Source organism: Carassius carassius, chromosome 3 (assembly GCF_963082965.1).
Source record: "Carassius carassius chromosome 3, fCarCar2.1, whole genome shotgun sequence".
Lineage (NCBI taxonomy): Eukaryota > Metazoa > Chordata > Actinopteri > Cypriniformes > Cyprinidae > Carassius > Carassius carassius.
This window is the reverse complement of record NC_081757.1, coordinates 32,251,231-32,323,319: the sequence shown is the minus strand read 5'-3', so window position 1 is coordinate 32,323,319 and position 72,089 is coordinate 32,251,231.

Genomic DNA, 72,089 nt, shown 5'->3' with positions numbered 1-72,089 from the left:
AATGAAGTGAAATCTAGCCCAAATCTGCTCAAAAGCTTGTCTCTCTATTAGAGAAAGCTGCTTCATTCAATGTTCAGTGCAAATCTAGCCAAACTAACAGATGCTTATGTCTTATGAAATAAAATGTTTTCTGCAATGCTGTAAGACAGTTTTTAATGTGTTAGAAGTTATATGCACAAAAAGTTATTTTAGGACTTTAATGCTCAAGATGGTCAGTTTACAGGTTTCTGAGTTCAGTAATGTTGAAATAGTGCTTCTGTTCAAATGAAGTGAAATCTAGCCCAAATCTGCTAAAAAGCTTCTCTCTCTGTGAGATAGAGCTGCTTCATTCAATGTTCAGTTCAAATCTTGCCAAACTGAAAGATGCTTATGTCTTATGAAATACAATGTTTTCTGCAATGCTGTAAGACAGTTTTTAATGTGTTAGAAGTTATATGCACAAAAACTAATGTTAGAGCTTCAATGCTCAAGATTGTCAGTTTACAGGTTTCTGAGTCCAGTAATGTTGAAATAGTGCTTCTGTTCAAATGAAGGGAAACATAGCCCAAATCTGCTCAAAAGCTTGTCTCTCTATTAGAGAAAGCTGCTTCATTCAATATTCAGTGCAAATCTTGCCAAACTGAAAGATGCTAATGCCTTATGAAATACAATGTTTTTGCAATGCTGTAAGACAGTTTTTAATGTGTTAGAAGTTATATGCACAAAAACCTATGTTAGGACTTTAATGCTCAATATGGTCAGTTTACAGGTTTCTGAGTCCAGTAATGTTGAAATAGTGCTTCTGTTCAAATGAAGTGAGATCTAGCCCAAATCTGCTAAAAAGCTTCTCTCTCTGTGAGATAGAGCTGCTTCATTCAATGTTCAGTGCAAATCTTGCCAAACTGAAAGATGCTTATGTCTTATGAAATACAATGTTTTCTGCAATGCTGTAAGACAGTTTTTAATGTGTTAGAAGTTATATGCACAAAAACTATTGTTAGAGCTTCAATGCTCAAGATTGTCAGTTTACAGGTTTCTGAGTCCAGTAATGTTGAAATAGTGCTTCTGTTCAAATGAAGGGAAACATAGCCCAAATCTGCTCAAAAGCTTGTCTCTCTATTAGAGAAAGCTGCTTCATTCAATATTCAGTGCAAATCTTGCCAAACTGAAAGATGCTAATGCCTTATGAAATACAATGTTTTTGCAATGCTGTAAGACAGTTTTTAATGTGTTAGAAGTTATATGCACAAAAACTAATGTTAGAGCTTCAATGCTCAAGATTGTCAGTTTACAGGTTTCTGAGTCCAGTAATGTTGAAATAGTGCTTCTGTTCAAATGAAGTGAAATCTAGCCCAAATCTGCTCAAAAGCTTGTCTCTCTATTAGAGAAAGCTGCTTCATTCAATATTCAGTGCAAATCTTGCCAAACTGAAAGATGCTTATGCCTTATGAAATACAATGTTTTTGCAATGCTGTAAGACAGTTTTTAATGTGTTAGAAGTTATATGCACAAAAAGTTATTTTAGGACTTCAATGCTCAAGATGGTCAGTTTACAGGTTTCTGATTCCAGTAATGTTGAAATAGTGCTTCTGTTCAAATGAAGTGAAATCTAGCCCAAATCTGCTCAAAAGCTTGTCTCTCTATTAGAGAAAGCTGCTTCATTCAATGTTCAGTGCAAATCTAGCCAAACTGACAGATGCTTATGTCTTATGAAATAATATGTTTTCTGCAATGCTGTAAGACAGTTTTTAATGTGTTAGAAGTTATATGCACAAAAAGTTATTTTAGGACTTTAATGCTCAAGATGGTCAGTTTACAGGTTTCTGAGTCCAGTAATGTTGAAATAGTGCTTCTGTTCAAATGAAGTGAAATCTAGCCCAAATCTGCTCAAAAGCTTGTCTCTCTATTAGAGAAAGCTGCTGCATTCAATGTTCAGTGCAAATCTAGCCAAACTGACAGATGCTTATGTCTTATGAAATAAAATGTTTTCTGCAATGCTGTAAGACAAGTTTTTAATGTGTTAGAAGTTATTTGCACAAAAAGTTATTTTAGGACTTTAATGCTCAAGATGGTCAGTTTACAGGTTTCTGAGTTCAGTAATGTTGAAATAGTGCTTCTGTTCAAATGAAGTGAAATCTAGCCCAAATCTGCTCAAAAGCTTGTCTCTCTGTGAGATAGAGCTGCTTCATTCAATGTTCAGTGCAAATCTTGCCAAACTGAAAGATGCTTATGTCTTATGAAATAAAATGTTTTCTGCAATGCTGTAAGACAGTTTTTAATGTGTTAGAAGTTATATGCACAAAAACTATTGTTAGAGCTTCAATGCTCAAGATTGTCAGTTTACAGGTTTCTGAGTCCAGTAATGTTGAAATAGTGCTTCTGTTCAAATGAAGGGAAACATAGCCCAAATCTGCTCAAAAGCTTGTCTCTCTATTAGAGAAAGCTGCTTCATTCAATATTCAGTGCAAATCTTGCCAAACTGAAAGATGCTAATGCCTTATGAAATACAATGTTTTTGCAATGCTGTAAGACAGTTTTTAATGTGTTAGAAGTTATATGCACAAAAACTAATGTTAGAGCTTCAATGTTCAAGATTGTCAGTTTACAGGTTTCTGAGTCCAGTAATGTTGAAATAGTGCTTCTGTTCAAATGAAGTGAAATCTAGCCCAAATCTGCTCAAAAGCTTGTCTCTCTATTAGAGAAAGCTGCTTCATTCAATATTCAGTGCAAATCTTGCCAAACTGAAAGATGCTTATGCCTTATGAAATACAATGTTTTTGCAATGCTGTAAGACAGTTTTTAATGTGTTAGAAGTTATATGCACAAGAACTAATGTTAGAGCTTCAATGCTCAAGATTGTCAGTTTACAGGTTTCTGAGTCCAGTAATGTTGAAATAGTGCTTCTGTTCAAATGAAGGGAAACATAGCCCAAATCTGCTCAAAAGCTTGTCTCTCTATTAGAGAAAGCTGCTTCATTCAATGTTCAGTGCAAATCTAGCCAAACTGACAGATGCTTATGTCTTATGAAATAAAATGTTTTCTGCAATGCTGTAAGACAGTTTTTAATGTGTTAGAAGTTATATGCAGAAAAAGTTATTTTAGGACTTCAATGCTCAAGATGGTCAGTTTACAGGTTTCTGAGTCCAGTAATGTTGAAATAGTGCTTCTGTTAAATTAAGTGAAATTTAGCCCAAATCTGCTCAAAAGCTTGTCTCTCTATTAGAGAAAGCTGCTTCATTCAATGTTCAGTGCAAATCTAGCCAAACTGACAGATGCTTATGTCTTATGAAATAAAATGTTTTCTGCAAAGCTGTAAGACAGATTTTAATGTGTTAGAAGTTATATGCAGAAAAAGTTGTTTTAGGACTTCAATGCTCAAGATGGTCAGTTTACAGGTTTCTGAGTCCAGTAATGTTGAATTAGTGCTTCTGTTCAAATGAAGTGAAATCTAGCCCAAATCTGCTCAAAAGCTTGTCTCTCTATTAGAGAAAGCTGTTTCATTCAATATTCAGTGCAAATCTAGCCAAACTGACAGATGCTTATGTCTTATGAAATAAAATGTTTTTGCAATGCTGTAAGACAGTTTTTAATGTGTTAGAAGTTATATGCACAAAAAGGTATTTTAGGACTTCTATGCTCAAGATTGTCAGTTTACAGGTTTCTGAGTCCAGTAATGTTGAAATAGTGCTTCTGTTCAAATGAAGTGAAATCTAGCCCAAATCTGCTCAAAAGCTTGTCTCTCTATTAGGGAAAGCTGCTTCATTCAATGTTCAGTGCAAATCTAGCCAAACTGACAGATGCTTATGTCTTATGAAATACAATGTTTTCTGCAATGCTGTAAGACAGTTTTTAATGTGTTAGAAGTTATATGCACAAAAACTAATGTTAGAGCTTCAATGCTCAAGATTGTCAGTTTACAGGTTTCTGAGTCCAGTAATGTTGAAATAGTGCTTCTGTTCAAATGAAGTGAAATCTAGCCCAAATCTGCTCAAAAGCTTGTCTCTCTATTAGAGAAAGCTGCTTCATTCAATGTTCAGTGCAAATCTAGCCAAACTGACAGATACTTATGTCTTATGAAATAAAATGTTTTCTGCAATGCTGTAAGACAGTTTTTAATGTGTTAGAAGTTATATGCACAAAAAGTTATTTTAGGACTTCAATGCTCAAGATGGTCAGTTTACAGGTTTCTGAGTCCAGTAATTTTGAAATAGTGCTTCTGTTCAAATGAAGTGAAATCTAGCCCAAATCTGCTCAAAAGCTTGTCTCTCTATTAGAGAAAGCTGCTTCATTCAATATTCAGTGCAAATCTTGCCAAACTGAAAGAAGCTTATGCCTTATGAAATACAATGTTTTTGCAATGCTGTAAGACAGTTTTTAATGTGTTAGAAGTTATATGCACAAAAATGTATTTTAGGACTTCAATGCTCAAGATGGTCAGTTTACAGGTTTCTGAGTCCAGTAATGTTGAAATAGTGCTTCTGTTCAAATGAAGTGAAATCTAGCCCAAATCTGCTCAAAAGCTTGTCTCTCTATTAGGGAAAGCTGCTTCATTCAATGTTCAGTGCAAATCTAGCCAAACTGACAGATGCTTATGTCTTATGAAATAAAATGTTTTCTGCAATGCTGTAAGACAGTTTTTAATGTGTTAGAAGTTATATGCACAAAAACTAATGTTAGAGCTTCAATGCTCAAGATTGTCAGTTTACAGGTTTCTGAGCCCAGTAATGTTGAAATAGTGCTTCTGTTCAAATGAAGTGAAATCTAGCCCAAATCTGCTCAAAAGCTTGTCTCTCTATTAGAGAAAGCTGCTTCATTCAATGTTCAGTGCAAATCTAGCCAAACTGACAGATGCTTATGTCTTATGAAATAGAATGTTTTCTGCAATGCTGTAAGACAGTTTTTAATGTGTTAGAAGTTATATGCACAAAAAGGTATTTTAGGACTTCAATGCTCAAGATTGTCAGTTTACAGGTTTCTGAGTCCAGTAATGTTGAAATAGTGCTTCTGTTCAAATGAAGTGAAATCTAGCCCAAATCTGCTCAAAAGCTTGTCTCTCTATTAGAGAAAGCTGCTTCATTCAATGTTCAGTGCAAATCTAGCCAAACTGACAGATGCTTATGTCTTATGAAATAAAATGTTTTCTGCAATGCTGTAAGACAGTTTTTAATGTGTTAGAAGTTATATGCACAAAAAGTTATTTTAGGACTTCAATGCTCAAGATTGTCAGTTTACAGGTTTCTGAGTTCAGTAATGTTGAAATAGTGCTTCTGTTCAAATGAAGTGAAATCTAGCCCAAATCTGCTAAAAAGCTTCTCTCTCTGTGAGATAGAGCTGCTTCATTCAATGTTCAGTGCAAATCTTGCCAAACTGAAAGATGCTTATGTCTTATGAAATACAATGTTTTCTGCAATGCTGTAAGACAGTTTTTAATGTGTTAGAAGTTATATGCACAAAAACTAATGTTAGAGCTTCAATGCTCAAGATTGTCAGTTTACAGGTTTCTGAGTCCAGTAATGTTGAAATAGTGCTTCTGTTCAAATGAAGTGAAATCTAGCCCAAATCTGCTCAAAAGCTTCTCTCTCTGTGAGATAGAGCTGCTTCATTCAATGTTCAGTTCAAATCTTGCCAAACTGAAAGATGCTTATGTCTTATGAAATACAATGTTTTCTGCAATGCTGTAAGACAGTTTTTAATGTGTTAGAAGTTATATGCACAAAAACTAATGTTAGAGCTTCAATGCTCAAGATTGTCAGTTTACAGGTTTCTGAGTCCAGTAATGTTGAAATAGTGCTTCTGTTCAAATGAAGGGAAACATAGCCCAAATCTGCTCAAAAGCTTGTCTCTCTATTAGAGAAAGCTGCTTCATTCAATATTCAGTGCAAATCTTGCCAAACTGAAAGATGCTAATGCCTTATGAAATACAATGTTTTTGCAATGCTGTAAGACAGTTTTTAATGTGTTAGAAGTTATATGCACAAAAACCTATGTTAGGACTTTAATGCTCAAGATTGTCAGTTTACAGGTTTCTGAGTCCAGTAATGTTGAAATAGTGCTTCTGTTCAAATGAAGTGAAATCTAGCCCAAATCTGCTAAAAAGCTTCTCTCTCTGTGAGATAGAGCTGCTTCATTCAATGTTCAGTGCAAATCTTGCCAAACTGAAAGATGCTTATGTCTTATGAAATACAATGTTTTCTGCAATGCTGTAAGACAGTTTTTAATGTGTTAGAAGTTATATGCACAAAAACTATTGTTAGAGCTTCAATGCTCAAGATTGTCAGTTTACAGGTTTCTGAGTCCAGTAATGTTGAAATAGTGCTTCTGTTCAAATGAAGGGAAACATAGCCCAAATCTGCTCAAAAGCTTGTCTCTCTATTAGAGAAAGCTGCTTCATTCAATATTCAGTGCAAATCTTGCCAAACTGAAAGATGCTAATGCCTTATGAAATACAATGTTTTTGCAATGCTGTAAGACAGTTTTTAATGTGTTAGAAGTTATATGCACAAAAACTAATGTTAGAGCTTCAATGCTCAAGATTGTCAGTTTACAGGTTTCAGAGTCCAGTAATGTTGAAATAGTGCTTCTGTTCAAATGAAGTGAAATCTAGCCCAAATCTGCTCAAAAGCTTCTCTCTCTGTGAGATAGAGCTGCTTCATTCAATGTTCAGTTCAAATCTTGCCAAACTGAAAGATGCTTATGTCTTATGAAATACAATGTTTTCTGCAATGCTGTAAGACAGTTTTTAATGTGTTAGAAGTTATATGCACAAAAACTAATGTTAGAGCTTCAATGCTCAAGATTGTCAGTTTACAGGTTTCTGAGTCCAGTAATGTTGAAATAGTGCTTCTGTTCAAATGAAGGGAAACATAGCCCAAATCTGCTCAAAAGCTTGTCTCTCTATTAGAGAAAGCTGCTTCATTCAATATTCAGTGCAAATCTTGCCAAACTGAAAGATGCTAATGCCTTATGAAATACAATGTTTTTGCAATGCTGTAAGACAGTTTTTAATGTGTTAGAAGTTATATGCACAAAAACCTATGTTAGGACTTTAATGCTCAAGATTGTCAGTTTACAGGTTTCTGAGTCCAGTAATGTTGAAATAGTGCTTCTGTTCAAATGAAGTGAAATCTAGCCCAAATCTGCTAAAAAGCTTCTCTCTCTGTGAGATAGAGCTGCTTCATTCAATGTTCAGTGCAAATCTTGCCAAACTGAAAGATGCTTATGTCTTATGAAATACAATGTTTTCTGCAATGCTGTAAGACAGTTTTTAATGTGTTAGAAGTTATATGCACAAAAACTATTGTTAGAGCTTCAATGCTCAAGATTGTCAGTTTACAGGTTTCTGAGTCCAGTAATGTTGAAATAGTGCTTCTGTTCAAATGAAGGGAAACATAGCCCAAATCTGCTCAAAAGCTTGTCTCTCTATTAGAGAAAGCTGCTTCATTCAATATTCAGTGCAAATCTTGCCAAACTGAAAGATGCTAATGCCTTATGAAATACAATGTTTTTGCAATGCTGTAAGACAGTTTTTAATGTGTTAGAAGTTATATGCACAAAAACTAATGTTAGAGCTTCAATGCTCAAGATTGTCAGTTTACAGGTTTCTGAGTCCAGTAATGTTGAAATAGTGCTTCTGTTCAAATGAAGTGAAATCTAGCCCAAATCTGCTCAAAAGCTTGTCTCTCTATTAGAGAAAGCTGCTTCATTCAATATTCAGTGCAAATCTTGCCAAACTGAAAGATGCTTATGCCTTATGAAATACAATGTTTTTGCAATGCTGTAAGACAGTTTTTAATGTGTTAGAAGTTATATGCACAAAAACTATTGTTAGAGCTTCAATGCTCAAGATGGTCAGTTTACAGGTTTCTGATTCCAGTAATGTTGAAATAGTGCTTCTGTTCAAATGAAGTGAAATCTAGCCCAAATCTGCTCAAAAGCTTGTCTCTCTATTAGAGAAAGCTGCTTCATTCAATGTTCAGTGCAAATCTAGCCAAACTGACAGATGCTTATGTCTTATGAAATAATATGTTTTCTGCAATGCTGTAAGACAGTTTTTAATGTGTTAGAAGTTATATGCACAAAAAGTTATTTTAGGACTTTAATGCTCAAGATGGTCAGTTTACAGGTTTCTGAGTCCAGTAATGTTGAAATAGTGCTTCTGTTCAAATGAAGTGAAATCTAGCCCAAATCTGCTCAAAAGCTTGTCTCTCTATTAGAGAAAGCTGCTGCATTCAATGTTCAGTGCAAATCTAGCCAAACTGACAGATGCTTATGTCTTATGAAATAAAATGTTTTCTGCAATGCTGTAAGACAAGTTTTTAATGTGTTAGAAGTTATTTGCACAAAAAGTTATTTTAGGACTTTAATGCTCAAGATGGTCAGTTTACAGGTTTCTGAGTTCAGTAATGTTGAAATAGTGCTTCTGTTCAAATGAAGTGAAATCTAGCCCAAATCTGCTCAAAAGCTTGTCTCTCTGTGAGATAGAGCTGCTTCATTCAATGTTCAGTGCAAATCTTGCCAAACTGAAAGATGCTTATGTCTTATGAAATAAAATGTTTTCTGCAATGCTGTAAGACAGTTTTTAATGTGTTAGAAGTTATATGCACAAAAACTATTGTTACAGCTTCAATGCTCAAGATTGTCAGTTTACAGGTTTCTGAGTCCAGTAATGTTGAAATAGTGCTTCTGTTCAAATGAAGGGAAACATAGCCCAAATCTGCTCAAAAGCTTGTCTCTCTATTAGAGAAAGCTGCTTCATTCAATATTCAGTGCAAATCTTGCCAAACTGAAAGATGCTAATGCCTTATGAAATACAATGTTTTTGCAATGCTGTAAGACAGTTTTTAATGTGTTAGAAGTTATATGCACAAAAACGTCCCAAGGTTACGTATGTAACCCTAGTTCCTTGAAGGAACGAGACGCTGCGTCGAAACGCTTTTGGGGAACGTCCCTGACGAGACCGACTCTGAATATCGTGTGCAATCAGTCCATCGGAAAGGCGTGACGTCACGGGCGGGGTGACGTAGCGACCAGGAAGCTATAAAAGCACGTGCCGTGCAGCTGGCTTCAGCTTCGAGTAGGGAAGCAAGCGCCGGCAGGGGTGCCGGGAGTATGGCTCTGCGACGCAGCGTCTCGTTCCTTCAAGGAACTAGGGTTACATACGTAACCTTGGGACGTTCCTTTTCAGGAACTCGAGCTGCGTCGAAACGCTTTTGGGGAACGATGTGCCAACGCTGCCAGACTTCCAAATCCCTGCCTAGTGTGTAGTCAAAAGAGCACAGCTAAGACGAGAGGACAGAAGAGCCCGGCGTGGCTCGCATGTCAAGATCGTAAAATCGGACAAATGTGGAGGGCGTGGACCACCCCGCAGCGTTGCAGATGTCCAAGAGGGACACACCTGCTGAGAAGGCCTTGGAGGCCGCCATACTCCGAGTAGAGTGAGCCTTGGCCCCCAAAGGGGGGGGAAGACCAGAGGACTCATAGGAGAGGTTGATAGCCTCGACTATCCAACGACTAAGGGTCTGCTTGGTGGCAGGAGAACCCTTGTTAGAAGGACCGTAGCAAACAAGCAATTGGTCTGATTTTCTCCACAGGGCAGCTCTGTGGACGTATGCGTCCAGTGCTCGCACTGGACACATACAGTTTAGCTTCTCTTGGTCGTGCTCCCGAAAGGGAGGAGGACAGAAGGCCTGCAGTACGATAGGCTGTGGTGTAACAGAGGGAACCTTCGGAACGTAACCCGCTCGAGGGTATAAAAATGCTTTGGCCATACCAGGGGCAAAGTCTAAGTAGGTAGGGGCCACCGAAAGGGCCTGAAGATCTCCAACTCTCTTTAGTGAGGTGATTGCCAGTAATAGGGCAGTTTTAAGTGTCAGATGTCTATCTGAGATATCTTGTATAGGCTCGAATGGAGCTTTACAAAGAGCCTCTAGAACCACAACCAAATCCCAGGGGGGAACACGGGATCGTACTGGAGGTCTCAGCCTCAGCGCACCGCGGAGGAAACGTGTAACTAGGGGGTGTCTACCCACTGACTGACCATTGAAAGGGACGTGGAAAGCAGCTATGGCCGCCACGTAAACCTTTAAGGTGGAGTGGGATAACCCCGCAGAGAGCCTGGCTTGTAAAAACTCCAGAACTGTACCAACTGGGCAGTCTGCTGGGTCAAGCTGGCGGTCTCTGCACCATGAAGTGAAGAGCTTCCACTTCAGGGCGTACAGTTTCCTCGTAGAGGGAGCTCTGGATTGGAGTAGGGTCTCAACAACCTCGGTTGAGAGACCGGCTGCTAACAGCTGTGCCCCCTCAGGGGCCACACCCACAGCCTCCACAACTCCGGGCGAGGGTGAATTCTCGTGCCCTGCGCCTGTGAGAGTAGGTCTGTCCTGATCGGTATCTCCCACGGAGAGCCGTCGAGGAGCGAGACTAGATCTGAGAACCATACTCGGCCCGGCCAGAACGGGGCTACTAGTAGTAGACGGGCCCCGTCCCGGCGTACTCTCGCCAGAACTCCCGGGAGCAGAGCGATAGGGGGAAAAGCGTACAGACGAAGCCTCGGCCAGGTCTGTACCATAGCGTCCAGTCCCAGAGGAGCTGGATGAACTAGAGAGAACCAGAGGGGACATTGCGATGTCTCCTGAGTCGCAAAGAGGTCCACCTGAGCTGTACCAAATACTCTCCATATCTGCTTCACCACCTCGGGGTGAAGCATCCATTCCCCGGGCCTCGGCCCCTGTCTCGACAGTATGTCTGCTCCCACATTCAATCTCCCAGGAATATACGCTGCTCTGATCGAGAGGAGCTTGCCCTGGGACCACAGAAGGATCTGGTGTGCCAGCTTGTACAAGGGGCGCGAACGCAGACCCCCCTGGTGATTGATATAAGAGACCACTGATGTGTTGTCGGTGCGCACCAACACATGGTGACCTCTCAGGTCCGGGAGGAAATATTTCAATGCTCGATAGACCGCTAGTATCTCTAGGCAATTGATGTGCCATGTTAGATGGCGACCACTCCACAGACCGCGGGCAGGGTGGCCACTCATGACCGCACCCCAACCGGTGAGGGACGCATCTGTCGCTAGCGTTACACGGCGACAAGGAACTCCCAGCACCGGGCCCTGATTCAAGAACCAAGGTTTCCTCCACATGTCTAAGGCACGAAGGCACCGCCGCGTGACCTTGATAACTCGACGTGGATTTCCCCTCGGGGAAAAACCCTTGGACTTGAGCCACCACTGTAGGGGTCTCATGTACAGCAGGCCAAAAGGTATCACGTTGGACGCAGCTGCCATCAGCCCTAACAATCTCTGGAATTGTTTGACAGTGAGTGACTGGCCTTCTTTGACTCTCTCGACTGATGTGAGGATCGACTCGATCCGAGCAGGAGAAAGCGTGCCTGCATCGTGGTCGAATTCCACACTACGCCTAGATAGGTGGTTCTCTGAACTGGAGAAAGTACACTCTTCTTGGCGTTTAGTCTCAAACCCAGCTCCCCCATGTGTGCGAGAACGACATCTCGATGTCGAGCCGCCATCTGCTCTGATTGAGCTAGGATCAACCAATCGTCGATATAATTTAAAATGCGGATGCCCTGCATACGGAGGGATACCAGAGCCGCATCCATACATTTCGTGAACGTGCGGGGTGAGAGTGCGAGGCCAAAGGGAAGTACTCGATATTGATAAGCTTTGCCCCCGAAAGCGAACCTCAGAAACTTCCTGTGTTGTGGAAGGATGGATATGTGGAAGTATGCATCTTTGAGATCTATTGTGACAAACCAGTCCTCGGATCTGATTTGAGCTACAACCTGGTTGACAGTGAGCATCTTGAACTTCAGTGACATAACTGAGCGGTTCAGGAGACGCAAGTCCAGGATCGGACGCAACCCCCCATCCTTCTTTGGAACTATGAAATACCGGCTGTAAAATCCGGATTCCCTGTCTAGAGGAGGGACCACCTCGATGGCCTCCTTCCTTAATAGGGTATTCACTTCTTGTTCCATAACCAGAGCCTGCTGGGGGCCGACCACAGTCGGTGTAACCCCGTTGAACTTCGGTGGTGGATGACCGAACTGAATGCAATAGCCTCTTTCTATTGTACGCAGGACCCATTGAGATACATTTGGCAGTAGCTTCCACGCTGCTAAATAATCTACTAAGGGAATCAGTCTCTCGAGACTGACCTCTGGTGTAAGAGGCCCCCGAAGGGGCGGCGAGCATCCCAGCTCCGCTACGGTCACGGGCGGAAGTAACTGGGAGTGGTGCTCGCTGGAGGCCGCTGCGCCCTGAAACTCTGGCAGGGTTGGCAGACCGACCTCCTGAGGGTACTGAGGTGAGACGGGCACCGTGTAATGAGGTGAACCGCGCTCTACCCCAGCAGGGGCTACCCTCTGGATCCTGGCGTCAGGATCGTTTCGTCGAGGACTTCCGGGCTTCGATGACAGATCTTAAATCGGCTTTCGCCCTAGAAGCCCCCGACTCAGAGCGTCGTTGCCCTCGGTCCCGACGTGGGGGAGCACGAGTGGCGACGCTCTGTTTTTGCGCTACCCGGTGTGAGGAGCCGGTATGTGGCGTGGTCATCTCCCGCCCAGATGTACCACGAGAGCGACGAGGGAGGAAACTCTGGAACGCCGCCGCCTGCTTGTGCGCCTCCTGGAACCTGTCGACGACAGTATTAACTGTGTCGCCGAACAGGCCCGAGGCTTGAAGCGGGGCGTCCAGGAGGCAGACCCTGTCCCGTTCTTTAATTTCTGACAGGGTCAGCCACAAATGCCTCTCCGCGGCCACTAAAGCTGCCATAGACCGCCCAATTGCGCGAGCGGTCTCCTTAGTGGCGCGGAGGGAGAGATCAGCGGTCTTCCTGAGTTCTTCAATCTCCTCAGACTTAATCCCCTCCCCCTCATCGACATCTCTCAGCAGGTCAGCCTGATAAGCTTGCAGGACTGCCATAGTATGAAGGCACGCCCCCGCCTGACCTGCTGCCACATAACCTTTGCCCACTAGCGATGATGTAACTCGAAGCGGCTTAGTGGGCAATGTCGGAGCCTTTAGAGACGAGGCCGAACCGGGTGACAGATAGCTCGCGAGCGTCTGTTCAGCCCGTGGCATCGCTCTATAACCACGCTCTCCCAGCCCCATCACGTTGCCATAGTATAGTGAATCAGGGCCAAAGAGGCGGGTCGAATACGGGTGTTTCCACGATCTCGATAACTCGTCATGGAGATCGGGAAAATATGGAAGGCTCCGACGTGGAGGTGGTTGCTGCGGCCGCAGAAAGCGTTCATCTAATTTGCTTCTCTGCGGCTCAGTCTGTTTTTCAGCAGGCCAGTCAATTTTTAATTTATCTACTGCCCGCGTGACCACCTCCAACAGCTCCTCATACTGGGGCGACAGGGGTGGCGAATCCCCAGCAACAGTCTCCACATCGACCTCCTCGGAGGACGAGAGGTGAAGAGCTGATCCCTCACCCTGGGGGGAAGAAACCGACGAGCGTGCTTCCGAACCCAGGGTTTGGGCGCCGGATCTGGCAGATGAGGAAGGAGATAAGGACTGGCCCGTCTCCATTCCTTCTGACAGATCCACCTGCGAGCCCCACGAGTGCAGCAGCCGCTCTGCCTCGGCAGAAGCGGGGCCAGCACCGCGAGGAACGCTGGTAAAGGCTCCCTCCTCGAAGAGAGCCCTCCGGGATCGAAGCGTCCGCATTGGCAAACGTTCACAATGCGGGCAGTCGGCCCCCTCGAGAGCCGACTCAGCGTGCTTCGATCCCAGGCAAGACACGCACAGCATGTGTGTATCCCCACTCGTAATGTAGCGAGTGCAGGGAGGAACACACAGTCTGTAACGCGGCTTGGAATCGCCCTTCAAATGTTTGGTCTTTTGCTTTTGTTTAGGCATATTGTAGCTGTTTTAGCGATCTTTTTAAGCTAAGGGACAGACAACAATAAATAGGACCAACAGACAGACTTTTGCACATGCACACACAGAGCGCTTGCTGACAGATTCGAAGCTGAAGCCAGCTGCACGGCACGTGCTTTTATAGCTTCCTGGTCGCTACGTCACCCCGCCCGTGACGTCACGCCTTTCCGATGGACTGATTGCACACGATATTCAGAGTCGGTCTCGTCAGGGACGTTCCCCAAAAGCGTTTCGACGCAGCTCGAGTTCCTGAAAAGGAACTAATGTTAGAGCTTCAATGCTCAAGATTGTCAGTTTACAGGTTTCTGAGTCCAGTAATGTTGAAATAGTGCTTCTGTTCAAATGAAGTGAAATCTAGCCCAAATCTGCTCAAAAGCTTGTCTCTCTATTAGAGAAAGCTGCTTCATTCAATATTCAGTGCAAATCTTGCCAAACTGAAAGATGCTTATGCCTTATGAAATACAATGTTTTTGCAATGCTGTAAGACAGTTTTTAATGTGTTAGAAGTTATATGCACAAAAACTAATGTTAGAGCTTCAATGCTCAAGATTGTCAGTTTACAGGTTTCTGAGTCCAGTAATGTTGAAATAGTGCTTCTGTTCAAATGAAGGGAAACATAGCCCAAATCTGCTCAAAAGCTTGTCTCTCTATTAGAGAAAGCTGCTTCATTCAATGTTCAGTGCAAATCTAGCCAAACTGACAGATGCTTATGTCTTATGAAATAAAATGTTTTCTGCAATGCTGTAAGACAGTTTTTAATGTGTTAGAAGTTATATGCAGAAAAAGTTATTTTAGGACTTCAATGCTCAAGATGGTCAGTTTACAGGTTTCTGAGTCCAGTAATGTTGAAATAGTGCTTCTGTTAAATTAAGTGAAATTTAGCCCAAATCTGCTCAAAAGCTTGTCTCTCTATTAGAGAAAGCTGCTTCATTCAATGTTCAGTGCAAATCTAGCCAAACTGACAGATGCTTATGTCTTATGAAATAAAATGTTTTCTGCAAAGCTGTAAGACAGATTTTAATGTGTTAGAAGTTATATGCAGAAAAAGTTGTTTTAGGACTTCAATGCTCAAGATGGTCAGTTTACAGGTTTCTGAGTCCAGTAATGTTGAATTAGTGCTTCTGTTCAAATGAAGTGAAATCTAGCCCAAATCTGCTCAAAAGCTTGTCTCTCTATTAGAGAAAGCTGTTTCATTCAATATTCAGTGCAAATCTAGCCAAACTGACAGATGCTTATGTCTTATGAAATAAAATGTTTTTGCAATGCTGTAAGACAGTTTTTAATGTGTTAGAAGTTATATGCACAAAAAGGTATTTTAGGACTTCTATGCTCAAGATTGTCAGTTTACAGGTTTCTGAGTCCAGTAATGTTGAAATAGTGCTTCTGTTCAAATGAAGTGAAATCTAGCCCAAATCTGCTCAAAAGCTTGTCTCTCTATTAGGGAAAGCTGCTTCATTCAATGTTCAGTGCAAATCTAGCCAAACTGACAGATGCTTATGTCTTATGAAATAAAATGTTTTCTGCAATGCTGTAAGACAGTTTTTAATGTGTTAGAAGTTATATGCACAAAAACTAATGTTAGAGCTTCAATGCTCAAGATTGTCAGTTTACAGGTTTCTGAGTCCAGTAATGTTGAAATAGTGCTTCTGTTCAAATGAAGTGAAATCTAGCCCAAATCTGCTCAAAAGCTTGTCTCTCTATTAGAGAAAGCTGCTTCATTCAATGTTCAGTGCAAATCTAGCCAAACTGACAGATACTTATGTCTTATGAAATAAAATGTTTTCTGCAATGCTGTAAGACAGTTTTTAATGTGTTAGAAGTTATATGCACAAAAAGTTATTTTAGGACTTCAATGCTCAAGATGGTCAGTTTACAGGTTTCTGAGTCCAGTAATTTTGAAATAGTGCTTCTGTTCAAATGAAGTGAAATCTAGCCCAAATCTGCTCAAAAGCTTGTCTCTCTATTAGAGAAAGCTGCTTCATTCAATATTCAGTGCAAATCTTGCCAAACTGAAAGAAGCTTATGCCTTATGAAATACAATGTTTTTGCAATGCTGTAAGACAGTTTTTAATGTGTTAGAAGTTATATGCACAAAAATGTATTTTAGGACTTCAATGCTCAAGATGGTCAGTTTACAGGTTTCTGAGTCCAGTAATGTTGAAATAGTGCTTCTGTTCAAATGAAGTGAAATCTAGCCCAAATCTGCTCAAAAGCTTGTCTCTCTATTAGGGAAAGCTGCTTCATTCAATGTTCAGTGCAAATCTAGCCAAACTGACAGATGCTTATGTCTTATGAAATAAAATGTTTTCTGCAATGCTGTAAGACAGTTTTTAATGTGTTAGAAGTTATATGCACAAAAACTAATGTTAGAGCTTCAATGCTCAAGATTGTCAGTTTACAGGTTTCTGAGCCCAGTAATGTTGAAATAGTGCTTCTGTTCAAATGAAGTGAAATCTAGCCCAAATCTGCTCAAAAGCTTGTCTCTCTATTAGAGAAAGCTGCTTCATTCAATGTTCAGTGCAAATCTAGCCAAACTGACAGATGCTTATGTCTTATGAAATAGAATGTTTTCTGCAATGCTGTAAGACAGTTTTTAATGTGTTAGAAGTTATATGCACAAAAAGGTATTTTAGGACTTCAATGCTCAAGATTGTCAGTTTACAGGTTTCTGAGTCCAGTAATGTTGAAATAGTGCTTCTGTTCAAATGAAGTGAAATCTAGCCCAAATCTGCTCAAAAGCTTGTCTCTCTATTAGAGAAAGCTGCTTCATTCAATGTTCAGTGCAAATCTAGCCAAACTGACAGATGCTTATGTCTTATGAAATAAAATGTTTTCTGCAATGCTGTAAGACAGTTTTTAATGTGTTAGAAGTTATATGCACAAAAAGTTATTTTAGGACTTCAATGCTCAAGATTGTCAGTTTACAGGTTTCTGAGTTCAGTAATGTTGAAATAGTGCTTCTGTTCAAATGAAGTGAAATCTAGCCCAAATCTGCTAAAAAGCTTCTCTCTCTGTGAGATAGAGCTGCTTCATTCAATGTTCAGTGCAAATCTTGCCAAACTGAAAGATGCTTATGTCTTATGAAATACAATGTTTTCTGCAATGCTGTAAGACAGTTTTTAATGTGTTAGAAGTTATATGCACAAAAACTAATGTTAGAGCTTCAATGCTCAAGATTGTCAGTTTACAGGTTTCTGAGTCCAGTAATGTTGAAATAGTGCTTCTGTTCAAATGAAGGGAAACATAGCCCAAATCTGCTCAAAAGCTTGTCTCTCTATTAGAGAAAGCTGCTTCATTCAATATTCAGTGCAAATCTTGCCAAACTGAAAGATGCTAATGCCTTATGAAATACAATGTTTTTGCAATGCTGTAAGACAGTTTTTAATGTGTTAGAAGTTATATGCACAAAAACTTATGTTAGGACTTTAATGCTCAAGATTGTCAGTTTACAGGTTTCTGAGTCCAGTAATGTTGAAATAGTGCTTCTGTTCAAATGAAGTGAAATCTAGCCCAAATCTGCTCAAAAGCTTGTCTCTCTATTAGAGAAAGCTGCTTCATTCAATGTTCAGTGCAAATCTAGCCAAGCTGACAGATGCTTATGTCTTATGAAATAAAATGTTTTCTGCAATGCTGTAAGACAGTTTTTAATGTGTTAGAAGTTATATGCACAAAAAGTTATTTTAGGACTTCAATGTTCAAGATGGTCAGTTTACAGGTTTCTGAGTCCAGTAATGTTGAAATAGTGCTTCTGTTCAAATGAAGTGAAATCTAGCCCAAATCTGCTCAAAAGCTTGTCTCTCTATTAGAGAAAGCTGCTTCATTCAATGTTCAGTGCAAATCTAGCCAAACTGACAGATGCTTATGTCTTATGAAATAAAATGTTTTCTGCAATGCTGTAGGACAGTTTTTAATGTGTTAGAAGTTATATGCACAAAAACTAATGTTAGAGCTTCAATGCTCAAGATTGTCAGTTTACAGGTTTCTGAGTCCAGTAATGTTGAAATAGTGCTTCTGTTCAAATGAAGGGAAACATAGCCCAAATCTGCTCAAAAGCTTGTCTCTCTATTAGAGAAAGCTGCTTCATTCAATATTCAGTGCAAATCTTGCCAAACTGAAAGATGCTAATGCCTTATGAAATACAATGTTTTTGCAATGCTGTAAGACAGTTTTTAATGTGTTAGAAGTTATATGCACAAAAACCTATGTTAGGACTTTAATGCTCAAGATTGTCAGTTTACAGGTTTCTGAGTCCAGTAATGTTGAAATAGTGCTTCTGTTCAAATGAAGTGAAATCTAGCCCAAATCTGCTAAAAAGCTTCTCTCTCTGTGAGATAGAGCTGCTTCATTCAATGTTCAGTGCAAATCTTGCCAAACTGAAAGATGCTTATGTCTTATGAAATACAATGTTTTCTGCAATGCTGTAAGACAGTTTTTAATGTGTTAGAAGTTATATGCACAAAAACTATTGTTAGAGCTTCAATGCTCAAGATTGTCAGTTTACAGGTTTCTGAGTCCAGTAATGTTGAAATAGTGCTTCTGTTCAAATGAAGGGAAACATAGCCCAAATCTGCTCAAAAGCTTGTCTCTCTATTAGAGAAAGCTGCTTCATTCAATATTCAGTGCAAATCTTGCCAAACTGAAAGATGCTAATGCCTTATGAAATACAATGTTTTTGCAATGCTGTAAGACAGTTTTTAATGTGTTAGAAGTTATATGCACAAAAACCTATGTTAGGACTTTAATGCTCAAGATTGTCAGTTTACAGGTTTCTGAGTCAGTAATGTTGAAATAGTGCTTCTGTTCAAATGAAGTGAAATCTAGCCCAAATCTGCTAAAAAGCTTCTCTCTCTGTGAGATAGAGCTGCTTCATTCAATGTTCAGTGCAAATCTTGCCAAACTGAAAGATGCTTATGTCTTATGAAATACAATGTTTTCTGCAATGCTGTAAGACAGTTTTTAATGTGTTAGAAGTTATATGCACAAAAACTATTGTTAGAGCTTCAATGCTCAAGATTGTCAGTTTACAGGTTTCTGAGTCCAGTAATGTTGAAATAGTGCTTCTGTTCAAATGAAGGGAAACATAGCCCAAATCTGCTCAAAAGCTTGTCTCTCTATTAGAGAAAGCTGCTTCATTCAATATTCAGTGCAAATCTTGCCAAACTGAAAGATGCTAATGCCTTATGAAATACAATGTTTTTGCAATGCTGTAAGACAGTTTTTAATGTGTTAGAAGTTATATGCACAAAAACTAATGTTAGAGCTTCAATGCTCAAGATTGTCAGTTTACAGGTTTCTGAGTCCAGTAATGTTGAAATAGTGCTTCTGTTCAAATGAAGTGAAATCTAGCCCAAATCTGCTCAAAAGCTTGTCTCTCTATTAGAGAAAGCTGCTTCATTCAATATTCAGTGCAAATCTTGCCAAACTGAAAGATGCTAATGCCTTATGAAATACAATGTTTTTGCAATGCTGTAAGACAGTTTTTAATGTGTTAGAAGTTATATGCACAAAAACTAATGTTAGAGCTTCAATGCTCAAGATTGTCAGTTTACAGGTTTCTGAGTCCAGTAATGTTGAAATAGTGCTTCTGTTCAAATGAAGTGAAATCTAGCCCAAATCTGCTCAAAAGCTTGTCTCTCTATTAGAGAAAGCTGCTTCATTCAATATTCAGTGCAAATCTTGCCAAACTGAAAGATGCTTATGCCTTATGAAATACAATGTTTTTGCAATGCTGTAAGACAGTTTTTAATGTGTTAGAAGTTATATGCACAAAAAGTTATTTTAGGACTTCAATGCTCAAGATGGTCAGTTTACAGGTTTCTGATTCCAGTAATGTTGAAATAGTGCTTCTGTTCAAATGAAGTGAAATCTAGCCCAAATCTGCTCAAAAGCTTGTCTCTCTATTAGAGAAAGCTGCTTCATTCAATGTTGAGTGAAAATCTAGCCAAACTGACAGATGCTTATGTCTTATGAAATAAAATGTTTTCTGCAATGCTGTAAGACAGTTTTTAATGTGTTAGAAGTTATATGCACAAAAAGTTATTTTAGGACTTTAATGCTCAAGATGGTCAGTTTACAGGTTTCTGAGTCCAGTAATGTTGAAATAGTGCTTCTGTTCAAATGAAGTGAAATCTAGCCCAAATCTGCTCAAAAGCTTGTCTCTCTATTAGAGAAAGCTGCTTCATTCAATGTTCAGTGCAAATCTAGATAAAACTGACAGATGCTTATGTCTTATGAAATAAAATGTTTTCTGCAATGCTGTAAGACAAGTTTTTAATGTGTTAGAAGTTATTTGCACAAAAAGTTATTTTAGGACTTTAATGCTCAAGATGGTCAGTTTACAGGTTTCTGAGTTCAGTAATGTTGAAATAGTGCTTCTGTTCAAATGAAGTGAAATCTAGCCCAAATCTGCTAAAAAGCTTCTCTCTCTGTGAGATAGAGCTGCTTCATTCAATGTTCAGTGCAAATCTTGCCAAACGGAAAGATGCTTATGTCTTATGAAATACAATGTTTTCTGCAATGCTGTAAGACAGTTTTTAATGTGTTAGAAGTTATATGCACAAAAACTATTGTTAGAGCTTCAATGCTCAAGATTGTCAGTTTACAGGTTTCTGAGTCCAGTAATGTTGAAATAGTGCTTCTGTTCAAATGAAGGGAAACATAGCCCAAATCTGCTCAAAAGCTTGTCTCTCTATTAGAGAAAGCTGCTTCATTCAATATTCAGTGCAAATCTTGCCAAACTGAAAGATGCTTATGCCTTATGAAATACAATGTTTTTGCAATGCTGTAAGACAGTTTTTAATGTGTTAGAAGTTATATGCACAAAAACTAATGTTAGAGCTTCAATGCTCAAGATTGTCAGTTTACAGGTTTCTGAGTCCAGTAATGTTGAAATAGTGCTTCTGTTCAAATGAAGGGAAACATAGCCCAAATCTGCTCAAAAGCTTGTGTCTCTATTAGAGAAAGCTGCTTCATTCAATGTTCAGTGCAAATCTAGCCAAACTGACAGATGCTTATGTCTTATGAAATAAAATGTTTTCTGCAATGCTGTAAGACAGTTTTTAATGTGTTAGAAGTTATATGCAGAAAAAGTTATTTTAGGACTTCAATGCTCAAGATGGTCAGTTTACAGGTTTCTGAGTCCAGTAATGTTGAAATAGTGCTTCTGTTAAATTAAGTGAAATTTAGCCCAAATCTGCTCAAAAGCTTGTCTCTCTATTAGAGAAAGCTGCTTCATTCAATGTTCAGTGCAAATCTAGCCAAACTGACAGATGCTTATGTCTTATGAAATAAAATGTTTTCTGCAATGCTGTAAGACAGATTTTAATGTGTTAGAAGTTATATGCAGAAAAAGTTGTTTTAGGACTTCAATGCTCAAGATGGTCAGTTTACAGGTTTCTGAGTCCAGTAATGTTGAAATAGTGCTTCTGTTCAAATGAAGTGAAATCTAGCCCAAATCTGCTCAAAAGCTTGTCTCTCTATTAGAGAAAGCTGCTTCATTCAATATTCAGTGCAAATCTAGCCAAACTGACAGATGCTTATGTCTTATGAAATAAAATGTTTTTGCAATGCTGTAAGACAGTTTTTAATGTGTTAGAAGTTATATGCAGAAAAAGTTGTTTTAGGACTTCAATGCTCAAGGTGGTCAGTTTACAGGTTTCTGAGTCCAGTAATGTTGAAATAGTGCTTCTGTTCAAATGAAGTGAAATCTAGCCCAAATCTGCTCAAAAGCTTGTCTCTCTATTAGGGAAAGCTGCTTCATTCAATGTTCAGTGCAAATCTAGCCAAACTGACAGATGCTTATGTCTTATGAAATAAAATGTTTTCTGCAATGCTGTAAGACAGTTTTTAATGTGTTAGAAGTTATATGCACAAAAACTAATGTTAGAGCTTCAATGCTCAAGATTGTCAGTTTACAGGTTTCTGAGTCCAGTAATGTTGAAATAGTGCTTCTGTTCAAATGAAGTGAAATCTAGCCCAAATCTGCTCAAAAGCTTGTCTCTCTATTAGAGAAAGCTGCTTCATTCAATGTTCAGTGCAAATCTAGCCAAACTGACAGATGCTTATGTCTTATGAAATAAAATGTTTTCTGCAATGCTGTAAGACAGTTTTTAATGTGTTAGAAGTTATATGCACAAAAAGTTATTTTAGGACTTCAATGCTCAAGATGGTCAGTTTACAGGTTTCTGAGTCCAGTAATTTTGAAATAGTGCTTCTGTTCAAATGAAGTGAAATCTAGCCCAAATCTGCTCAAAAGCTTGTCTCTCTATTAGAGAAAGCTGCTTCATTCAATATTCAGTGCAAATCTTGCCAAACTGAAAGAAGCTTATGCCTTATGAAATACAATGTTTTTGCAATGCTGTAAGACAGTTTTTAATGTGTTAGAAGTTATATGCACAAAAATGTATTTTAGGACTTCAATGCTCAAGATGGTCAGTTTACAGGTTTCTGAGTCCAGTAATGTTGAAATAGTGCTTCTGTTCAAATGAAGTGAAATCTAGCCCAAATCTGCTCAAAAGCTTGTCTCTCTATTAGGGAAAGCTGCTTCATTCAATGTTCAGTGCAAATCTAGCCAAACTGACAGATGCTTATGTCTTATGAAATAAAATGTTTTCTGCAATGCTGTAAGACAGTTTTTAATGTGTTAGAAGTTATATGCACAAAAAGTTATTTTAGGACTTCAATGCTCAAGATGGTCAGTTTACAGGTTTCTGAGTCCAGTAATGTTGAAATAGTGCTTCTGTTCAAATGAAGTGAAATCTAGCCCAAATCTGCTCAAAAGCTTGTCTCTCTATTAGAGAAAGCTGCTTCATTCAATGTTCAGTGCAAATCTAGCCAAACTGACAGATGCTTATGTCTTATGAAATAAAATGTTTTCTGCAATGCTGTAAGACAGTTTTTAATGTGTTAGAAGTTATATGCACAAAAACTAATGTTAGAGCTTTAATGCTCAAGATTGTCAGTTTACAGGTTTCTGAGACCAGTAATGATGAAATAGTGCTTCTGTTCAAATGAAGTGAAATCTAGCCCAAATCTGCTAAAAAGCTTCTCTCTCTGTGAGATAGAGCTGCTTCATTCAATGTTCAGTTCAAATCTTGCCAAACTGAAAGATGCTTATGTCTTATGAAATACAATGTTTTCTGCAATGCTGTAAGACAGTTTTTAATGTGTTAGAAGTTATATGCACAAAAACTAATGTTAGAGCTTCAATGCTCAAGATTGTCAGTTTACAGGTTTCTGAGTCCAGTAATGTTGAAATAGTGCTTCTGTTCAAATGAAGGGAAACATAGCCCAAATCTGCTCAAAAGCTTCTCTCTCTGTGAGATAGAGCTGCTTCATTCAATGTTCAGTGCAAATTTTGCCAAACTGAAAGATGCTTATGTCTTATGAAATACAATGTTTTCTGCAATGCTGTAAGACAGTTTTTAATGTGTTAGAAGTTATATGCACAAAAACTAATGTTAGAGCTTCAATGCTCAAGATTGTCAGTTTACAGGTTTCTGAGTCCAGTAATGTTGAAATAGTGCTTCTGTTCAAATGAAGGGAAACATAGCCCAAATCTGCTCAAAAGCTTGTCTCTCTATTAGAGAAAGCTGCTTCATTCAATATTCAGTGCAAATCTTGCCAAACTGAAAGATGCTAATGCCTTATGAAATACAATGTTTTTGCAATGCTGTAAGACAGTTTTTAATGTGTTAGAAGTTATATGCACAAAAACTTATGTTAGGACTTTAATGCTCAAGATTATCAGTTTACAGGTTTCTGAGTCCAGTAATGTTGAAATAGTGCTTCTGTTCAAATGAAGTGAAATCTAGCCCAAATCTGCTCAAAAGCTTGTCTCTCTATTAGAGAAAGCTGCTTCATTCAATGTTCAGTGCAAATCTAGCCAAACTGACAGATGCTTATGTCTTATGAAATAAAATGTTTTCTGCAATGCTGTAAGACAGTTTTTAATGTGTTAGAAGTTATATGCACAAAAAGGTATTTTAGGACTTCAATGCTCAAGATTGTCAGTTTACAGGTTTCTGAGTCCAGTAATGTTGAAATAGTGCTTCTGTTCAAATGAAGTGAAATCTAGCCCAAATCTGCTCAAAAGCTTGTCTCTCTATTAGAGAAAGCTGCTTCATTCAATGTTCAGTGCAAATCTAGCCAAACTGACAGATGCTTATGTCTTATGAAATAAAATGTTTTCTGCAATGCTGTAAGACAGTTTTTAATGTGTTAGAAGTTATATGCACAAAAAGTTATTTTAGGACTTCAATGCTCAAGATTGTCAGTTTACAGGTTTCTGAGTTCAGTAATGTTGAAATAGTGCTTCTGTTCAAATGAAGTGAAATCTAGCCCAAATCTGCTAAAAAGCTTCTCTCTCTGTGAGATAGAGCTGCTTCATTCAATGTTCAGTGCAAATCTTGCCAAACTGAAAGATGCTTATGTCTTATGAAATACAATGTTTTCTGCAATGCTGTAAGACAGTTTTTAATGTGTTAGAAGTTATATGCACAAAAACTAATGTTAGGACTTTAATGCTCAAGATTGTCAGTTTACAGGTTTCTGAGTCCAGTAATGTTGAAATAGTGCTTCTGTTCAAATGAAGGGAAACATAGCCCAAATCTGCTCAAAAGCTTGTGTCTCTATTAGAGAAAGCTGCTTCATTCAATATTCAGTGCAAATCTTGCCAAACTGAAAGATGCTAATGCCTTATGAAATACAATGTTTTTGCAATGCTGTAAGACAGTTTTTAATGTGTTAGAAGTTATATGCACAAAAACTTATGTTAGGACTTTAATGCTCAAGATTGTCAGTTTACAGGTTTCTGAGTCCAGTAATGTTGAAATAGTGCTTCTGTTCAAATGAAGTGAAATCTAGCCCAAATCTGCTCAAAAGCTTGTCTCTCTATTAGAGAAAGCTACTTCATTCATTGTTCAGTGCAAATCTAGCCAAGCTGACAGATGCTTATGTCTTATGAAATAAAATGTTTTCTGCAATGCTGTAAGACAGTTTTTAATGTGTTAGAAGTTATATGCACAAAAAGTTATTTTAGGACTTCAATGTTCAAGATGGTCAGTTTACAGGTTTCTGAGTCCAGTAATGTTGAAATAGTGCTTCTGTTCAAATGAAGTGAAATCTAGCCCAAATCTGCTCAAAAGCTTGTCTCTCTATTAGAGAAAGCTGCTTCATTCAATGTTCAGTGCAAATCTAGCCAAACTGACAGATGCTTATGTCTTATGAAATAAAATGTTTTCTGCAATGCTGTAAGACAGTTTTTAATGTGTTAGAAGTTATATGCACAAAAAGTTATTTTAGGACTTTAATGCTCAAGATGGTCAGTTTACAGGTTTCTGAGTTCAGTAATGTTGAAATAGTGCTTCTGTTCAAATGAAGTGAAATCTAGCCCAAATCTGCTAAAAAGCTTCTCTCTCTGTGAGATAGAGCTGCTTCATTCAATGTTCAGTGCAAATCTTGCCAAACTGAAAGATGCTTATGTCTTATGAAATACAATGTTTTCTGCAATGCTGTAAGACAGTTTTTAATGTGTTAGAAGTTATATGCACAAAAACTAATGTTAGAGCTTCAATGCTCAAGATTGTCAGTTTACAGGTTTCTGAGTCCAGTAATGTTGAAATAGTGCTTCTGTTCAAATGAAGGGAAACATAGCCCAAATCTGCTCAAAAGCTTGTCTCTCTATTAGAGAAAGCTGCTTCATTCAATATTCAGTGCAAATCTTGCCAAACTGAAAGATGCTAATGCCTTATGAAATACAATGTTTTTGCAATGCTGTAAGACAGTTTTTAATGTGTTAGAAGTTATATGCACAAAAACTTATGTTAGGACTTTAATGCTCAAGATTGTCAGTTTACAGGTTTCTGAGTCCAGTAATGTTGAAATAGTGCTTCTGTTCAAATGAAGTGAAATCTAGCCCAAATCTGCTCAAAAGCTTGTCTCTCTATTAGAGAAAGCTGCTTCATTCAATGTTCAGTGCAAATCTAGCCAAACTGACAGATGCTTATGTCTTATGAAATCAAATGTTTTTGCAATGCTGTAAGACAGTTTTTAATGTGTTAGAAGTTATATGCACAAAAAGGTATTTTAGGACTTCAATGCTCAAGATTGTCAGTTTACAGGTTTCTGAGTCCAGTAATGTTGAAATAGTGCTTCTGTTCAAATGAAGTGAAATCTAGCCCAAATCTGCTCAAAAGCTTGTCTCTCTATTAGGGAAAGCTGCTTCATTCAATGTTCAGTGCAAATCTAGCCAAACTGACAGATGCTTATGTCTTATGAAATAAAATGTTTTCTGCAATGCTGTAAGACAGTTTTTAATGTGTTAGAAGTTATATGCAGAAAAAGTTATTTTAGGACTTCAATGCTCAAGATGGTCAGTTTACAGGTTTCTGAGTCCAGTAATGTTGAAATAGTGCTTCTATTCAAATGAAGTGAAATCTAGCCAAAATCTGCTCAATAGCGTGTCTCTCTATTAGAGAAAGCTGCTTCATTCAATATTCAGTGCAAATCTTGCCAAACTGAAAGAAGCTTATGCCTTATGAAATACAATGTTTTTGCAATGCTGTAAGACAGTTTTTAATGTGTTAGAAGTTATATGCACAAAAAGGTATTTTAGGACTTCAATGCTCAAGATTGTCAGTTTACAGGTTTCTGAGTCCAGTAATGTTGAAATAGTGCTTCTGTTCAAATGAAGTGAAATCTAGCCCAAATCTGCTCAAAAGCTTGTCTCTCTATTAGAGAAAGCTGCTTCATTCAATGTTCAGTGCAAATCTAGCCAAACTGACAGATGCTTATGTCTTATGAAATAAAATGTTTTCTGCAATGCTGTAAGACAGTTTTTAATGTGTTAGAAGTTATATGCACAAAAAGTTATTTTAGGACTTCAATGCTCAAGATGGTCAGTTTACAGGTTTCTGAGTCCAGTAATGTTGAAATAGTGCTTCTGTTCAAATGAAGTGAAATCTAGCCCAAATCTGCTCAAAAGCTTGTCTCTCTATTAGAGAAAGCTGCTTCATTCAATGTTCAGTGCAAATCTAGCCAAACTGACAGATGCTTATGTCTTATGAAATAAAATGTTTTCTGCAATGCTGTAAGACAGTTTTTAATGTGTTAGAAGTTATATGCACAAAAAGTTATTTTAGAGCTTCAATGCTCAAGATTGTCAGTTTACAGGTTTCTGAGTCCAGTAATGTTGAAATAGTGCTTCTGTTCAAATGAAGTTAAATCTAGCCCAAATCTGCTCAAAAGCTTGTCTCTCTATTAGGGAAAGCTGCTTCATTCAATGTTCAGTGCAAATCTAGCCAAACTGACAGATGCTTATGTCTTATGAAATAAAATGTTTTCTGCAATGCTGTAAGACAGTTTTTAATGTGTTAGAAGTTATATGCACAAAAACTAATGTTAGAGCTTTAATGCTCAAGATTGTCAGTTTACAGGTTTCTGAGTCCAGTAATGTTGAAATAGTGCTTCTGTTCAAATGAAGTGAAATCTAGCCCAAATCTGCTCAAAAGCTTGTCTCTCTATTAGAGAAAGCTGCTTCATTCAATGTTCAGTGCAAATCTAGCCAAACTGACAGATGCTTATGTCTTATGAAATAAAATGTTTTCTGCAATGCTGTAAGACAGTATTTAATGTGTTAGAAGTTATATGCACAAAAAGTTATTTTAGGACTTCAATGCTCAAGATGGTCAGTTTACAGGTTTCTGATTCCAGTAATGTTGAAATAGTGCTTCTGTTCAAATGAAGTGAAATCTAGCCCAAATCTGCTCAAAAGCTTGTCTCTCTATTAGAGAAAGCTGCTTCATTCAATGTTCAGTGCAAATCTAGCCAAACTGACAGATGCTTATGTCTTATGAAATAAAATGTTTTCTGCAATGCTGTAAGACAGTTTTTAATGTGTTAGAAGTTATATGCAGAAAAAGTTATTTTAGGACTTCAATGCTCAAGATGGTCAGTTTACAGGTTTCTGAGTCCAGTAATGTTGAAATAGTGCTTCTGTTCAAATGAAGTGAAATCTAGGCCAAATCTGCTCAAAAGCTTGTCTCTCTATTAGAGAAAGCTGCTTCATTCAATATTCAGTGCAAATCTTGCCAAACTGAAAGAAGCTTATGCCTTATGAAATACAATGTTTTTGCAATGCTGTAAGACAGTTTTTAATGTGTTAGAAGTTATATGCACAAAAAGGTATTTTAGGACTTCAATGCTCAATATGGTCAGTTTACTGGTTTCTGAGTCCAGTAATGTTGAAATAGTGCTTCTGTTCAAATGAAGTGAAATCTAGCCCAAATCTGCTCAAAAGCTTGTCTCTCTATTAGGGAAAGCTGCTTCATTCAATGTTCAGTGCAAATCTAGCCAAACTGACAGATGCTTATGTCTTATGAAATAAAATGTTTTCTGCAATGCTGTAAGACAGTTTTTAATGTGTTAGAAGTTATATGCACAAAAACTAATGTTAGAGCTTCAATGCTCAAGATTGTCAGTTTACAGGTTTCTGAGTCCAGTAATGTTGAAATAGTGCTTCTGTTCAAATGAAGTGAAATCTAGGCCAAATCTGCTCAAAAGCTTGTCTCTCTATTAGAGAAAGCTGCTTCATGCAATGTTCAGTGCAAATCTAGCCAAACTGACAGATGCTTATGTCTTATGAAATAAAATGTTTTCTGCAATGCTGTAAGACAGTTTTTAATGTGTTAGAAGTTATATGCACAAAAAGTTATTTTAGGACTTCAATGCTCAAGATGGTCAGTTTACAGGTTTCTGAGTTCAGTAATGTTGAAATAGTGCTTCTGTTCAAATGAAGTGAAATCTAGCCCAAATCTGCTCAAAAGCTTGTCTCTCTATTAGAGAAAGCTGCTTCATTCAATATTCAGTGCAAATCTTGCCAAACTGAAAGATGCTTATGCCTTATGAAATACAATGTTTTTGCAATGCTGTAAGACAGTTTTTAATGTGTTAGAAGTTATATGCACAAAAAGTTATTTTAGGACTTCAATGCTCAAGATGGTCAGTTTACAGGTTTCTGATTCCAGTAATGTTGAAATAGTGCTTCTGTTCAAATGAAGTGAAATCTAGCCCAAATCTGCTCAAAAGCTTGTCTCTCTATTAGAGAAAGCTGCTTCATTCAATGTTCAGTGCAAATCTAGCCAAACTGACAGATGCTTATGTCTTATGAAATAAAATGTTTTCTGCAATGCTGTAAGACAGTTTTTAATGTGTTAGAAGTTATATGCACAAAAACTAATGTTAGAGCTTCAATGCTCAAGATTGTCAGTTTACAGGTTTCTGAGTCCAGTAATGTTGAAATAGTGCTTCTGTTCAAATGAAGGGAAACATAGCCCAAATCTGCTCAAAAGCTTGTCTCTGTATTAGAGAAAGCTGCTTCATTCAATATTCAGTGCAAATCTTGCCAAACTGAAAGATGCTAATGCCTTATGAAATACAATGTTTTTGCAATGCTGTAAGACAGTTTTTAATGTGTTAGAAGTTATATGCACAAAAACTTATGTTAGGACTTTAATGCTCAAGATTGTCAGTTTACAGGTTTCTGAGTCCAGTAATGTTGAAATAGTGCTTCTGTTCAAATGAAGTGAAATCTAGCCCAAATCTGCTCAAAAGCTTGTCTCTCTATTAGAGAAAGCTGCTTCATTCAATGTTCAGTGCAAATCTAGCCAAACTGACAGATGCTTATGTCTTATGAAATAAAATGTTTTCTGCAATGCTGTAAGACAGTTTTTAATGTGTTAGAAGTTATATGCACAAAAAGTTATTTTAGGACTTCAATGCTCAAGATGGTCAGTTTACAGGTTTCTGAGTTCAGTAATGTTGAAATAGTGCTTCTGTTCAAATGAAGTGAAATCTAGCCCAAATCTGCTCAAAAGCTTGTCTCTCTATTAGAGAAAGCTGCTTCATTCAATATTCAGTGCAAATCTTGCCAAACTGAAAGATGCTTATGCCTTATGAAATACAATGTTTTTGCAATGCTGTAAGACAGTTTTTAATGTGTTAGAAGTTATATGCACAAAAAGTTATTTTAGGACTTCAATGCTCAAGATGGTCAGTTTACAGGTTTCTGATTCCAGTAATGTTGAAATAGTGCTTCTGTTCAAATGAAGTGAAATCTAGCCCAAATCTGCTCAAAAGCTTGTCTCTCTATTAGAGAAAGCTGCTTCATTCAATGTTCAGTGCAAATCTAGCCAAACTGACAGATGCTTATGTCTTATGAAATAAAATGTTTTCTGCAATGCTGTAAGACAGTTTTTAATGTGTTAGAAGTTATATGCACAAAAAGTTATTTTAGAGCTTCAATGCTCAAAATTGTCAGTTTACAGGTTTCTGATTCCAGTAATGTTGAAATAGTGCTTCTGTTCAAATGAAGTGAAATCTAGCCCAAATCTGCTAAAAAGCTTCTCTCTCTGTGAGATAGAGCTGCTTCATTCAATGTTCAGTTCAAATCTTGCCAAACTGAAAGATGCTTATGTCTTATGAAATACAATGTTTTCTGCAATGCTGTAAGACAGTTTTTAATGTGTTAGAAGTTATATGCACAAAAACTAATGTTAGAGCTTCAATGCTCAAGATTGTCAGTTTACAGGTTTCTGAGTCCAGTAATGTTGAAATAGTGCTTCTGTTCAAATGAAGGGAAACATAGCCCAAATCTGCTCAAAAGCTTGTCTCTCTATTAGAGAAAGCTGCTTAATTCAATATTCAGTGCAAATCTTGCCAAACTGAAAGATGCTAATGCCTTATGAAATACAATGTTTTTGCAATGCTGTAAGACAGTTTTTAATGTGTTAGAAGTTATATGCACAAAAACTTATGTTAGAACTTCAATGCTCAAGATTGTCAGTTTACAGGTTTCTGAGTCCACTAATGTTCAAATAGTGCTTCTGTTCAAACGAACTGCAAACTAGCCCAAATCGGCTTAAAACCTTCTCTCTTAATGTCAGAAAGCTGCTTCATGCAATGATTAGTGCAAAACTTGCCAAACTGAAAGATGCTTATGTCATATCAAATATAATGTTTTTGCAATGCAGTAAAACAGTTTTTAATGTGTTAGAAGTTATATGCACAAAATCTTGTTTCAGCTTCAATGCTCAAGATTGTCAGTTTACAGGTTTCTGGGACCACTAATGTTCAAATAGTGCTTCTGTTCAAATGAACTGCAAACTAGCCCAAATCGGCTTAAAACCTTCTCTCTCAATGACAGAAAGCTGCTTCATGCAATGTTTAGTGCAAAACATCACAAACTGAAAGATGCTTATGTCTAATGAAATAAAATGTTTTTTGCAATGCAGTGAGACAGTTTTTAATGTGTTAGAAGTTATATGCATAAAAACTTGTGTTTCAGCCTTAGTGCTCAAGATTGTCAGTTTACAAGTTTCTGGGACCACTAATGTTCAAATAGTGCTTTTGTTCAAATGAACTGCAAACTAGCCCAAATCTGCTTAAAACCTTCTCTCTCAATGACTTAAAGCTGCTTCATGCAATGTTTAGTGCAAAACTTCCCAAACTGAAAGATGCTTATGTCTTATGAAATATAATGTTTTTTACAATGCAGTAATACAGTTTTTAATGTGTTAGAAGTTATATGCACAAAATCTTATGTTTCAGCTTCAGTGCTCAAGATTGTCAGTTTACAGGTTTCTGAGTCCACTAATGTTCAAAAAGTGCTTTTGTTCAAATGAACGGCAAACTAGCCCTAATCTGCTTAAAACCTTCTCTCTCAATGACAGAAAGCTGCTTCATGCAATGTTTAGTGCAAAACTTCACAAACTGAAAGATGCTTATGTCTAATGAAATATAATGTTTTTTTACAATGCAGTAAAACAGTTTTTAATGTGTTAGAAGTTATATGCACAAAGTCTTATGTTAGAACTTCAATGCTCAAGATTGTCAGTTTACAGGTTTCTGAGTCCACTAATGTTCAAATAGTGCTTCTGTTCAAATGAACTGCAAACTAGCCCAAATTGGCTTAAAACCTTCTCTCTCAATGTCAGAAAGCTGCTTCATGCAATGTTTAGTGCAAAACTTCACTAACTGAAAGATTCTTATGTCTAATGAAATAAAATGTTTTTTGCAATGCATTGAGACAGTTTTTAATGTGTTAGAAGTTATATGCACAAAAACTTATGTTTCAGCTTCAGTGCTCAAGATTGTCAGTTTACAGGTTTCTAAATCCACTAATGTTTAAATAGTGCTTCTGTTCAAATGAACTGCAAACTAGCCCAAATCGGCTTAAAACCTTCTCTCTCAATGTCAGAAAGCTGCTTCATGCAATGTTTAGTGCAAAACTTGCCAAACTGAAAAGATGCTTATGTCTTATCAAATATAATGTTTTTACAATGCAGTGAAACAGTTTTTAATGTGTTAGAAGTTATATGCACAAAATCTTGTTTCAGCTTCAATGCTCAAGATTGTCAGTTTACAGGTTTCTGAGTCCACTAATGTTCAAATAGTGTTTCTGTTCAAATGAACTGCAAACTAGCCCAAATCTGCTTAAAACCTTCTCTCTCAATGACAGAAAGCTGCTACATTCAATATTTAGTGCAAAACTTCACAAACTGAAAGATGCTTATGTCTTATGAAATATAATGTTTTTTTTTACAATGCAGTAAAACAGTTTTTAATTTGTTAGAAGTTATATGCACAAAATCTTATGTTAGAACTTCAATGCTCAAAATTGTCAGTTTACAGGTTTCTGAGTCCACTAATGTTCAAATAGTGCTTATGTTCAAATGAACTGCAAACTAGCCCAAATCTGCTTAAAACCTTCTCTCTCAATGTCAGAAAGCTGCTTCATCCAAAGCTTAGTGCAAAACTTGCCAAACTGAAAGATGCTTATGTCTTATCAAATATAATGTTTTTACAATGCAGTAAAACAGTTTTTAATGTGTTAGAAGTTATATGCACAAAATCTTGTTTCAGCTTCAATGCTCAAGATTGTCAGTTTACAGGTTTCTGGGACCACTAATGTTCAAATAGTGCTTCTGTTCAAATGAACTGCAAACTAGCCCAAATCTGCTTTAAACCTTCTCTCTCAATGAGAGAAAGCTGCTACATTCAATATTTAGTGCAAAACTTCACAAACTGAAAGATGCTTATATCTTATGAAATATAATGTTTTTTTACAATGCAGTAAAACAGATTTTAATGTGTTAGAAGTTATATGCACAAAGTCTTATGTTAAAACTTCAATGCTCAAGATTGTCAGTTTACAGGTTTCTGAGTCCACTAATGTTCAAATAGTGCTTCTGTTCAAATGAACTGCAAACTAGCCCAAATCTGCTTAAAACCTTCTCTCTCAATGACAGAAAGCTGCTTCATGCAATGTTTAGTGCAAAACTTCACAAACTGAAAGATGCTTATGTCTAATGAAATAAAATGTTTTTTTTGCAATGCAGTGAGACAGTTTTTAATGTGTTAGAAGTTATATGCACAAAAAATTATGTTTCAGCTTCAGTTCTCAAGATTGTCAGTTTACAGGTTTCTGGGACCACTAATGTTCAAATAGTGCTTCTGTTCAAATGAACTGCAAACTTGCCCAAATCTGCTTAAAACCTTCTCTCTCAATGACAGAAAGCTGCTTCATGCAATGTTTAGTGCAAAACTTCACAAACTGAAAGATGCTTATGTCTAATGAAATAAAATGTTTTTTGCAATGCAGTGAGACAGTTTTTAATGTGTTAGAAGTTATATGCACAAAAACTTATGTTTCAGCTTCAGTGCTCAAGATTGTCAGTTTACAGGTTTCTGGGACCACTAATGTTCAAATAGTGCTTCTATTCAAATGAACTGCAAACTAGCCCAAATCTGCTTTAAACCTTCTCTCTCAACGAGAGAAAGCTGCTACATTCAATATTTAGTGCAAAACTTCGCAAACTTAAAGATGCTTATGTCTTATGAAATATGATGTTTTTTTACAATGCAGTAAAACAGTTTTTAATGTTTTAGAAGTTATATGCACAAAATCTTATGTAAGAGCTTCAAATGCTCAAGATTGTCAGTTTACAGGTTTCTGAGTCCACTAATGTTCAAATAGTACTTCTGTTCAAATGAACTGCAAACTAGCCCAAATCTGCTTAAAACCTTCTCTCTCAATGTCAGAAAGCTGCTTCATGCAATGATTAGTGCAAAACTTGCCAAACTGAAAGATGCTTATGTCTTATCAAATATAATAATTTTACAATGCAGTTAAAAAGTTTTTAATGTGTTAGAAGTTATATGCACAAAATGTTGTTTCAGCTTCAATGCTCAAGATTGTCAGTTTACAGGTTTCTGGGACCACTAATGTTCAAATAGTGCTTCTGTTGAAATGAACTGCAAGCTAGCCCAAATCTGCTTTAAACCTTCTCTCTCAATGAGGGAAAAAAGCTGCTACATTCAATATTTAGTGCAAAACTTCACAAACTGAAAGATCACTTTTTAATGTGTTAGAAGTTATATGCACAAAAACGTACTCGGTTACTAACGTAACCTCGGTTCCCTGAGATGAGGGAACGAGTACTGCGTAAGCTAGCTTACGCTATGGGAAAAGGTCCCCTTTTCTCGAGAATATGAAGCCAAAAATTATCCTTAATTTTTAAATAATGTAAAACGCAGTGCTGCAGAACAGCAGACCCAAGCGAAGCGGCTCGCGCGCTTATTGGCTGTGCTGCGGCAACTGCAGCAACCTATGGTGAGGCGGTGGAGAGTAACGAACCAATGGGGGCGCTTCGCGCCCATTGGACGTCAGAGCGCGCCAAAATAGGCGTGGCTGGAACTATATAAGCAACCGCTTCACCATAGGGATCAGGTTTTAAATCGACTGAAGCGATCACCCGGTCCGAGCACATAGCACGGCAGGTTACGCTGTACTCGTTCCCTCATCTCAGGGAACCGAGGTTACGTTAGTAACCGAGTACGTTCCCTTTCGAGAGTACTCTCGTACTGCGTAAGCTAGCTTACGCTATGGGAACACAATGTAAAACGCCGTGCGTGCTCGGGAACTTCGACCTGTCACAGCCCAAGGCGAGAGCTCGGGGCTTTATAGCAGGAGAAATCCCAGTCCCAACAGCCAACCTTAGTGAGCTTTATATAGGGAACGAAAAAAGGGGGACGTGGTAAGACTTAGCACGTCTATATAGAAAGTACCCTGGCCTGCAGGGCAGGGACTTGCAGATTATAGAATCTAATAAATGTGGACGGAGAGGCCCAGCCTGCCGCCGCACAGATATCGTCCAGTGGTATCCCGCAGGACCACGCCCATGACGAGGCCATACCTCGGGTGGAATGGGCTCTGATGCCGAACGGGCAGTGAAGGCCCTTAGATTTGTAAGCCAGCGAGATAGTGTCTACTATCCATCGCGATAGGCTTTGCTTCGTGGTGGCGAGACCTCGGGTGCGCCCACCAAAGCATATGAAGAGCTGGTCCGACCTCCTGAATAAGGTGGAGCGCGCAATATAGGTTTTAAGAGCCCTGACGGGGCAGATGAAGCTCGCGTTGCTTTCGTCGCTTTGCGAGGAAAGGGCTGACAGCGAGATGACCTGCGCTCTGAACGGTGTTGAGAGCACCTTGGGGACATAGCCGTGTCTTGGTCTGAGAATGACTCTGGAGTCATTAGGCCCAAACTCGAGACAGTCAGCGCTTACAGATAGCGCATGTAAATCCCCCACTCGCTTGACTGAGGCCAGAGCCAGTAGAAAAGCGGTTTTGAACGAAAGAAGCTTCATATCGACAGACTGAAGCGGTTCAAAAGGGGGGCCCTTTAAGGCCTCTAGGACCGTAGACAGGTCCCAGGAAGGGATTGAAGGGGGTCGGGGAGGGTTCATCCGACGAGCTCCCTTAAGGAAACGAATGACCAGTTCGTTTTTTCCCAGTGATAGGCCGGCCACCGGAGCATGAGAAGCTGCAATGGCTGCCACATACACTTTGAGCGTAGACGGGGATCTGCCCGCATCTAAACGCTCCTGTAGGAAGGAGAGTATCTCCGACACGTCACATAAGTGAGGGTCTAGGTTCCGTGTCCCGCACCAGGTGGAGAACACTGACCATTTCTGCGCGTATAGGCGCCTGGTTGAGGGCGCTCTGGCTTCCGTAATGGTCTTTAACACTCCCTCAGGGAGGTTCCCGGGTACCCGTTGAGGGGCCATACATGAAGGGCCCAAAGTTCGGGGTGGGGATGCCAGAGCGCGCCCTTCAGCTGCGTGAGGAGATCTTTCCGCAGCGGTATTGGCCATGGGGCTGTACTGGACAGCTGCATCAGCTCAGAGAACCAAGGTTGGGTCGTCCAGAGTGGGGCTACTAGCAGCATAGCACATCTGCTCTTCCTGACCCGATCGATGACCTGCAGCAGCATCGCGACCGGTGGGAAGGCATAAAGCGGGCGTCTGGGCTAATCGAGGGCCAGCGCGTCCCTGCTCTTTGAAAAATATATTGGGCAATGAGCGTTGTCTTCTGAGGCGAAGAGGTCGACCTCTGCCCTGCCGAAGATGCTCCACATCAACTGAACCGTCTGTGGGTGAAGAGACGACTCCCCAGGGGGAACATTCGCCCTGGAAAGCATGTCCGGGCCCCGGTTCAGGATGCCAGGTACATGCGCTGCCTTTAGCGAGCGCAGATTGCAATGTGCCCATGTCAGAAGACGCTCGGTCAGGGTGTGCAAGGTTTCTGACCTGACACCACCCTGGCGATTTATGTAGGCCACCACTGACATGCTGTCTGATCTGACCAGAACGTGATGGCCCTTTAAAAATGGGAGGAAAGCTTTCAGGGATAGTTCGACCGCTATCATCTCCAGACAGTTTATGTGTAACAGTCGCTCCGGGCTCGACCAGAGGCAGGAGGCAGACTTGCCCTCGTACAGGGCGCCCCAACCGAGGTTGGATGCATCTGTCGAGACTACTTTCCATTTCGAGACAGCACCCGTGCTTACGCCTAACTGATACCAGTTGGCTATTTTCCAAGGGGCCAGAGCTGCGATGCAGCCTTGGGTCACCCTGATGCGCGCGCGGCCGGAAATCCAGGCGCGCGCTGGAACACGGTCTCTCAGCCAGCGCTGTAGTGGGCGCATGCGCAGCAGGCCCAGTTTGAGAACCGCAGAGGCTGATGCCATCAGACCTAGCATTTCCTGAAATCGTTTGAGGAGGTAAAGAGACCCGGCTTTGAACGACACGGCTAGATGCTGAATAGTGAGAGCGCGCTGTACATGTCACAGAGTCTATGTCTATCCCCAAAAAGGAAATCCTCTGGCTGGGAGACAGAGCGCTCTTGACAGTGTTGATCGTGAGACCCAGGCATTCTAAATGGCTGAGGATCCAGGATCTGTGTGTCGTCAGTAGTTCCTCGGAATGGGCTAAAACTAGCCAGTCGTCGAGGTAGTTCAATACTCGCACTCCCCGCATTCTCAGGGGTGCGAGAGCGGCATCCATGCACCGCGTAAACGTACGGGGCGCTACGGAGAGGCCGAATGGAAGAACCATTTACTGATAAGTCTGCCCCTCGAAGGCGAATCTCAAGAATGGCCTGTGATGGGGTGCTATTTGAATGTGAAAGTAAGCGTCTTTCAGATCCACTGAGAAAAACCAATCCCTCGGGCGAATTTGCGCGAGTATTTGTTTGGTAGTTAACATTTTGAACGATCGCGTCATAAGCGCTTTGTTCAAACGTCTAAGATCTAGGATGGGTCTGAGACCGCCATCCTTTTTTGGTACGAGGAAGTAGCGGCTGTAAAAGCCTGACTCGCGCTGCGCAGGGGGGACAGTTTCTATCGCCCCTTTTGCAAGAAGGTTTATCAGTTCGGCGCGAAGGACGTGTGTCATTTCGCTTTTCACTTTCGTTTCGACCACGGCGCGAAAGCGCGGCGGTCTGCGAGCGAACTGGAGCGAGTAACCTCGTTTTATTATATTCAAAACCCAATCTGATATGCCGGGGATGGCCTGCCATGCAGCGGCTCGTGCGGCTATGGGTTGAATGTGCTTCGGGCACTGGCCGCCTGTTATGAGGGGACCAGTAGCTCGAGTATGCTGTGCTTGTGACACTGTGGTGACAGCGCTTATTTGTAGGGTTGCGCACTGAGAAGTGGGCACGCGCGCTACATTTAGAGCACCTCCGGCGCGAGCGGGAAGGTGGGCATGAAAGGAGACCCGAGTGAGTCTTTGTGACACTTGGGGGAGTGTGTATACATGTAGGGGTGCGTACTGTGTAGTGGGCACACTGCCTACATAGAAAAAGCTCTTTTTGTGCTTTATTGAGGTCGCCGTGAAAACGGCGTTTGTGTGCAGGCGTGCGTGCATTGTAACAGGCTCGTTTACTGCAGTATAGACATCTCCAACCGCCTTTAGTGAGGGGATTGGAGGAAGCATGTGAGGTTTCTTGTGTGGTGGTCCGGCCGCAGCAGGACTTAACCACGGTCTTTTCAGCCCGAAGGTCAGGAGGGCTTCGGAGGCTCGGGGTTCAGCACAATCCTGGGCCGAGGTCCCCGTCTCTCTGGCGGTTTGCGGCTCGTAGAGCGAGAGCGGTGCTGGGTTTTGGTCGCTGGGCGAGACTGTAAGTCTGGCTGCGATGGCTTCGAGGTCTGAGGGGGCGGCGCGTTTCTACGGCGTCCCGCAGCAGAGCTAGAGCGTTTCGGCAGGAAGTGTCTCATTGCCTGCGACGTTTTCTGAGCCTCAGTGAAGCGTTCAGCGAAACCCTTAACCGACTGGCCAAAGAGGCCGGAAGGCGAGATAGGAGAGTCGAGAAAGGCGGATTTGTCGGCGTCTTTCATCTCCGTGAGCGTGAGCCAGAGGTGTCGCTCTAAAACAGCGAGGCTTGCCATGCTTCGGCCGATCGCTTGTGCTGTGGTCTTTGTCACACGCAGGGCTAGATCAGTAGCGCTGCGGAGATCTTTAAAGTCATAGGTATCTGGGGCAGACTCGTCCAGGTTACGGAGAAGTCTGGCCTGAAAAACCTGCAGCACAGCCATGGTGTGTAGAGCCGAAGCGGCTTGACCAGCGGAGGTGTAAGCTCGGCCTGCGAGAGCTGATGTGGTGCGGCACGGCTTGGATGGATGCACAGGCTTCGACCGCCATCCAGCGGCTGAGGGCGGGCAGAGGTGTGCAGCAATAGCCTCCTCGAGAGGGGGGAGGCTCTCGTAACCGTGGTCTCGGGCGCCGTCGACAGAGGAGAGCGCTGACGAGACAGAAGTCTTCAAGCGTGCGGAGAATGGGGCTTTCCACGACTTCGTGAGTTCATTGTGAACTTCCGGGAAGAAGGGGGCGTTTCTTTGCGGAGGGGCCGAAGGGCGCCCCTGCAGGAACCATTCATCCAGCCTGCTTTTAGCGGGCTCGTCTGGAGGAGACCAGTCGAGCTGAAGGTCGCTGACAGCCCTTGTAAGCACGCGAGTAAGCTCCGCGTCGATATCGGCGCGTTGTCCGGTGCAGCTGGGTGCTGTAGAGGGGGGGGGGGGGTCCGCAATGGAGCCCGACCATTCCTCACTACTGGACGCGGCGAGAGAAAGGCTGTCGTGTCTGTCCTCTTCCGCCTCAGGCGCTCCGAAGGAGAAGGGGGCGCTGGTGAGCAGGGACTGGCGCTGCTCGTCCACGAAGAGGACAGGCGAAGGAGCGAGAGTGGGCGAGGCACACGGGGAGTGTTCCGGCGTGAGCTCGCGTGTAACAGTATGCTCAGGCATTCTCTGATCGCGGCGTTTCTTACGCGGCACTTGAGAGAGAAGAGGCGGAGCGGGTGGAGCATCGTGGCTGGTTTGAGCTAATCGAGCCCGCAGGGTCGATATAGCCATGTCGTCGCACTCAGGGCAGCCGCCCTTGAAGAGTGCGCTCTCAGCATGCTCGCGGCCCAGGCAGGAGACACAGATGATGTGGCGGTCCTCGCTGGGCAGAGGGCCTCGGCAGGAAGCGCAGGCCCGAGGCATTTGAAATAACGCCTCGAATTCTGGAGGAAAAAAGTGTGATGCAGCGGCAAACACACTAGCTTTGAAAAGGATATAGTCACGCCGGATGGCGCAGCAGGAAGCGAGTGCTGAAGGCGGCGTCGAGATGAAGCACGAGCCGGCGTCCTCAGATCTGCGTTGCAGTGCTATCCCGCTGAGAGGCTTTTCGACGGCGTGTAGAGGCTTCTCCGGAGAAGACAGAGAAGTGCAGGTGAGATCGCTGAAGGAGATGAAATCTGATCCCTATGGTGAAGCGGTAGCTTATATAGTTCCAGCCACGCCTATTTTGGCGCGCTCTGACGTCCAATGGGCGCGAAGCGCCCCCATTGGTTCGTTACTCTCCGCCGCCTCACCATAAGCCGCTTCGCTTGGGTCTGCTGTGCTGCAGCACTGCGTTTTACATTATTTAAAAATTAAGGATAATTTTTGGCTTCATATTCTCGAGAAAAGGGGACCTTTTCCCATAGCGTAAGCTAGCTTACGCAGTACGAGACTACTCTCGAAAGGGAACATTATATTTGATTAGACATAAGCATCTTTCAGTTTGGCAAGTTTTGCACTAAACATTGCATGAAGCAGCTTTCTGTCATTGAGAGAGAAGGTTTTAAGCAGATTTGGGCTAGTTTGCAGTTCATTTGAACAGAAGCACTATTTGAACATTAGTGGTCCCAGAAACCTGTAAACTGACAATCTTTAGCACTGAAGCTGAAATATATGTTTTTGTGCACTGAACTTCTAACACATTAAAAACTGTTTTACTGCATTGTAAAAACATTATATTTGATTAGACATAAGCATCTTTCAGTTTGGCAAGTTTTGCACTAAACATTGCATGAAGCAGCTTTCTGATATTGAGAGAGAAGGTTTTAAGCAGATTTGGGCTAGTTTGCAGTTCATTTGAACAGAAGCACTATTTGAACATTAGTGGACTCAGAAACCTGTAAACTGACAATCTTGAGCATTAAAGCTGAAACATAAGATTTTGTGCATATAACTTCTAACACATTAAAAACTGTATTACTGCATTGTAAAAAACATTATATTTCATAAGACATAAGCATCTTTCAGTTTGACAAGTTTTGCACTAAATATTGAATGTAGCAGCTTTCTTACATTGAGAGAGACAGTTTTAAGCAGATTTGGGCTAGTTTACAGTTCATTCGAACAGAAGCACTATTTGAACATTAGTGGACTCAGAAACCTGTAAACTGACAATCTTGAGCATTGAAGCTGAAACATAAGATTTTGTGCATATAACTTCTAACACATTAAAAACTGTTTTACAGCATTGTAAAAAACATTTTATTTCATTAGACATAAGCATCTTTCAGTTTGGCAAGTTTTGCACTAAACATTGCATGAAGCAGCTTTCTGTCATTGAGAGAGAAGGTTTTAAGCAGATTTGGGCTAGTTTAAAGTTCATTTGAACAGAAGCACTATTTGAACATTAGTGGACTCAGAAACCTGTGAACTGACAATCTTGAGCATTGAAGCTGAAACATAAGATTTTGTGAATATAACTTCTAACACATTAAAAACTGTTTTACTGCATTGTAAAAAACATTTTATTTCATTAGACATAAGCCTCTTTCAGTTTGGCAAGTTTTGTACTGAACATTGAATGAAGCAGCTTTCTCTCATTGAGAGAGAAGGTTTTAAGCAGATTTGGGCTAGTTTGCAGTTCATTTGAACAGAAGCACTATTTGAACATTAGTGGACTCAGAAACCTGTAAACTGACAATCTTGAGCAATGAAGCTCTTACATAAGATTTTGTGCATATAACTTTTAACACATTAAAAAGTGTATTACTGCATTGTAAAAAACATTATATTTCATAAGACATAAGCATCTTTCAGTTTGGCAAGTTTTGCACTAAATATTGAATGTAGCAGCTTTCTGACATTGAGAGAGAAGGTTTTAAGCAGATTTGGGCTAGTTTGCAGTTCATTTGAACAGAAGCACTATTTGAACATTAGTGGACTCAGAAACATGAAAACTGACAATCTTGAGCATTGAAGCTGAAACATAAGATTTTGTGCATATAACTTCTAACACATTAAAAACTGTTTTACTGCATTGCAAAAAACATTTTATTTCATTAGACATAAGCATCTTTCAGTTTGTGATGTTTTGCACTAAACATTGCATGAAGCAGCTTTCTGTCATTGAGAGAGAAGGTTTTATGCAGATTTGGGCTAGTTTGCAGTTCATTTGAACAGAAGCACTATTTGAACATTAGTGGACTCAGAAACCTGTAAACTGACAATCTTGAGCATTGAAGATCTAACATAAGATTTTGTGCATATAACTTCTAACACATTAAAAACTGTTTTACTGCATTGTAAAAATCATTATATTTGATAAGACATAAGCATCTTTCAGTTTGGCAAGTTTGCACTAAATATTGAATGTAGCAGTTTTGTCTCATTGAGAGAGAAGGTTTTAAGCAGTATTGGGCTAGTTTGCATTTTATTTGAACAGAAGCCCTATTTGAACATTAGTGGTCTCAGAAACCTGTAAACTGACAATCTTGAGCATTGAAGCTCTTACATAAGATTTTGTGCATATAACTTCTAATACATTAAAAAGTGTATTACTGCATTGTAAAAAACATTATATTTCATAAGACATAAGCATCTTTCAGTTTGGCAAGTTTTGCACTAAATATTGAAAATAGTAGCAGCTTTCTGACATTGAGAGAGAAGGTTTTAAGCATATTTTGGCTAGTTTGCAGTTCATTTGAATAGAAGCACTATTTGAACATTAGTGGACTCAGAAACCTGTAAACTGACAATCTTGAGCATTGAAGCTGAAACATAAGATTTTGTGCATATAACTTCTAACACATTAAAAACTGTCTCACTGCATTGCAAAAAATATTTTATTTCATTAGACATAAGCATCTTTCAGTTTGTGAAGTTTTGCACTAAACATTGCATGAAGCAGCTTTCTGACATTGAGAGAGAAGGTTTTAAGCAGATTTGGGCTAGTTTGCAGTTCATTTGAATAGAAGCACTATTTGAACATTAGTGGTCCCAGAAACCTGTAAACTGACAATCTTGAGCACTGAAGCTGAAACATAAGTTTTTGTGCATATAACTTCTAACACATTAAAAACTGTCTCACTGCATTGCAAAACACATTTTATTTCATTAGACATAAGCATCTTTCAGTTTGTGATGTTTTGCACTAAACATTGCATGAAGCAGCTTTCTGTCATTGTGAGAGAAGGTTTTAAGCAGATTTGGGCTAGTTTGCAGTTCATTTGAACAGAAGCACTATTTTAACATTAGTGGACTCAGAAACCTGTAAACTGACAATCTTGAGCATTGAAGCTCAAATATAAGTTTTTGTGCATATAACTTCTAACACATTAAAAACTGTTTTACAGCATTGTAAAAAACATTATATTTGATAAGACATAAGCATCTTTCAGTTTGGCAAGTTTTGCACTAAACATTGCATGAAGCAGCTTTCTGACATTAAGAGAGAAGGTTTTAAGCAGATTTGGGCTAGTTTGCAGTTCATTTGAACAGAAGCACTATTTGAACATTAGTGCTCTCAGAAACCTGTAAACTGACAATCTTGAGCATTGAAGTTCTAACATAAGATTTTGTTTCATATAACTTCTAACGCATTAAAAACTGTTTAACTGCATTGTAAAAAACATTATATTTGATAAGACATAAGCATCTTTCAGTTTGTGAAGTTTTGCAATAAATATTGAATGTAGCAGCTTTCTCTCATTAAGAGAGAATGTTTTAAGCAGATTTGGGCTAGTTTACAGTTCATTTGAACAGAAGCACTATTTGAACATTAGTGGTCCCAGAAACCTGTAAACTGACAATCTTGAGCACTGAAGCTGAAACATAAGTTTTTGTGCATATAACTTCTAACACATTAAAAACTGTCTCACTGCATTGCAAAAACATTTTATTTCATTAGACATAAGCATCTTTCAGTTTGTGAAGTTTTGCACTAAACATTGCATGAAGCAGCTTTCTGTCATTGAGAGAGAATGTTTTAAGCAGATTTGGGCTAGTTTACAGTTTATTTGAACAGAAGCACTATTTGAACATTAGTGGTCCCAGAAACCTGTAAACTGACAATCTTGAGCACTGAAGCTGAAACATAAGTTTTTGTGCATATAACTTCTAACACATTAAAAACTGTCTCACTGCATTGCAAAAACATTTTATTTCATTAGACATAAGCATCTTTCAGTTTGTGAAGTTTTGCACTAAACATTGCATGAAGCAGCTTTCTGTCATTGAGAGAGAAGGTTTTAAGCAGATTTGGGCTAGTTTGCAGTTCATTTGAACAGAAGCACTATTTGAACATTAGTGGACTCAGAAACCTGTAAACTGACAATCTTGAGCATTGAAGCTGAAACAAGATTTTGTGCATATAACTTCTAACACATTAAAAACTGTTTTACTGCATTGTAAAAGCATTATATTTGATAAGACATAAGCATCTTTTCAGTTTGGCAAGTTTTGCACTAAACATTGCATGAAGCAGCTTTCTGACATTGAGAGAGAAGGTTTTAAGCAGATTTGGGCTAGTTTGCCGTTCATTTGAACAGAAGCACTTTTTGAACATTAGTGGACTCAGAAACCTGTAAACTGACAATCTTGAGCACTGAAGCTAAAACATAAGATTTTGTGCATATAACTTCTAACACATTAAAAACTGTATTACTGCATTGTAAAAAACATTATATTTCATAAGACACAAGCATCTTTCAGTTTGTGAAGTTTTGCACTAAACATTGCATAAAGCAGCTTTAAGTTATTGAGAGAGAAGGTTTTAAGCAGATTTGGGCTAGTTTGCAGTTCATTTGAACAGAAGCACTATTTGAACATTAGTGGTCCCAGAAACCTGTAAACTGACAATCTTGAGCATTGAAGTTCTAACATAAGATTTTGTGCATATAACTTCTAACACATTAAAAACTGTTTTACTGCATTGTAAAAAAAACATATTTCGTAAGACATAAGCATCTTTCAATTTTTGAAGTTTTCCACTAAATATTGAATGTAGCAGCTTTCTTTCATTGAGAGAGAAGGTTTAAAGCAGATTTGGGCTAGTTTGCAGTTCATTTGAACAGAAGCACTATTTGAACATTAGTGGTCCCAGAAACCTGTAAACTGACAATCTTGAGCACTGAAGCTGAAATATAAGTTTTTGTGCATATAACTTCTAACACATTAAAAACTGTTTTACTGCATTGTAAAAAACATTATATTTGATTAGACATAAGCATCTTTCAGTTTGGCAAATTTTGCACTAAACATTGCATGAAGCAGCTTTCTGACATTGAGAGAGAAGGTTTTAAGCAGATTTGGGCTAGTTTGCAGTTCAGTTGAACAGAAGCACTATTTGAACATTAGTGGACTCAGAAACCTGTAAACTGACAATCTTGAGCATTGAAGCTGAAACATAGGATCTTGTGCATATAACTTCTAACACATTAAAAACTGTCTCACTGCATTGCAAAAAACATTTTATTTCATTAGACATAAGCATCTTTCAGTTTGTGATGTTTTGCACTAAATATTGAATGTAGCAGCTTTCTGTCATTGAGAGAGAAGGTTTTATGCAGATTTGGGCTAGTTTGCAGTTCATTTGAACAGAAGCACTATTTGAACATTAGTGGACTCAGAAATCTGTAAACAGACAATCTTGAGCATTGAAGCTGAAACATAGGATTTTGTGCATATAACTTCTAACACATTAAAAACTGTCTCACTGCATTGCAAAAAACATTTTATTTCATTAGACATAAGCATCTTTCAGTTTGTGAAGTTTTGCACTAAACATTGCATGAAGCAGCTTTCTGTAATTGAGAGAGAAGGTTTTAAGCCGATTTGGGCTAGTTTGCAGTTAGTTTGACCAGAAGCACTATTTGAACATTAGTGGACTCAGAAACCTGTAAACTGACAATCTTGAGCATTGAAGTTCTAACATAAGACTTTGTGCATATAACTTCTAACGCATTAAAAACTGTTTTACTGCATTGTAAAAAAACATTATATTTCATAGGATATAAGCATCTTTCAGTTTGTGAAGTTTGCAATAGATATTGAATGTAGCAGCTTTCTCTCATTGAGAGAGAAGGTTTAAAGCAGATTTGGGCTAGTTTGAAGTTCATTTGAACAGAAGCACTATTTGAACATTAGTGGTCCCAGAAACCTGTAAACTGACAATCTTGAGCATTGAAGCTGAAACAAGATTTTGTGCATATAACTTCTAACATATTAAAAACTGTTTTACTGCAATGTAAAAACATTATATTTGATAAGACATAAGCATCTTTCAGTTTGGCAAGTTTTGCACTAAACGTTGCATGAAGCAGCTTTCTGACATTGAGAGAGAAGGTTTTAAGCAGATTTGGGCTAGTTTGCAGTTCATTTGAACAGAAGTACTATTTGAACATTAGTGGACTCAGAAACCTGTAAACTTACAATCTTGAGCATTGAAGCTGAAACATAAGATTTTGTGCATATAACTTCTAACACATTAAAAACTGTCTCACTACATTGCAAAAAACATTTTATTTCATTAGAAATAAGCATCTTTCAGTTTGTGAAGTTTTGCACTAAACATTGCATGAAGCAGCTTTCTGTCATTGAGAGAGAAGGTTTGAGGCAGATTTGGGCTAGTTTGCAGTTCATTTGAACAGAAGCACTATTTGAACATTAGTGGACTCAGAAACCTGTGAACTGACAATCTTGAGCATTGAAGCTGAAACATAAGATTTTGTGCATATAACTTCTAACACATTAAAAACTGTTTTACTGCATTGTAAAAAACATTTTATTTCATTAGACATAAGCCTCTTTCAGTTTGGCAAGTTTTGTACTGAACATTGAATGAAGCAGCTTTCTGCCATTGAGAGAGAAGGTTTTAAGCAGATTTGGGCTAGTTTACAGTTCATTTGAACAGAAGCACTATTTGAACATTAGTGGTCCAAGAAACCTGTAAACTGACAATCTTGAGCACTGAAGCTGAAACATAAGTTTTTGTGCATATAACTTCTAACACATTAAAAACTGTTTTACTGCATTGTAAAAACATTATATTTGATTAGACATAAGCATCTTTCAGTTTGGCAAATTTTGCACTAAACATTGCATGAAGCAGCTTTCTGACATTGAGAGAGAAGGTTTTAAGCAGATTTGGGCTAGTTTGCAGTTCAGTTGAACAGAAGCACTATTTGAACATCAGTGGACTCAGAAACCTGTAAACTGACAATCTTGAGCATTGAAGCTGAAACATAGGATCTTGTGCATATAACTTCTAACACATTAAAAACTGTTTTACTGCATTGTAAAAACATTATATTTGATAAGACATAAGCATCTTTCAGTTTGGCAAGTTTTGCACTAAACATTGCATGAAGCAGCTTTCTGACATTGAGAGAGAAGGTTTTAAGCAGATTTGGGCTAGTTTGCAGTTCATTTGAACAGAAGCACTGTTTGAACATTAGTGGACTCAGAAACCTGTAAACTGACAATCTTGAGCATTGAAGCTGAAACATAAGATTTTGTGCATATTACTTCTAACACATTAAAAACTGTATTACTGCATTGTAAAAAAACATTTTATTTCATTAGACATAAGCCTCTTTCAGTTTGGCAAGTTTTGTACTGAACATTGAATGAAGCAGCTTTCTCTCATTGAGAGAGAAGGTTTTAAGCAGATTTGGGCTAGTTTGCAGTTCATTTGAACAGAAGCACTATTTGAACATTAGTGGACTCAGAAACCTGTAAACTGACAATCTTGAGCATTGAAGCTCTTACATAAGATTTTGTGCATATAACTTTTAACACATTAAAAAGTGTATTACTGCATTGTAAAAAACATTATATTTCATAAGACATAAGCATCTTTCAGTTTGGCAAGTTTTGCACTAAATATTGAATGTAGCAGCTTTCTGACATTGAGAGAGAAGGTTTTAAGCAGATTTGGGCTAGTTTGCAGTTCATTTGAACAGAAGCACTATTTGAACATTAGTGGACTCAGAAACATGAAAACTGACAATCTTGAGCATTGAAGCTGAAACATAAGATTTTGTGCATATAACTTCTAACACATTAAAAACTGTTTTACTGCATTGCAAAAAACATTTTATTTCATTAGACATAAGCATCTTTCAGTTTGTGATGTTTTGCACTAAACATTGCATGAAGCAGCTTTCTGTCATTGAGAGAGAAGGTTTTATGCAGATTTGGGCTAGTTTGCAGTTCATTTGAACAGAAGCACTATTTGAACATTAGTGGACTCAGAAACCTGTAAACTGACAATCTTGAGCATTGAAGATCTAACATAAGATTTTGTGCATATAACTTCTAACACATTAAAAACTGTTTTACTGCATTGTAAAAATCATTATATTTGATAAGACATAAGCATCTTTCAGTTTGGCAAGTTTGCACTAAATATTGAATGTAGCAGTTTTGTCTCATTGAGAGAGAAGGTTTTAAGCAGTATTGGGCTAGTTTGCATTTTATTTGAACAGAAGCCCTATTTGAACATTAGTGGTCTCAGAAACCTGTAAACTGACAATCTTGAGCATTGAAGCTCTTACATAAGATTTTGTGCATATAACTTCTAATACATTAAAAAGTGTATTACTGCATTGTAAAAAACATTATATTTCATAAGACATAAGCATCTTTCAGTTTGGCAAGTTTTGCACTAAATATTGAAAATAGTAGCAGCTTTCTGACATTGAGAGAGAAGGTTTTAAGCATATTTTGGCTAGTTTGCAGTTCATTTGAATAGAAGCACTATTTGAACATTAGTGGACTCAGAAACCTGTAAACTGACAATCTTGAGCATTGAAGCTGAAACATAAGATTTTGTGCATATAACTTCTAACACATTAAAAACTGTCTCACTGCATTGCAAAAAATATTTTATTTCATTAGACATAAGCATCTTTCAGTTTGTGAAGTTTTGCACTAAACATTGCATGAAGCAGCTTTCTGACATTGAGAGAGAAGGTTTTAAGCAGATTTGGGCTAGTTTGCAGTTCATTTGAATAGAAGCACTATTTGAACATTAGTGGTCCCAGAAACCTGTAAACTGACAATCTTGAGCACTGAAGCTGAAACATAAGTTTTTGTGCATATAACTTCTAACACATTAAAAACTGTCTCACTGCATTGCAAAACACATTTTATTTCATTAGACATAAGCATCTTTCAGTTTGTGATGTTTTGCACTAAACATTGCATGAAGCAGCTTTCTGTCATTGTGAGAGAAGGTTTTAAGCAGATTTGGGCTAGTTTGCAGTTCATTTGAACAGAAGCACTATTTTAACATTAGTGGACTCAGAAACCTGTAAACTGACAATCTTGAGCATTGAAGCTCAAATATAAGTTTTTGTGCATATAACTTCTAACACATTAAAAACTGTTTTACAGCATTGTAAAAAACATTATATTTGATAAGACATAAGCATCTTTCAGTTTGGCAAGTTTTGCACTAAACATTGCATGAAGCAGCTTTCTGACATTAAGAGAGAAGGTTTTAAGCAGATTTGGGCTAGTTTGCAGTTCATTTGAACAGAAGCACTATTTGAACATTAGTGCTCTCAGAAACCTGTAAACTGACAATCTTGAGCATTGAAGTTCTAACATAAGATTTTGTTTCATATAACTTCTAACGCATTAAAAACTGTTTAACTGCATTGTAAAAAACATTATATTTGATAAGACATAAGCATCTTTCAGTTTGTGAAGTTTTGCAATAAATATTGAATGTAGCAGCTTTCTCTCATTAAGAGAGAATGTTTTAAGCAGATTTGGGCTAGTTTACAGTTCATTTGAACAGAAGCACTATTTGAACATTAGTGGTCCCAGAAACCTGTAAACTGACAATCTTGAGCACTGAAGCTGAAACATAAGTTTTTGTGCATATAACTTCTAACACATTAAAAACTGTCTCACTGCATTGCAAAAACATTTTATTTCATTAGACATAAGCATCTTTCAGTTTGTGAAGTTTTGCACTAAACATTGCATGAAGCAGCTTTCTGTCATTGAGAGAGAATGTTTTAAGCAGATTTGGGCTAGTTTACAGTTTATTTGAACAGAAGCACTATTTGAACATTAGTGGTCCCAGAAACCTGTAAACTGACAATCTTGAGCACTGAAGCTGAAACATAAGTTTTTGTGCATATAACTTCTAACACATTAAAAACTGTCTCACTGCATTGCAAAAACATTTTATTTCATTAGACATAAGCATCTTTCAGTTTGTGAAGTTTTGCACTAAACATTGCATGAAGCAGCTTTCTGTCATTGAGAGAGAAGGTTTTAAGCAGATTTGGGCTAGTTTGCAGTTCATTTGAACAGAAGCACTATTTGAACATTAGTGGACTCAGAAACCTGTAAACTGACAATCTTGAGCATTGAAGCTGAAACAAGATTTTGTGCATATAACTTCTAACACATTAAAAACTGTTTTACTGCATTGTAAAAGCATTATATTTGATAAGACATAAGCATCTTTTCAGTTTGGCAAGTTTTGCACTAAACATTGCATGAAGCAGCTTTCTGACATTGAGAGAGAAGGTTTTAAGCAGATTTGGGCTAGTTTGCCGTTCATTTGAACAGAAGCACTTTTTGAACATTAGTGGACTCAGAAACCTGTAAACTGACAATCTTGAGCACTGAAGCTAAAACATAAGATTTTGTGCATATAACTTCTAACACATTAAAAACTGTATTACTGCATTGTAAAAAACATTATATTTCATAAGACACAAGCATCTTTCAGTTTGTGAAGTTTTGCACTAAACATTGCATAAAGCAGCTTTAAGTTATTGAGAGAGAAGGTTTTAAGCAGATTTGGGCTAGTTTGCAGTTCATTTGAACAGAAGCACTATTTGAACATTAGTGGTCCCAGAAACCTGTAAACTGACAATCTTGAGCATTGAAGTTCTAACATAAGATTTTGTGCATATAACTTCTAACACATTAAAAACTGTTTTACTGCATTGTAAAAAAAACATATTTCGTAAGACATAAGCATCTTTCAATTTTTGAAGTTTTCCACTAAATATTGAATGTAGCAGCTTTCTTTCATTGAGAGAGAAGGTTTAAAGCAGATTTGGGCTAGTTTGCAGTTCATTTGAACAGAAGCACTATTTGAACATTAGTGGTCCCAGAAACCTGTAAACTGACAATCTTGAGCACTGAAGCTGAAATATAAGTTTTTGTGCATATAACTTCTAACACATTAAAAACTGTTTTACTGCATTGTAAAAAACATTATATTTGATTAGACATAAGCATCTTTCAGTTTGGCAAATTTTGCACTAAACATTGCATGAAGCAGCTTTCTGACATTGAGAGAGAAGGTTTTAAGCAGATTTGGGCTAGTTTGCAGTTCAGTTGAACAGAAGCACTATTTGAACATTAGTGGACTCAGAAACCTGTAAACTGACAATCTTGAGCATTGAAGCTGAAACATAGGATCTTGTGCATATAACTTCTAACACATTAAAAACTGTCTCACTGCATTGCAAAAAACATTTTATTTCATTAGACATAAGCATCTTTCAGTTTGTGATGTTTTGCTCTAAATATTGAATGTAGCAGCTTTCTGTCATTGAGAGAGAAGGTTTTATGCAGATTTGGGCTAGTTTGCAGTTCATTTGAACAGAAGCACTATTTGAACATTAGTGGACTCAGAAATCTGTAAACAGACAATCTTGAGCATTGAAGCTGAAACATAGGATTTTGTGCATATAACTTCTAACACATTAAAAACTGTCTCACTGCATTGCAAAAAACATTTTATTTCATTAGACATAAGCATCTTTCAGTTTGTGAAGTTTTGCACTAAACATTGCATGAAGCAGCTTTCTGTAATTGAGAGAGAAGGTTTTAAGCCGATTTGGGCTAGTTTGCAGTTAGTTTGACCAGAAGCACTATTTGAACATTAGTGGACTCAGAAACCTGTAAACTGACAATCTTGAGCATTGAAGTTCTAACATAAGACTTTGTGCATATAACTTCTAACGCATTAAAAACTGTTTTACTGCATTGTAAAAAAACATTATATTTCATAGGATATAAGCATCTTTCAGTTTGTGAAGTTTGCAATAGATATTGAATGTAGCAGCTTTCTCTCATTGAGAGAGAAGGTTTAAAGCAGATTTGGGCTAGTTTGAAGTTCATTTGAACAGAAGCACTATTTGAACATTAGTGGTCCCAGAAACCTGTAAACTGACAATCTTGAGCATTGAAGCTGAAACAAGATTTTGTGCATATAACTTCTAACATATTAAAAACTGTTTTACTGCAATGTAAAAACATTATATTTGATAAGACATAAGCATCTTTCAGTTTGGCAAGTTTTGCACTAAACGTTGCATGAAGCAGCTTTCTGACATTGAGAGAGAAGGTTTTAAGCAGATTTGGGCTAGTTTGCAGTTCATTTGAACAGAAGTACTATTTGAACATTAGTGGACTCAGAAACCTGTAAACTTACAATCTTGAGCATTGAAGCTGAAACATAAGATTTTGTGCATATAACTTCTAACACATTAAAAACTGTCTCACTACATTGCAAAAAACATTTTATTTCATTAGAAATAAGCATCTTTCAGTTTGTGAAGTTTTGCACTAAACATTGCATGAAGCAGCTTTCTGTCATTGAGAGAGAAGGTTTGAGGCAGATTTGGGCTAGTTTGCAGTTCATTTGAACAGAAGCACTATTTGAACATTAGTGGACTCAGAAACCTGTGAACTGACAATCTTGAGCATTGAAGCTGAAACATAAGATTTTGTGCATATAACTTCTAACACATTAAAAACTGTTTTACTGCATTGTAAAAAACATTTTATTTCATTAGACATAAGCCTCTTTCAGTTTGGCAAGTTTTGTACTGAACATTGAATGAAGCAGCTTTCTGCCATTGAGAGAGAAGGTTTTAAGCAGATTTGGGCTAGTTTACAGTTCATTTGAACAGAAGCACTATTTGAACATTAGTGGTCCAAGAAACCTGTAAACTGACAATCTTGAGCACTGAAGCTGAAACATAAGTTTTTGTGCATATAACTTCTAACACATTAAAAACTGTTTTACTGCATTGTAAAAACATTATATTTGATTAGACATAAGCATCTTTCAGTTTGGCAAATTTTGCACTAAACATTGCATGAAGCAGCTTTCTGACATTGAGAGAGAAGGTTTTAAGCAGATTTGGGCTAGTTTGCAGTTCAGTTGAACAGAAGCACTATTTGAACATCAGTGGACTCAGAAACCTGTAAACTGACAATCTTGAGCATTGAAGCTGAAACATAGGATCTTGTGCATATAACTTCTAACACATTAAAAACTGTTTTACTGCATTGTAAAAACATTATATTTGATAAGACATAAGCATCTTTCAGTTTGGCAAGTTTTGCACTAAACATTGCATGAAGCAGCTTTCTGACATTGAGAGAGAAGGTTTTAAGCAGATTTGGGCTAGTTTGCAGTTCATTTGAACAGAAGCACTGTTTGAACATTAGTGGACTCAGAAACCTGTAAACTGACAATCTTGAGCATTGAAGCTGAAACATAAGATTTTGTGCATATTACTTCTAACACATTAAAAACTGTATTACTGCATTGTAAAAAAACATTTTATTTCATTAGGCATAAGCCTCTTTTAGTTTGGCAAGTTTTGCACTGAACATTGAATGTAGCAGCTTTCTCTCATTGAGAGAGAAGGTTTAAAGCAGATTTGGGCTAGTTTGCAGTTCATTTGAACAGAAGCACTATTTGAACATTAGTGGTCCCAGAAACCTGTAAACTGACAATCTTGAGCATTGAAGCTGAAACAAGATTTTGTGCATATAACTTCTAACACATTAAATACTGTTTTACTGCATTGTAAAAACATTATATTTGATAAGACATAAGCATCTTTCAGTTTGGCAAGTTTTGCACTAAACATTGCACGAAGCAGCTTTCTGACATTGAGAGAGAAGGTTTTAAGCAGATTTGGGCTAGTTTGCATTTCATTTGAACAGAAGCACTATTTGAACATTAGTGGTCTCAGAAACCTGTAAACTGACAATCTTGAGCATTGAAGCTCTTACATAAGATTTTGTGCATATAACTTCTAACACATTAAAAACTGAATTACTGCATTGTAAAAAAACATTATATTTCATAAGACATAAGCATCTTTCAGTTTGGCAAGTTTTGCACTAAATATTGAATGTAGCAGCTTTCTCTCATTGAGAGAGAAGGTTTTAAGCAGATTTGGGCTAGTTTGAAGTTCATTTGAACAGAAGCACTATTTGAACATTAGTGGTCCCAGAAACCTGTAAACTGACAATCTTGAGCACTGAAGCTGAACCATAAGTTGTTGTGCTTATAACTTCTAACACATTAAGAACGGTCTCACTGCATTGTTAAAAACATTATATTTGATAAGACATAAGCATCTTTCAGTTTGCCAAGTTTTGCACTAAATATTGAATGTAGCAGCTTTCTCTCATTGAGAGAGAAGGTTTAAAGCAGATTTGGGCTAGTTCGCAGTTCATTTGAACAGAAGCACTATTTGAACATTAGTGGACTCATAAACCTGTAAACTGACAATCTTGAGCATTGAAGTTCTAACATAAGATTTTGTGCATATAACTTCTAACACATTAAAAACTGTTTTACTGCATTGTAAAAAACATTATATTTCATAAGACATAAGCATCTTTCAGTTTGGCAAGTTTTGCACTAAATATTGAATGTAGCAGCTTTCTCTCATTGAGAGAGAAGGTTTAAAGCAGATTTGGGCTAGTTTGCAGTTCATTTGAATAGAAGCACTATTTGAACATTAGTGGTCCCAGAAACCTGTAAACTGACAATCTTGAGCACTGAAGCTGAAACATAAGTTTTTGTGCATATAACTTCTAACACATTAAAAACTGTCTCACTGCATTGCAAAAAAACATTTTATTTCATTAGACATAAGCATCTTTCAGTTTGGCAAGTTTTGCACTAAATATTGAATGTAGCAGCTTTCTTTTTATTGAGAGAGAAGGTTTTAAGCAGATTTGGGCTAGTTTACTGTTCATTTGAACAGAAGCACTATTTGAACATTAGTGGTCCCAGAAACCTGTAAACTGACAATCTTGAGCACTGAAGCTGAACCATAAGTTGTTGTGCTTATAACTTCTAACACATTAAAAACGGTCTCACTGCATTGTTAAAAACATTATATTTGATAAGACATAAGCATCTTTCAGTTTGGAAAAGTTTTGCACTAAACATTGCATGAAGCAGCTTACTGTCATTGAGAGAGAAGGTTTTAAGCAGATTTGGGCTAGTTTGCAGTTCATTTGAACAGAAGCACTATTTGAACATTAGTGGACTCAGAAACCTGTAAACTGACAATCTTGAGCATTGAAGCTGAAACATAAGATTTTGTGCATATAACTTCTAACACATTAAAAACTGTATTACTGCATTGTAAAAAACATTATATTTCATAAGACATAAGCATCTTTCAGTTTGGCAAGTTTTGCACTAAATATTGAATGTAGCAGCTTTCTCTCATTGAGAGAGAAGGTTTAAAGCAGATTTGGGCTTGTTTGCAGTTCATTTGAATAGAAGCACTATTTGAACATTAGTGGTCCCAGAAACCTGTAAACTGACAATCTTGAGCACTGAAGCTGAAACATAAGTTTTTGTGCATATAACTTCTAACACATTAAAAACTGTCTCACTGCATTGCAAAAAACATTTTATTTCATTAGACATAAGCATCTTTTAGTTTGTGAAGTTTTGCACTAAACATTGCATGAAGCAGCTTTCTGTCATTGAGAGAGAAGGGTTTAAGCAGATTTGGGCTAGTTTGCAGTTCATATGAACAGAAGCACTATTTGAACATTAGTGGTCCCAGAAACCTGTAAACTGACAATCTTGAGCACTGAAGCTGAAACATAAGTTTTTGTGCATATAACTTCAAACACATTAAAAACTGTATTACTGCATTGTAAAAAACATTATATTTCATAAGACATAAGCATCTTTCAGTTTGTGAAGTTTTGCACTAAATATTGAATGTAGCAGCTTTCTCTCATTGAGAGAGAAGGTTTAAAGCAGATTTGGGCTAGTGTGCAGTTCATTTGAATAGAAGCACTATTTGAACATTAGTGGTCCCAGAAACCTGTAAACTGACAATCTTGAGCATTGAAGCTGAAACAAGATTTTGTGCATATAACTTCTAACACATTAAAAACTGTTTTACTGCATTGTAAAAACATTAAATTTGATAAGACATAAGCATCTTTCAGTTTGGCAAGTTTTGCACTAAACATTGCATGAAGCAGCTTTCTGACATTGAGAGAGAAGGTTTTAAGCAGATTTGGGCTAGTTTGCAGTTCATTTGAACAGAAGCACTATTTGAACATTAGTGGACTCAGAAACCTGTAAACTGACAATCTTGAGCATTGAAGCTGAAACATAAGATTTTGTGCATATAACTTCTAACACATTAAAAACGGTCTCACTGCATTGTTAAAAACATTATATTTGATATGACATAAGCATCTTTCAGTTTGCCAAGTTTTGCACTAAATATTGAATGTAGCAGCTTTCTCTCATTGAGAGAGAAGGTTTAAAGCAGATTTGGGCTAGTTCGCAGTTCATTTGAACAGAAGCACTATTTGAACATTAGTGGACTCAGAAACCTGTAAACTGACAATCTTGAGCATTGAAGTTCTAACATAAGATTTTGTGCATATAACTTCTAACACATTAAAAACGTCTCAGGTTACGACTGTAACCTATGTTCCCTGAGAACAGGGAACGAGACACTACGTCAGAATGACGCTTTGGGGAACGCCTCAGGCGTGACAGGTGTCTGAAATCACTATCAAATCACGGCAATCATAATGACCGGCGACAGCCCGTGAATCATTAACGTCAATGATTAACGTGCGACCTGCAAGTATAAAAGGGAGCCTTGCAAACATGACAAACATCCTATCGTCTGAAGGGACTGTTGCAGGCAGGCCCCGAGGCATGGCAGGAAGACGTAGTGTCTCGTTCCCTGTTCTCAGGGAACATAGGTTACAGTCGTAACCTGAGACGTTCCCTTTCGAAAGGGAACTCTACACTACGTCAGAATGACGCTTTGGGGAACGATATACCAACGCCACCATGCTAAGGGGAGTGCCTGCCAAGCGGCAGTGACAACTGACAGAACTAGCAAATTCAAATGAAACGCTAGAACCACTCACCCTCAGGTCACACTGGGCTGTCAGTGACAGCACTCCCTACGGTCATAGCCCAAGCTATATGATACCACAGAAAAACCTCCATAAACATAGTTTTAGTGAAAGGTCTACCTGGGCCTGCTCAAGGGCCTAGGACCACACTTCAACTTCTTAGAAGGGGTCCCTTCTAGGGAATGTGGCTAGGGAACCTGAGGGAACCCCAGCCAGTCACTATTCAGGGGAACGTGCCACCTGAAATGCCACCAGGCAGGCCTGACCTGGTGTCACCATACAAGACACTATAGTCTGGCCACTTCCTGTCTGTCCGAAGACAGAGCCTCTGGACACTTGCCTTTAGGAAGGCATCCAACCCGAGGGACTGCGAAGCAGGCAGTGAACCACTCGGACCGGATCTCAGAGACGGGATATCCTGGAGAGTATGACTCAGCATAGTGCATTACAACCCTTGCCAGCGAGGGGAGTTTCTCTTCTCGATCCACGGATCAACCCAGTGTTTGTGTTTCAAAACACTAAGGAGGCCTGTGAGGGCCTAAGGACTGATCTAACTGGGAGGCCTCATGAGAGGCCTACGACCGACTGATCAGACTCAGGAGACCACATACTCATACTGACCCTCAGTGAGGGGAGCATTAGATCTACCTGGTAGGCAACCAGGCTGTAGCAAGATAAAGAGGTTCCAGGAGGGAACCCGTAGCAGAGAATAAAAACTTGAGTCGAGCCAGGGCGCAAGCTCACCTTTGGTAGCTGCCTGATAAGGTCTGCTAAACTGAAAGTAAGCGGCCACTAGCTTACAAAACCCAGCACCACTGTGAAACTACTCAGGGAGACCTGGAGAGGCCTACTACCTGACAACCACAGTTAGTGGGAGCTCACCATCAGAGAGGCCTGGTGCAGCCTACTATCTGATAACCATAAAACATGAGAGCTCACTTTCAGAGAGGCCTGGAGAGGCCTACTACCTGAAAAACCATGCTCAGTGGAACACACAGTAAGTGGGAGCTAACCTTCCAAGGAGGCCTGGAGAGGCCTACTACATGATAACCACAGTATGTGGGAGCTCAACTTCAGGGAGGCCTAGTGAGGCCTACTACCTGATCACCACAGCGCATGGGAGTTCACTTACAGAGAGGCCTGGAGAGGCCTACTACATGACAACCACAAAACCTGGGAGCTCAACTTAAGGGAGGCCTAGTGAAGCCTACCACAGTACATAGGAGTTCGCTTACAGAGAGGCCTAGAGAGGCCTACTACCCACTACCAGAAAACCCACATTAAGTGTAAACTCAAAGTATGTTGGAACTCAACTCCAGGGAGGCCTGGTGAGGCCTACTACCAGAGAACCATGACATGAAGGAGCTTACTTTCAGGGAGGCCTGGAGAGGCCTACTACCTGAAAACCACAGCTGACAGTGGGCCAGACTGGCAGTCCAGTTGACTGTCTATGGGGCTTTGCCTTCAGGGAGGCCTTATGAGGCCTACTACCTGATAGTTCAACCTCAGGGCCACTTAGTACCACAGTATGAGGGATTCAGCCCTCAGGGAGGCCTAGTAAAGCCTACTACCTGATCTCCACAAAAAATGTGGGAGCCCATCTTCAGGGAGGCCTGAAGAGGCCTACTTCCTGAAACGGTCTAATCAGCTGGATGTGTACTGCTGCTGGGGACTCGCCTAACAGGGAGGCCCGGTCGAGCCTACTAGCTGATAGCGAGTCTTTCTGCTACTTTAATGAACACTGCTGGAACCATACTAATAAAAAACTTTCCTAAAGTTTTGACCTAGTGTATGCTCCACAATGTTGTGACCCACCTCCGAGGAGGCCTGTTAAGACCTACTACTCGGTAGTGAGTCTTCTGCCCAAACTACCAGGGCCAACCACCAAAGGTGAGCTGGCCTAGGAGCCCTATCTTAGGGGTTACCCAGTCAAGGAGGCCTGCTGGGGCCTACTACCTAACTGTGCAGCCTTCAAGGCAGAAAAACTGTTACTACAGCGCTTACAGCATCCTGGTACCTAATCACATTGCCAAAGGCAGTGTACTCAGCAAAAAGCAATACCCTCATAGCAGGGGAGTACAACATACGCCACTCTGCCTCGTGGAGGCCCCATTTTAAGGGCCTACCTACTAAATGCAAGGGCATCAGCTCATGGCAATGCTCTGGCTTCAAGGGAGCGGAGTTCAAATACCGGAATGAAATGTAGTTAGAACTCCCTGCTCAACCGGAGCCATCATGGTGTGAGGTAGATAATACAGAGCTGAGAATGGATTACTCAAAACTACCCTGCGTTAGCGGGGGAGTAACACCATATGCCCCTGAAATGTTAGACAGGGAGCGGGCCTGCAAGTGGCTCCAAAGGGTGACAGGGATTTGTCCTGTGCCCAGCCTGGGGGAGCGGAGCTTGCTTGCAAGCCAACCAACTTTCACCCATCGTCCGAGCGGTTCAGCTCAACGGGCTGAGTGGAGCCAGCTCTAGAGGCCTAAAAACAAGTAGCTCTGTTCGGCAGGGTCTGGCAAACTATCACATCGCAGAGCGAAAGACAGCCTGACCCGCCTGAAGGATCATACCTCAACTACCACCCTGCATTACTCTATCACCCCTGAATGCAGTGAAAGGGGCGGGCTTTGGCCAACAACTCCCATTTAAGGGAGGAGGCTGAAATCTCGGGGAGGAAGCCTACACATAATAAAATGCGGCAGCTATACTTAGCAAAACGCCTCCAACATCCCAAACATAGCCTAGGCCAGCTACAGAGGCGGCCCGGGTTAGGGCCGACCTACAAGCATAGATCTACCTGAGGGCTTGGAGGAGCCACAGCCTACTTGATTGAGAGGCTGTGAAACACTCAACCTACTGCCAGGGGAGCGAAGTACTCAGGATACCAATGTCACAAACCGAAAGGTAGGACATAAGATCTATCTGAAGCGCCAGCGTCAGTCTAAACCTAAAGTAAAAAAGTTTTTTTTTTTTTTTTTAGGAAGACCAACTACTCTACCCCTAGGCGGCTTAAAGCCCTGAGGCTAACATAGAAATGAGTGGTGGCCCACCACGCATTAAAAATGTCATGACAGGAAGGCCATCACCTACTCACACGGGAGTCAAATCTTTTTTTTTGAGCTTCTCCCTAAATCGTTCTAGCCACAAGCTGGGGGGGGGGCTTCAGGGCCCTGAAGTTCTAATACCTTACCTCATTGCTCCTCTAAGAATGACTCCCTAGGTCTATACAGGGAACAAGGTCTGTAGAGAAATACAAATCAGTGTTAGTATACACACAGAAATTATATTAAAAACCAACCAGTTCACCTGCGGCGTGCAGAGTGAAGACTCGCCAGAGAGTTCTCTATGAACCTGGGGGCCATCACTTTACATGCCTGAAAGAGGCGCTCTCACCAACCAAGCCGAGGCGGGCCATCAGAACCTTGTTCTCATCCTAGACCCAGCCCCAGGCCTGGTGTAAGAAACGCCTGGGGAGTCGGGAAAAAGAGGAGAGGGCTAGGATAGTACAGCCCTCCAGGAGATGATCCATCACTAACGCTGTGATCGTTTGTACTGGATCACCTCCCTCAGATCCTTCTTTTTCCTGCGGGAGTCACGCCTCCTCTGTGACCTGCTCCTACATGGAGGGGGTGCACGAGAGGCGACACTAGCTCTCTGGCCCTGTCTACGGCCCTCAGGTCGTGAAGGGCCAGGCTCTCCCGCCTGTCTGGGCTCGGATCCGGATCTCAGCGGTATACAGGTCTTAAACGCCGCTGAGCGCGCCTTCGCCTCCCTGAACTTTCCAACCACCGCCTCCACGGAGGTGCCAAAAAGTTCAGAGGGCGAAACCGGTGCATCAAGGAGAAAGGCCTTCTTTTTCTCCCCGATGCCAGCCAGGTTCAACCACAGATGCCTCTCCGTGGCCACCATTGCCGCCATCGATCGACCGATCGAAGCGGCAGTCTGTTTAGTGGCCCGGAGAGCAAGATCTGTGGTGCGGCGCAGCTCAGCCACCGCCTCAGGGGACAGCCCTGCCCCCTGGTCGAGATCCCCCAGCAGGTCGGCCTGGTACGCCTGCAACACCGCCATAGTGTGCAGGGCAGCACCGGCCTGACCCGCTGCCGTGTATGCTCTGCCATTCAAACGCGCTGTGGTCTTGAGCGGTTTGGATGGCAGGGCTGGAGCACTCAGTGTCGACGCCCGCCCAGACACGAGATGGTTTGCAAACGTCTCGTCAATGGGCGGCATCGACACATACCCATACTCGCCGATCCCCTCAACATCAGCGAAACTAGCCCGCTGATGTCGGTGGATCCGAGCAGAGTATGGGTTCTTCCATGCCCTCTCGATCTCAGTATGGAGATCAGGAAGAAATGGAAGGCTCGTCTGAGCTGGTGGTCTATGGCCGGGGAGAAATCGATCGTCCAGCCTGCCACGAACAACTTCTCCCCTAACGCGCCGCCATGGCAGTTGCAACCTGTAAGTGGCGCGTTCCATTACATCCAGCAGCTCAGCATACACGGGGCAGGGTGGCTGAGAGGGTTCAGGGTCCACCTGAATGACCTCCTCCTCATCCATCACCTGCCCGTCCTGAAGAGCATCTGTTGCAGGAACAGTAGGAGAAAAATCCTCTTCGTCATCCACCTGCAACTCACCCTCGTCATCCGCCAAATCATCTGAGAGGTTAACACCCCTCTCAAGACGATCGGCGAGATCCCTCTGGGAACCCCATGACGCGAGTCGCCGCTCTGCCTCAGCGCGAGCGGGACCTGAGCCACGAGGTACAGATGGTGAGCCCTCCTCACTCGAGAAGAAGGCTAGACGAGAGCGGAGCGTTTTCAAAGCAAAACGCTCACAGTTTGCACAGACAGCTCCCTAAAGAGCCGCCTGTGCATGCTCTTTGCCCAGACAGAGAACGCACAGTTCGTGTGAATCACCCGGCGTCAAATACCTTGGGCACGGATCCGCACACTTCCTGAAGCTTTCAGCCTTCTCCGTGCTTTTCATTTTTTTTTGCCGACTTTTCCAGCGATATCAAACAGACAGTCCCTGAAGACGAAAAGATGTTTGTCATGTTTGCAAGGCTCCCTTTTATACTTGCAGGTCGCACGTTAGTCATTCACGTTAATGATTCACGGGCTGTCGCCGGTCATTATGATTGCCGTGATTTGATAGTGATTTCAGACACCTGTCACGCCTGAGACGTTCCCCAAAGCGTCATTCTGACGTAGTGTAGAGTTCCCTTTCGAAAGGGAACTGTTTTACTGCATTGTAAAACACATTATATTTCATAAGACATAAGCATCTTTCAGTTTGGCAAGTTTTGCACTAAATATTGAATGTAGCAGCTTTCTCTCATTGAGAGAGAAGGTTTAAAGCAGATTTGGGCTAGTTTGCAGTTCATTTGAATAGAAGCACTATTTGAACATTAGTGGTCCCAGAAACCTGTAAACTGACAATCTTGAGCACTGAAGCTGAAACATAAGTTCCTTTTCAGGAACTCGAGCTGCGTCGAAACGCTTTTGGGGAACGTCCCTGACGAGACCGACTCTGAATATCGTGTGCAATCAGTCCATCGGAAAGGCGTGACGTCACGGGCGGGGTGACGTAGCGACCAGGAAGCTATAAAAGCACGTGCCGTGCAGCTGGCTTCAGCTTCGAATCTGTCAGCAAGCGCTCTGTGTGTGCATGTGCAAAAGTCTGTCTGTTGGTCCTATTTATTGTTGTCTGTCCCTTAGCTTAAAAAGATCGCTAAAACAGCTACAATATGCCTAAACAAAAGCAAAAGACCAAACATTTGAAGGGCGATTCCAAGCCGCGTTACAGACTGTGTGTTCCTCCCTGCACTCGCTACATTACGAGTGGGGATACACACATGCTGTGCGTGGCTTGCCTGGGATCGAAGCACGCTGAGTCGGCTCTCGAGGGGGCCGACTGCCCGCATTGTGAACGTTTGCCAATGCGGACGCTTCGATCCCGGAGGGCTCTCTTCGAGGAGGGAGCCTTTACCAGCGTTCCTCGCGGTGCTGGCCCCGCTTCTGCCGAGGCAGAGCGGCTGCTGCACTCGTGGGGCTCGCAGGTGGATCTGTCAGAAGGAATGGAGACGGGCCAGTCCTTATCTCCTTCCTCATCTGCCAGATCCGGCGCCCAAACCCTGGGTTCGGAAGCACGCTCGTCGGTTTCTTCCCCCCAGGGTGAGGGATCAGCTCTTCACCTCTCGTCCTCCGAGGAGGTCGATGTGGAGACTGTTGCTGGGGATTCGCCACCCCTGTCGCCCCAGTATGAGGAGCTGTTGGAGGTGGTCACGCGGGCAGTAGATAAATTAAAAATTGACTGGCCTGCTGAAAAACAGACTGAGCCGCAGAGAAGCAAATTAGATGAACGCTTTCTGCGGCCGCAGCAACCACCTCCACGTCGGAGCCTTCCATATTTTCCCGATCTCCATGACGAGTTATCGAGATCGTGGAAACACCCGTATTCGACCCGCCTCTTTGGCCCTGATTCACTATACTATGGCAACGTGATGGGGCTGGGAGAGCGTGGTTATAGAGCGATGCCACGGGCTGAACAGACGCTCGCGAGCTATCTGTCACCCGGTTCGGCCTCGTCTCTAAAGGCTCCGACATTGCCCACTAAGCCGCTTCGAGTTACATCATCGCTAGTGGGCAAAGGTTATGTGGCAGCAGGTCAGGCGGGGGCGTGCCTTCATACTATGGCAGTCCTGCAAGCTTATCAGGCTGACCTGCTGAGAGATGTCGATGAGGGGGAGGGGATTAAGTCTGAGGAGATTGAAGAACTCAGGAAGACCGCTGATCTCTCCCTCCGCGCCACTAAGGAGACCGCTCGCGCAATTGGGCGGTCTATGGCAGCTTTAGTGGCCGCGGAGAGGCATTTGTGGCTGACCCTGTCAGAAATTAAAGAACGGGACAGGGTCTGCCTCCTGGACGCCCCGCTTCAAGCCTCGGGCCTGTTCGGCGACACAGTTAATACTGTCGTCGACAGGTTCCAGGAGGCGCACAAGCAGGCGGCGGCGTTCCAGAGTTTCCTCCCTCGTCGCTCTCGTGGTACATCTGGGCGGGAGATGACCACGCCACATACCGGCTCCTCACACCGGGTAGCGCAAAAACAGAGCGTCGCCACTCGTGCTCCCCCACGTCGGGACCGAGGGCAACGACGCTCTGAGTCGGGGGCTTCTAGGGCGAAAGCCGATTTAAGATCTGTCATCGAAGCCCGGAAGTCCTCGACGAAACGATCCTGACGCCAGGATCCAGAGGGTAGCCCCTGCTGGGGTAGAGCGCGGTTCACCTCATTACACGGTGCCCGTCTCACCTCAGTACCCTCAGGAGGTCGGTCTGCCAACCCTGCCAGAGTTTCAGGGCGCAGCGGCCTCCAGCGAGCACCACTCCCAGTTACTTCCGCCCGTGACCGTAGCGGAGCTGGGATGCTCGCCGCCCCTTCGGGGGCCTCTTACACCAGAGGTCAGTCTCGAGAGACTGATTCCCTTAGTAGATTATTTAGCAGCGTGGAAGCTACTGCCAAATGTATCTCAATGGGTCCTGCGTACAATAGAAAGAGGCTATTGCATTCAGTTCGGTCATCCACCACCGAAGTTCAACGGGGTTACACCGACTGTGGTCGGCCCCCAGCAGGCTCTGGTTATGGAACAAGAAGTGAATACCCTATTAAGGAAGGAGGCCATCGAGGTGGTCCCTCCTCTAGACAGGGAATCCGGATTTTACAGCCGGTATTTCATAGTTCCAAAGAAGGATGGGGGGTTGCGTCCGATCCTGGACTTGCGTCTCCTGAACCGCTCAGTTATGTCACTGAAGTTCAAGATGCTCACTGTCAACCAGGTTGTAGCTCAAATCAGATCCGAGGACTGGTTTGTCACAATAGATCTCAAAGATGCATACTTCCACATATCCATCCTTCCACAACACAGGAAGTTTCTGAGGTTCGCTTTCGGGGGCAAAGCTTATCAATATCGAGTACTTCCCTTTGGCCTCGCACTCTCACCCCGCACGTTCACGAAATGTATGGATGCGGCTCTGGTATCCCTCCGTATGCAGGGCATCCGCATTTTAAATTATATCGACGATTGGTTGATCCTAGCTCAATCAGAGCAGATGGCGGCTCGACATCGAGATGTCGTTCTCGCACACATGGGGGAGCTGGGTTTGAGACTAAACGCCAAGAAGAGTGTACTTTCTCCAGTTCAGAGAACCACCTATCTAGGCGTAGTGTGGAATTCGACCACGATGCAGGCACGCTTGTCTCCTGCTCGGATCGAGTCGATCCTCACATCAGTCGAGAGAGTCAAAGAAGGCCAGTCACTCACTGTCAAACAATTCCAGAGATTGTTAGGGCTGATGGCAGCTGCGTCCAACGTGATACCTTTTGGCCTGCTGTACATGAGACCCCTACAGTGGTGGCTCAAGTCCAAGGGTTTTTCCCCGAGGGGAAATCCACGTCGAGTTATCAAGGTCACGCGGCGGTGCCTTCGTGCCTTAGACATGTGGAGGAAACCTTGGTTCTTGAATCAGGGCCCGGTGCTGGGAGTTCCTTGTCGCCGTGTAACGCTAGCGACAGATGCGTCCCTCACCGGTTGGGGTGCGGTCATGAGTGGCCACCCTGCCCGCGGTCTGTGGAGTGGTCGCCATCTAACATGGCACATCAATTGCCTAGAGATACTAGCGGTCTATCGAGCATTGAAATATTTCCTCCCGGACCTGAGAGGTCACCATGTGTTGGTGCGCACCGACAACACATCAGTGGTCTCTTATATCAATCACCAGGGGGGTCTGCGTTCGCGCCCCTTGTACAAGCTGGCACACCAGATCCTTCTGTGGTCCCAGGGCAAGCTCCTCTCGATCAGAGCAGCGTATATTCCTGGGAGATTGAATGTGGGAGCAGACATACTGTCGAGACAGGGGCCGAGGCCCGGGGAATGGATGCTTCACCCCGAGGTGGTGAAGCAGATATGGAGAGTATTTGGTACAGCTCAGGTGGACCTCTTTGCGACTCAGGAGACATCGCAATGTCCCCTCTGGTTCTCTCTAGTTCATCCAGCTCCTCTGGGACTGGACGCTATGGTACAGACCTGGCCGAGGCTTCGTCTGTACGCTTTTCCCCCTATCGCTCTGCTCCCGGGAGTTCTGACGAGAGTACGCCGGGACGGGGCCCGTCTACTACTAGTAGCCCCGTTCTGGCCGGGCCGAGTATGGTTCTCAGATCTAGTCTCGCTCCTCGACGGCTCTCCGTGGGAGATACCGATCAGGACAGACCTACTCTCACAGGCGCGGGGCACGATAATTCACCCTCGCCCGGAGTTGTGGAGGCTGTGGGTGTGGCCCCTGAGGGGGCACAGCTGTTAGCAGCCGGTCTCTCAACCGAGGTTGTTGAGACCCTACTCCAATCCAGAGCTCCCTCTACGAGGAAACTGTACGCCCTGAAGTGGAAGCTCTTCACTTCATGGTGCAGAGACCGCCAGCTTGACCCAGCAGACTGCCCAGTTGGTACAGTTCTGGAGTTTTTACAAGCCAGGCTCTCTGCGGGGTTATCCCACTCCACCTTAAAGGTTTACGTGGCGGCCATAGCTGCTTTCCACGTCCCTTTCAATGGTCAGTCAGTGGGTAGACACCCCCTAGTTACACGTTTCCTCCGCGGTGCGCTGAGGCTGAGACCTCCAGTACGATCCCGTGTTCCCCCCTGGGATTTGGTTGTGGTTCTAGAGGCTCTTTGTAAAGCTCCATTCGAGCCTATACAAGATATCTCAGATAGACATCTGACACTTAAAACTGCCCTATTACTGGCAATCACCTCACTAAAGAGAGTTGGAGATCTTCAGGCCCTTTCGGTGGCCCCTACCTACTTAGACTTTGCCCCTGGTATGGCCAAAGCATTTTTATACCCTCGAGCGGGTTACGTTCCGAAGGTTCCCTCTGTTACACCACAGCCTATCGTACTGCAGGCCTTCTGTCCTCCTCCCTTTCGGGAGCACGACCAAGAGAAGCTAAACTGTATGTGTCCAGTGCGAGCACTGGACGCATACGTCCACAGAGCTGCCCTGTGGAGAAAATCAGACCAATTGCTTGTTTGCTACGGTCCTTCTAACAAGGGTTCTCCTGCCACCAAGCAGACCCTTAGTCGTTGGATAGTCGAGGCTATCAACCTCTCCTATGAGTCCTCTGGTCTTCCCCCCCCCTTTGGGGGCCAAGGCTCACTCTACTCGGAGTATGGCGGCCTCCAAGGCCTTCTCAGCAGGTGTGTCCCTCTTGGACATCTGCAACGCTGCGGGGTGGTCCACGCCCTCCACATTTGTCCGATTTTACGATCTTGACATGCGAGCCACGCCGGGCTCTTCTGTCCTCTCGTCTTAGCTGTGCTCTTTTGACTACACACTAGGCAGGGATTTGGAAGTCTGGCAGCGTTGGCACATCGTTCCCCAAAAGCGTTTCGACGCAGCTCGAGTTCCTGAAAAGGAACGTCCCAAGGTTACGTATGTAACCCTAGTTCCTTGAAGGAACGAGACGCTGCGTCGCAGAGCCATACTCCCGGCACCCCTGCCGGCGCTTGCTTCCCTACTCGGAGCTGAAGCCAGCTGCACGGCACGTGCTTTTATAGCTTCCTGGTCGCTACGTCACCCCGCCCGTGACGTCACGCCTTTCCGATGGACTGATTGCACACGATATTCAGAGTCGGTCTCGTCAGGGACGTTCCCCAAAAGCGTTTCGACGCAGCGTCTCGTTCCTTCAAGGAACTAGGGTTACATACGTAACCTTGGGACGTTTTTGTGCATATAACTTCTAACACATTAAAAACTGTCTCACTGCATTGCAAAAAACATTTTATTTCATTAGGCATAAGCCTCTTTTAGTTTGGCAAGTTTTGCACTGAACATTGAATGTAGCAGCTTTCTCTCATTGAGAGAGAAGGTTTAAAGCAGATTTGGGCTAGTTTGCAGTTCATTTGAACAGAAGCACTATTTGAACATTAGTGGTCCCAGAAACCTGTAAACTGACAATCTTGAGCATTGAAGCTGAAACAAGATTTTGTGCATATAACTTCTAACACATTAAAAACTGTTTTACTGCATTGTAAAAACATTATATTTGATAAGACATAAGCATCTTTCAGTTTGGCAAGTTTTGCACTAAACATTGCATGAAGCAGCTTTCTGACATTGAGAGAGAAGGTTTTAAGCAGATTTGGGCTAGTTTGCAGTTCATTTGAACAGAAGCACTGTTTGAACATTAGTGGACTCAGAAACCTGTAAACTGACAATCTTGAGCATTGAAGCTGAAACATAAGATTTTGTGCATATTACTTCTAACACATTAAAAACTGTATTACTGCATTGTAAAAAAAACATTTTATTTCATTAGGCATAAGCCTCTTTTAGTTTGGCAAGTTTTGCACTGAACATTGAATGTAGCAGCTTTCTCTCATTGAGAGAGAAGGTTTAAAGCAGATTTGGGCTAGTTTGCAGTTCATTTGAACAGAAGCACTATTTGAACATTAGTGGTCCCAGAAACCTGTAAACTGACAATCTTGAGCATTGAAGCTGAAACAAGATTTTGTGCATATAACTTCTAACACATTAAAAACTGTTTTACTGCATTGTAAAAACATTATATTTGATAAGACATAAGCATCTTTCAGTTTGGCAAGTTTTGCACTAAACATTGCATGAAGCAGCTTTCTGACATTGAGAGAGAAGGTTTTAAGCAGATTTGGGCTAGTTTGCAGTTCATTTGAACAGAAGCACTGTTTGAACATTAGTGGACTCAGAAACCTGTAAACTGACAATCTTGAGCATTGAAGCTGAAACATAAGATTTTGTGCATATTACTTCTAACACATTAAAAACTATATTACTGCATTGTAAAAAAAAACATTTTATTTCATTAGGCATAAGCCTCTTTTAGTTTGGCAAGTTTTGCACTGAACATTGAATGTAGCAGCTTTCTCTCATTGAGAGAGAAGGTTTAAAGCAGATTTGGGCTAGTTTGCAGTTCATTTGAACAGAAGCACTATTTGAACATTAGTGGTCCCAGAAACCTGTAAACTGACAATCTTGAGCATTGAAGCTGAAACAAGATTTTGTGCATATAACTTCTAACACATTAAAAACTGTTTTACTGCATTGTAAAAACATTATATTTGATAAGACATAAGCATCTTTCAGTTTGGCAAGTTTTGCACTAAACATTGCATGAAGCAGCTTTCTGACATTGAGAGAGAAGGTTTTAAGCAGATTTGGGCTAGTTTGCAGTTCATTTGAACAGAAGCACTGTTTGAACATTAGTGGACTCAGAAACCTGTAAACTGACAATCTTGAGCATTGAAGCTGAAACATAAGATTTTGTGCATATTACTTCTAACATATTAAAAACTGTATTACTGCATTGTAAAAAAAACATTTTATTTCATTAGGCATAAGCCTCTTTTAGTTTGGCAAGTTTTGCACTGAACATTGAATGTAGCAGCTTTCTCTCATTGAGAGAGAAGGTTTAAAGCAGATTTGGGCTAGTTTGCAGTTCATTTGAACAGAAGCACTATTTGAACATTAGTGGTCCCAGAAACCTGTAAACTGACAATCTTGAGCATTGAAGCTGAAACAAGATTTTGTGCATATAACTTCTAACACATTAAAAACTGTTTTACTGCATTGTAAAAACATTATATTTGATAAGACATAAGCATCTTTCAGTTTGGCAAGTTTTGCACTAAACATTGCATGAAGCAGCTTTCTGACATTGAGAGAGAAGGTTTTAAGCAGATTTGGGCTAGTTTGCAGTTCATTTGAACAGAAGCACTGTTTGAACATTAGTGGACTCAGAAACCTGTAAACTGACAATCTTGAGCATTGAAGCTGAAACATAAGATTTTGTGCATATTACTTCTAACACATTAAAAACTGTATTACTGCATTGTAAAAAAAACATTTTATTTCATTAGGCATAAGCCTCTTTTAGTTTGGCAAGTTTTGCACTGAACATTGAATGTAGCATCTTTCTCTCATTGAGAGAGAAAGTTTAAAGCAGATTTGGGCTAGTTTGCAGTTCATTTGAACAGAAGCACTATTTGAACATTAGTGGTCCCAGAAACCTGTAAACTGACAATCTTGAGCATTGAAGCTGAAACAAGATTTTGTGCATATAACTTCTAACACATTAAAAACTGTTTTACTGCATTGTAAAAACATTATATTTGATAAGACATAAGCATCTTTCAGTTTGGCAAGTTTTGCACTAAACATTGCATGAAGCAGCTTTCTGACATTGAGAGAGAAGGTTTTAAGCAGATTTGGGCTAGTTTGCAGTTCATTTGAACAGAAGCACTGTTTGAACATTAGTGGACTCAGAAACCTGTAAACTGACAATCTTGAGCATTGAAGCTGAAACATAAGATTTTGTGCATATTACTTCTAACAAATTAAAAACTTTTTTACTGCATTGTAAAAAAACATTTTATTTCATTAGGCATAAGCCTCTTTTAGTTTGGCAAGTTTTGCACTGAACATTGAATGTAGCAGCTTTCTCTCATTGAGAGAGAAGGTTTAAAGCAGATTTGGGCTAGTTTGCAGTTCATTTGAACAGAAGCACTATTTGAACATTAGTGGTCCCAGAAACCTGTAAACTGACAATCTTGAGCATTGAAGCTGAAACAAGATTTTGTGCATATAACTTCTAACACATTAAAAACTGTTTTACTGCATTGTAAAAACATTATATTTGATAAGAAATAAGCATCTTTCAGTTTGGCAAGTTTTGCACTAAACATTGCACGAAGCAGCTTTCTGACATTGAGAGAGAAGGTTTTAAGCAGATTTGGGCTAGTTTGCATTTTATTTGAACAGAAGCACTATTTGAACATTAGTGGTCTCAGAAACCTGTAAACTGACAATCTTGAGCATTGAAGCTCTTACATAAGATTTTGTGCATATAACTTCTAACACATTAAAAACTGAATTACTGCATTGTAAAAAACATTATATTTCATAAGACATAAGCATCTTTCAGTTTGGCAAGTTTTGCACTAAATATTGAATGTAGCAGCTTTCTCTCATTGAGAGAGAAGGTTTTAAGCAGATTTGGGCTAGTTTACAGTTCATTTGAACAGAAGCACTATTTGAACATTAGTGGTCCCAGAAACCTGTAAACTGACAATCTTGAGCACTGAAGCTGAACCATAAGTTGTTGTGCTTATAACTTCTAACACATTAAAAACGGTCTCACTGCATTGTTAAAAACATTATATTTGATAAGACATAAGCATCTTTCAGTTTGCCAAGTTTTGCACTAAATATTGAATGTAGCAGCTTTCTCTCATTGAGAGAGAAGGTTTAAAGCAGATTTGGGCTAGTTCGCAGTTCATTTGAACAGAAGCACTATTTGAACATTAGTGGACTCAGAAACCTGTAAACTGACAATCTTGAGCATTGAAGTTCTAACATAAGATTTTGTGCATATAACTTCTAACACATTAAAAACTGTTTTACTGCATTGTAAAAAACATTATATTTCATAAGACATAAGCATCTTTCAGTTTGGCAAGTTTTGCACTAAATATTGAATGTAGCAGCTTTCTCTCATTGAGAGAGAAGGTTTAAAGCAGATTTGGGCTAGTTTGCAGTTCATTTGAATAGAAGCACTATTTGAACATTAGTGGTCCCAGAAACCTGTAAACTGAAAATCTTGAGCACTGAAGCTGAAACATAAGTTTTTGTGCATATAACTTCTAACACATTAAAAACTGTCTCACTGCATTGCAAAAAAACATTTTATTTCATTAGACATAAGCATCTTTCAGTTTGTGAAGTTTTGCACTAAAAATTGCATGAAGCAGCTTTCTGTCATTGAGAGAGAAGGTTTTAAGCAGATTTGGGCTAGTTTGCAGTTCATTTGAACAGAAGCACTATTTGAACATTAGTGGACTCAGAAACCTGTAAACTGACAATCTTGAGCATTGAAGTTCTAACATAAGTTTCTTTGCACAGAACTTCTAACACATTAAAAAGTGTCTTTCTGCATAGCAAAAAACACTTTAATTCATAAGTCAGAAGATCTTTCATGTTGGC